At 38.2% G+C, this 72,089-nt stretch overlaps 3 pseudogenes; all 3 read left to right on the top strand.

The window, feature by feature from the left end:
* Positions 1-4,789: 4,789 nt before the first annotated feature.
* Positions 4,790-6,010, top strand: LOC113905098 (annotated as a pseudogene).
* Positions 6,011-30,202: 24,192 nt separating this feature from the next.
* LOC113905097 lies at positions 30,203-31,134 on the top strand (annotated as a pseudogene).
* Positions 31,135-44,232: 13,098 nt separating this feature from the next.
* On the top strand, positions 44,233-45,691 carry LOC113905096 (annotated as a pseudogene).
* The last annotated feature ends 26,398 nt before the right edge of the window (positions 45,692-72,089 follow it).

Here is a 72,089-nt window from a genome sequence, read left to right as displayed (position 1 = left end):
AACAATTTTTAGCTTAATTTACTTTAATCTCTTTTGGCAATTTATCAAAATATAAGTGTCTCCTTTTGGTCTCTGTCCAGCTCATGAGATTATCAAATAAAATAGTGTGTTTATGTTTCAGAGATTTGTTTTAGAAAAGGGAGGAACAGGAGTAGCTGATATATATAGGATACCTTAAGATAGATTTTGTGTTTCCCTTCTTTCATACAATTTTCTGTGTGTGTGTGTGTGTGTGTGTGTGTGTGTGTGTGTGTGTGTATATATATATATATATATATATATATATATATATATATATATATATATATATAAAGGGATATATCCATGTATATGGATATATTCCTTTTTCTTCTTGTACCAGTTTCCTTTAACTTAATTTATTTACTAATCATCTCTGAGAAAGACTTTTTATCATGATTTTTCTGTTTGACTTGATTAATGATTCCAGTTTTTCAGTGATACTGAAGAGCTGACTTTAGAAATATATCTATCTATGTAAAAATACATTCCTTTGTGAGCAGCTCTTCCCACAGGGATGGTGTTGGTTTTGGTGCTGAGGGTGATGTATTATTATGAGACGGGTACATTTGTTAAGATTATATATCTCTATTTAGACATTACATTGCATGCAATTTAAATTTATCTGGAGGCCAATAATATATTTATTCTTTATGTCATTAGCAAGATTCTATGAATGAATACAAATTAAAATGAGGTGTATTTTCACCTAATTTGTTTTAAATATATTAGTTTAATAATGATAATATTTAGAATTGGCAAGGCTGTGGGGAAAATTACTGTTTAATAGTTTGTAATACATGATTTATGACAATAAAAGATGCTTCAAAACTTTGAGAGAAGAATGTTACAGAATCTATCAGATTTAAACATATGCATATTTTTGATGTGGTGATGATATAGATTTCTTCAACAGACATATTCAAACCACTAAGTAAATATTTCTGTAAGGGATGCTCCTTATGGCCCTGTATGTGAGGCAAAATATTAGAAATAAAATAAATTCCAAGCAAAAATGGACTGGTTAAAAGAACTATGTTGTAACCATAAAATGGAATAATGTTTGTATGTGTGTGTAAGTTTCTCAGTCATGTTTGACTCTTTGTGACCCCACGGACTGTAGCCTACCAAGCTCCTCTGTCCATGGGATTTCCCAGGCAAGAATACTGGCTTGGGTAACTATTCTCTTCTCCGGGGAATCTTCCCAGTGCAGAAATCAAACTCGGGTCTCCCACACTGCAGGCAGATTCTTAACCATCTGAGCCACCAGGGAAGCCCCAAATAGAATAATATGTAGCAATTAAAATGAAGGAGAATTAATAAATACCGACAAGTAGTGTTCATGCAAATTTTAATTAGAATTTCATTTACTTTTTTTTTTAATTTCATGTATATTATTGCATTGTGTGTGCTTTCATATGGAGTAAGCATATTAAAGAATGTTCATGTACCAACACACAAACGCACATCTGAAGAGAGTGCACTAGACTGGTGATTGAGGGTCCATGAGTGCTTACGGTTGGGAGAGGTCCTTTGATGGTAAAGTTTGTATCACTCTATCTGTATGTGCTATTTTATAACGGTACAACTTACATAAATAAATGCTTTTTATTTAAGTTATCCTTCTTTTGTTCAGAACTATGTTTTAGAAAAGAGTTTTGGCATATTTTTCCTTTCAGGTCAATTCAAAAACCTACATTCTGCTAAAGTGTTGAGGAATCATTAAGCCAGTATCCTGCCAGTAAATGGAACATTTATCAGATGCACATGTAAACACATGATCCAAAGGAGGGGAAGTTTTTAAAAATGGTGTGTTGTCAGTAGCATTCTCCTCATGCTGGGAAAACAAATGAGAATGCTGATCTAACCCCTTTATATTCATAAAACCATTCAATCTTTAAAACAACCTTTTCGGATGGTAATGTTACTTTCCCATTTAACAGAGAATGAAACTGAGGCACAGAGAGGTTGTCTAACATATTGCAGGTACTTAGAAGAAAGAATCAACTGAAATGTGAAAAATAAAGTATTTACATAGATTTATTTAAGATGGAAGTTGAAAGTGTTACTCACTCAGTCATGTCCAACTCTTTGTGAGCCCATGGACTGTAGCCTGCCAAGCTCCTCTGTCCTTGGAATTCTCCAGGCAAGAATACTGGCGTGGGTTGCCATTTCCTTCTCTGGGGCATCTTCCTGACCCAGGGATTGAACCCAGGTCTCCCACATTGCAGACAGATTCTTTACTGTCTGAGTCACCACTAAAGCTTTTACTAATTACTACCAGTTGAACTTCAGTCTGGTTATATATCTCTACCTAAGATACCTCCTATCTGGGATTAGTATGGGTATATGTGACTAACTTTCATGAGACACACAACATATACCAGGACATTGTTATATTTAAAAAATATTTAAGCTATAACTTAAGTTCACATTTTTATCATCTCACATCCTAGTAAAGTGATGCTATACATGAACCGTGAAATTCTTGATGTTCAAGCTGGTTTTAGAAAAGGCAGAGGAACCAGAGATCAAATTGCCAGCATCCAATGGATCATCAAAAAAGCAAGAGAGTTCCAGAAAAACATCTGTTTCTGTTTTATTGACTATGCCAAAGCCTTTGACTGTGTGGATCACAATAAACTGTGGAAAATTCTGAAAGAGATGGGAATACCAGACCACCTGATCTGCCTCTTGAGAAATTTGTATGCAGATTAGGAAGCAACAGTTAGAACTGGACATGGAACAACAGACTGGTTCCAAATAGGTAAAGGAGTATGTCAAGGCTGTATATTATCACCCTGCTTATGCAGAGTACATCATGAGAAACGCTGGACTGGAAGAAACACAAGCTGGAATCAAGATTGCTGGGAGCAATATCAATAACCTCAGATATGCAGATGACACCACCCTTATGGCAGAAAGTGAAGATGAACTAAAAAGACTCTTGGTGAAAGTGAAAGTGGAGAGTGAAAAAGTTGGCTTAAAGCTCAACATTCAGAAAATGAAGATCATGGCATCTGGTTCCATCACTTCATGGGAAATAGATGGGGAAACAGTGGAAACAGTGACAGACTATTTTTTTCGGCTCCAAAATCACTGCAGATGGTGACTGCAGCCATGAAATTAAAAGACGCTTACTCCTTGGAAGGAAAGTTATGACCAACCTAGATCGCATATTCAAAAGCAGAGACATTACTTTGCCAACAAAGGTCCATCTAGTTAAGGCTATGGTTTTTCCTGTGGTCATGTATGGATGTGAGAGTTGGACTGTGAAGAAGGCTGAGCACTGAAGAATTGATGCTTTTGAACTGTGGTGTTGGAGAAGACTCTTGAGAGTCCCTTGGACTGCAAGGAGATCCAACCAGTCCATTCTGAAGGAGATCAGCCCTGGGATTTCTTTGGAAGGAATGATGCTAAAGCTGAAACTCCAGTACTCTGGCCACCTCATGCAAAGAGTTGACTCATTGGAAAAGACTCTGATGCTGGGAGGGATTGGGGGCAGGAGGAGAGGGGGACAACAGAGGATGAAATGGCTGGATGGTATCTCTGACTCAATGGACATGAGTCTGAGTGAACTCCGGGAGTTGGTGATGGACAGGGAGGCCTCCGTGCTGTGATTCATGGGGTCTCAAAGAGTCGGACACGACTGAGCCACTGAACTGAACTGAACTGAATGTCTGTAAGGTTTAATATTAAAATTTAAACTATAATGCCAGGAAATTAATTTGTTTCATATAACAACCCTGAAAAAAGCAATTGATACGTGGTTAGTTATTGATACATTCCTGGAAGGTCCATAATGAAACCCAGGTTTTCTGACCTCAAAATCGATATAATTTGATTCTACACACCATGTATTCATGCTTCTTTCTCTGTGCCTTGACCATGCCGTTGTCCTTGTTCATTCTCTAAATTATAACTTTATAACATTTAGAATTGTCTAAATTCTTGTGTCAAAGACTAGCTTATATTATCTTTTCTGAAGTCTGCATATCATACTGTTATTTTCCCTTCTGAAAGTTATTTTGCACATGCATTAGTTCAGGAGTGCTCATTCTCTCTCCCTTCTTTGGAGAAGGTGCTGAATTGTATTCCTTGCACTATCAGATATGCTATTAAGTGAGAAATATATACAGTATAGGTTTTATGTAAACATCTTATGAGCAATGGTATTTCACAGGCACACTGGAAAGAAATAGACATTATTACAAAGAAAGTCTCATGGCAGTGAGGGACTGAACATTGAACTTGGAATTCTAAGGTATGAAGAAGCTCTTGATTTTGGCTAATGAATGTTTGGGAATAAAACTACCAAAGACAAAAGAAAGTTACTGGGATTCTTCAACCTGACTGTCGGGGGAATAATGACCAGGCTCTGAGAGCAGCACTCTCTCATTTCTGGAAGCAAGGTCTGGAACTGGTTTGCCTGGGCTTCAGGGTTCAATGCAGTTCCCTTTGGATGGATTCAGTTCTATGAATGTTGTTAAATTTCATTAAATGACTTTGAACACAGCGCAACATTTTATATTTGGTGGAACATGACTTAACCTAATCTGGAGGTTTTTCAGCTAACACATTCTAGGTGCTCCGTAAGTATACAGAATAAATGAATGACAATTTATAGGAAACCTTCTAAATTATTGGCTATTAGGTGTGTCTAGTGATAATGTAAGTTCAGATTCCTAACTTTAGATTTCTAAAAGGCAGAGGCTGAGAGAAGGACTTGTGGGTAAGTGGTTCATTTTGGAAAGCAGAATGAAGGTTGTAAATGGGGGTGAGCAAGACAAGGAATGAATGTAAGTGAATCTAAGACTGTGATAAGATGGCTACCATTGATCCCCTGGCTCCTATCTACTGATGATCTAGGTTTTCCTTATAAAATAATATACAAATAAAGGGCTTTCCCTGTGGCTCAGATGGTAAAGAATCTGCCTGCATTGCAGGAGACCTGGGTTGTATCCCTAGCTCTGAAAGATCCCCTGGAGAAGGGAATGGCTACCCACTCTAGTATTATGGCCTGGAAAATCCCATGGACAGAGGAGCCTGGTAGGCTGCAGTCCATGGGGTCGCTAAGAGTCGGACACGACTGAGCGACTTCCTTTCACTTTTCATTTTCATGCATTGGAGAAGGAAATGGCAACCCACTCCAGTGTTCTTGCCTGGAGAATCCCAGGGACGGGGGAGCCTGGTGGGCTGCCGTCTATGGGGTTGCACAGAGTCGGACACGACTGAAGTGATTTAGCAGCAGCAGATGACACCTATTCTTTTGCCATTGCCCCCAAGATGATTGTGGACTCCCTCTCTGAGAGCACTGCCATCTCCCTGGAAGGGTGCATGGTCCAGCTCTTCTCTGAGCACTTCTTTGGTGGAGTGGGCATCATCCTTCTCACTGTGATGACCTATGACCATTCCGTGGCCATCTGTAAGCCTCTTCACTATGTGACCATCATGAGGCCTTGGATGTGCTGCCTTCTGCTGGGAGTGGCTTGGCTGGGGGCGGGGGGGGGGGTGCATACATGAAACAATATAACTTCTCTTTATGTATCAAGTACCCTTCTGTGGCCCTAACATTATTGATCATTTTATGTGTGATTTGTTCCCACTGTTGGAACTGGCCTGCATGGACACCTGCACCCTGGGCCTCTTAGTCATCCTCAATGGTGGGGTGATGTGTGTCACCATCTTCCTGATTCTCATCACCTCCTATGTGGTCATTCTCTGCTCTGTGAAGTCCTGCAACTCCAAAGGGTGGTGTAAAGCCCTCTCCACCTGCGGCTCCCACCTCATGGTGGTTATTATGTTCTTTGTGGCTTGTATGTTTTTGTATTTGAGGCCTGTGACCACCTACCCCATAGACAAGGTAATGGCTGTGACTTTTACCAACATTGCTCCCATGTTAAATCCCCTGATCTACACCTTGAGGAACACAGAGGTAAAAAATGCCACAAGGAAACTGTGGATGAAACAAGGGGCCTTGTGTGGTCATTAGCTTACATGCTAAGAGCAATTCTTTCCTGAAGGACAATGAGGTCTTACCTCCCATTCATTATAACCCACTTGGGACACAACAAATAATGCAAATCTGGTTAAGAATGCAAATCAATTTAAGGTAATAAAATTAGGTATTGCCTACGTCTCAAGTACATTTTATGCAATGCTAATGCTAAGTCACTTCAGTCGTGTCCGACTCTGTGTGACCCCATGGACGGCAGCCCACCAGGCTCCCCCGTCCCTGGGATTCTCCAGGCAAGAACACTGGAGTGGGTTGCCATTTCCTTCTCCAATGCAGGAAAGTGAAAAGTGAAAGTGAAGTCGTTCAGTCGTGTCTGACCCTCAGCGACCCCATGGACTGCAGCCCACCAGGCTCCTCCATCCATGGGATTTTCCAGGCAAGAGTACTGGAGTGGGGTGCCATTGCCTTCTCTGAAGTACATTTTATATTTCATCCCTTTTCTTAAGGCTCTCTGTCTCTCTCTTCCTTTTTAACCTGTCTTTTGCATAATTCAAGTCTTCCTCAATTCAGAACTTTTGTTTATCTGATTCCATTTACTTCTGGAATTCTCTTCCTAGCAATTTTGCTTGTCTCATTCCATCTTATTTTATCTACTTTCAGAAGAGTTCCCATCTTGTTAAACAAATTTTCCCTGATGACTTTTTCTAGTCATTTCCCTCTATTATTCCCTAATTCTCCATCTGGTTATATCCTTCACCTTAATGATCAGAAGCTGTACTTTAAAAATTGTTTCTTTATTTTTATTTTCTCTGTTTCCCCCATAAGATTATAATCCCTGTAAGGGGAGAGATTGTGTTTATTCATTCATGCTGCATGTGGAACACTGCCAGTCACTTGGCGCTCAATAAATGCTATTGAATGAATATAAGTCTAAAAGAAATAGATTTCTAAATATCTGCAAATTGGGTACAAAGTAAGGGAGAATACATAAATATTAACTCTTTAGGTAATAGAATCTTCCTATCTTTTTTGGAAGATAGAATCTTCCTATGGTTTTCATGCTGCCAAATGTCCTTTTTGGAAGTTCTAGAAGGCAGTGTAATTTCAAGCTAGTAGTTTATTATTTAATATGGAAGACACCACTACAAACATTCTCTACTTTTTTTATATTCCTTTAGATGAGCTGAATAAGAAATAGCCATGTCAGCATAATTCAGAATCTGTTGTCTATATTTTGAAGTTATATAATCCTTTATGAGCAGAGAACAACTATATAGACATAAATTTTTCTTTAACTATAGGAAGAACTATCCTTGCTGTTAAATGTGAGAGTTTAGTTTATAAATCCAAAAGATGGTGTATGATCTTTTTAATGTGTTGTTGGATTCTGGTTGCTGGAATTTTCTTAAGGATTTTTGCATCTATGTTCATCAGTGATATTGGCCTGTAGTTTTCTTTTTTTGTGGGATCTTTGACAGGTTTTGGTATTAGGGTGATGGTGGCCTCATAGAATGAGTTTGGAAGTTTACCTTCCTCTGCAATTTTCTGGAAGAGTTTGAGCAGGATAGGTGTTAGCTCTTCTCTAAATTTTTGGTAGAATTCAGCTGTGAAGCCGTCTGGACCTGGGCTTTTGTTTGCTGGAAGATTTTTGATTACAGTTTCAATTTCTGTGCCTGTGATGGGTCTGTTAAGATTTTCTATTTCTTCCTGGTCGAGTTTTGGAAAGTTGTATTTTTCTAAGAATTTGTCCATTTCTTCAATATCCGCAAATCAATCAATGTAATACACCACATTAACAAATTGAAAAATAAAAACCATATGATTATCTCAATAGTTGCAGAGAAAGCCTTTGACAAAATTCAACACCCATTTATGATAAAAACTCTCCAGAAAGCAGGAATAGAAGGAACATACCTCAACATAATAAAAGCTATATATGACAAACCCACAGCAAACATTATCCTCAATGGTGAAAAATTGAAAGCATTTCCTCTAAAGTCAGGAACAAGACAAGGGTGCCCACTTTCACCATTACTATTCAACATAGTTTTGGAAGTTTTGGCCACAGCAATCAGAGCAGAAAAAGAAATAAAAGGAATCCAAATTGGAAAAGAAGAAGTAAAACTCTCACCATTTGCAGATGACATGATCCTCTACATAGAAAACCCTAAAGACTCCACCAGAAAATTACTAGAACTAATCAATGACTATAGTAAAGTTGCAGGATATAAAATCAACACACAGAAATCCCTTGCATTCCTATACACTAATAATGAGAAAACAGAAAGAGAAATTAAGGAAACAATTCCATTCACCATTGCAATGGAAAGAATAAAATACTTAGGAATATATCTACCTAAAGAAACTAAAGACCTATATATAGAAAACTATAAAACACTGGTGAAAGAAATCAAAGAGGACATTAATAGATGGAGAAATATACCATGTTAATAGATTGGAAGAATCAGTATAGTGAAAATGAGTATACTACCCAAAGCAATCTATAGATTCAATGCAATCCCTATCAAGCTACCAACAGTATTCTTCACAGAGCTAGAACAAATAATTTCACAATTTGTATGGAAATACAAAAAACCTCGAATAGCCAAAGCGATCTTGAGAAAAAAGAATGGAACTGGAAGAATCAACCTACCTGACTTCAGTCTCTACTACAAAGCCACAGTTATCAAGACAGTATGGTACTGGCACAAAGAAAGAAATATAGATCAATGGAACAAAATAGAAAGCCCAGAGATAAATCCACGCACATATGGACACCTTATCTTTGACAAAGGAGGCAAGAATATACAATGGATTAAAGACAATCTCTTTAACAAATGGTGCTGGGAAAACTGGTCAACCACTTGTAAAAGAATGAAACTAGAACACTTTCTAACACCATACACAAAAATAAACTCAAAATGGATTAAAGATCTAAACGTAAGACCAGAAACTATAAAACTCCTAGAGGAGAACATAGGCAAAACACTCTCTGACATACATAACTGCAGGATCCTCTATGACCCACCTCCCAGAATATTGGAAATAAAAGCAAAAATAAACAAATGGGACCTAATTAACCTAAAAAGCTTCTTCACATCAAAGGAAACTATCAGCAAGGTGAAAAGACAGCCTTCAGAATGGGAAAAAATAATAGCAAATGAAGCAACTGATAAACAACTAATCTCAAAAATATACAAGCAACTCCTCCAGCTCAACTCCAGAAAAATAAATGACCCAGTCAAAAAATGGGGCAAAGAACTAAATAGACATTTCTCCAAAGAAGACATACAGATGGCTAACAAACACATGAAAAGATGCTCAACATCACTCATTATCAGAGAAATGCAAATCAAGACCACTATGAGGTACCATTTCACACCAATCAGAATGGCTGCGATCCAAAAGTCTACAAATAATAAATGTTGGAGAGGGTGTGGAGGAAAGGGAACCCTCTTACACTTTTGGTGGGAATGCAAACTAGTACAGCCACTATGGAGAACAGTGTGGAGATTCCTTAAAAAACTGGAAATAGAACTGCCTTATGATCCAGCAATCCCACTGCTGGGCATACACACTGAGGAAACCAGAAGGGAAAGAGACACGAGTACCCCAATGTTCATCACAGCACTGTTTATAATAGCCAGGACATGGAAGCAACCTAGATGTCCATCAGCAGAGGAATGGATAAGAAAGCTGTGGTACATATACACAATGGAGTATTACTCAGCCATTAAAAAGAATACATTTGAATCAGTTCTAATGAGGTGGATGCAACTGGAGCCTATTATACAGAGCGAAGTAAGCCAGAAGGAAAAACACCAATACAGTATACTAATGCATATATATGGAATTTAGAAAGATGATAACAATAACCCTTTATACGAGACAGCAGAAGTGACGCTCATGTATGGAACAGTCTTATGGACTCTGTGGGAGAGGGAGAGGGTGGGAAGATTTGGGAGAATGGCATTGAAACATGTAAAATATCATGTATGAAATGAGATGCCAGTCCAGGTTCAATGCACGATACTGGATGCTTGGGGCTGGTGCACTGGGACGACCTGGAGGGATGGTATGGGGAGGGAGGAGGGAGGAGGGTTCAGGAGGGGGAGCACATGCATATCTGTGATGGATTCATTTTGATATTTGGCAAAACTAATACAATTATGTAACGTTTAAAAAAAATAAAATTAAAAAATAAATAAATAAATCCAAAAGATGTTATTTCTTCCAGATCTTACTTTTTTTGTCACTAGAGACACACTGATACTTTTCAAAACTGCATTGCTTAATAGGTATATGGGAATACTAAGGTTTTAGTCTAACATAGTGTTCCATTATGGTTTTCTTACGTTTTAAAAATATATGATGTATATGATGATAAAAATTACAGTATCAGTTTAGTATTTTATACAAACATGACACATAAAACAGTATTTTATCTTTAAACACAGAATGTGTATGTGCAAAGGTATTTCATATTAACTGTGAACTATTTTCAATAACTATGAACTACATATACTTTTTGAAGAATCTTTGCCAAGTTAGAATGAAGCATCAGATACTCTAATGGGATTGGGATGTACAATAATGACTCAGGCAATACATTTGACTTTTGTCCTGGAGTTTATTTCCTCCAGAAGTCAAGAGTACTCAGATAAGATCAGATCAGATCAGTCCCTCAGTCGTGTCTGACTCTTTTCAACCCCATGAGTTGCAGCACGCCAGGCCTCCCTGTCCATCATCAACTCTCGGAGTTCACTCAGACTCATGTCCATCGAGTCAGTGATGAGATCCAGCCATCTCATCTTCTGTCGTCCCCTTCTCCTCTTGTCCCCAATCCCTCCAAGTATCAGAGTCTTTTCCAATGAGTCAACTCTTCTCATGAGGTGACCAAAGTACTAGACTTTCAGATTTAGTATCATTGCTTCCAAAGAAATCCCAGGGCTGATCTCCTTTACAATGGACTGGTTGGATCTCCTTGCAAACCGATGGACTCTCAAGAGTCTTCTCCAACACGACAGTTCAAAAGCATCAATTCTTCAGTGCTCAGCCTTCTTCACAGTCCAATTCTCACATCCATACATGACCACTGGGAAAACCATAGCCTTGACTAGACGAACCTTTGTTGGCAAAGTAATGTCTCTGCTTTTGAATATGTTATCTAGGTTGGTCAAAACTTTCCTTCCAAGGAGTAAGCGTCTTTTAATTTCATGGCTGCAATCACCATCTGCAGTGATTTTGGAGCCCAGAAAAATAAAGTCTGACACTGTTTCCACTGTTTCCCCATCTATTTCCCATGAAGTGATGGGACCGGATGCCATGATTTTAGTTTTCTGAAGGTTGAGCTTTAAGCCAACTTTTTCACTCTCCTCTTTCACCTTCATCAAGAGGCTTTTTAGTTCCTCTTCACTTTCTGCCATAAGGGTGGCGTCATCTGCATATCTGAGGTTATTGATATTTCTCCCGGCAATCTTGATTCCAGCTTGTGTTTCTTCCAGTCCAGCATTTCGCATGATGTACTCTGCATATAAGTTAAATAAACAGGGTGACAATATACAGCCTTGAGGTACTCCTTTTCCTATTTGGAACCAGTCTGTTGTCCCATGTCCAGTTCTAACTGTTGCTTCCTAATCTGCATACAAATTTCTCAAGAGGCAGATCAGGTGGTCTGGTATTCCCATCTCTTTCAGAATTTTCCACAGTTTATTGTGATCCACACAGTCAAAGGCTTTGGCATAGTCAATAAAACAGAAATAGATGTTTTTATGGAACTCTCTTGCTTTTTTGATGATCCAGTGGATGTTGGCAATTTGATCTCTGGTTCCTCTGCCTTTTCTAAAACAACCTTGAACATCAGAAAGTTCACAGTTCACATATTGCTGAAGCCTGGCTTGGAGAATTTTAAGCATTACTTTACTAGCATGTGAGATGTGTGCAATTGTGCAGTAGTTTGAGCATTCTTTTCCATTGCCTTTCTTTGGGATTGGAATGAAAACTGAGCTTTTCCAGTCCTGTGGCCACTGCTGAGTTTTCCAAATTTGCTTGCATATTGAGTGCAGCACTTTCACAGCATCATCTTTCAGGATTTGGAATAGCTCAACTGGAATTCCATCACCTCCACTAGCTTTGTTCGTAGTGATGTTTCCTAAGGCCCACTTGACTTCACAATCCAGGATGTCTGGCTCTAGGTCAGTGATCACACCATCGTGATTATCTGGATCATGAAGATCTTTCTTGTACAGTTCTTCTGTGTATTCTTGCCATCTCTTCTTAATATCTTCTGATTCTGTTAGGTCCATACCATTTCTGTCCTTTATTGAGCCCATCTTTGCATGAAATGTTCCTTTGGCATCTCTGATTTTCTTGAAGAGATCTCTAGTCTTTCCCATTCTGTTGTTTTCCTCTATTTCTTTGCATTGATCACTGAAGAAGGCTTTCTTATATCGTCTTGCTATTCTTTGTAACTCAGCATTCAGATGTTTATATCTTTCCTTTTCTCCTTTGCTTTTCGCTTTTCTTCTTTTCACAGCTATTTGTAAGGCATCCCCAGACAGCCATTTTGCTTTTTTGCATTTCTTTTCCATGGGGATGGTCTTGATCCCTGTCTCCTGTACAATGTCACAAACCCATTCCATAGCTCATCAGGCACTCTATCTATCAGATCTAGGCCCTTAAATCTATTTCTCACTTCCACTGTATAATCATAAGGGATTTGATTTAGGTCATACCTGAATAGTCTAGTGGTTTTCCCTACTTTCTTCAATTTAAGTCTGAATTTGGCAATAAGGAGGTCATGGTCTGAGCCACAGTCAGCTCCTGGTCTTGTTTTTGTTGACTGTATAGAGCTTCTCCATCTTTGGCTGCAAAGAATATAATCAATCTGATTTCAGTGTTGACCATCTGGTGATGTCCATGTGTAGAGTGTTCTCTTGTGTTGTTGGAAGAGGGTGTTTGTTATGACCAGTGCATTTTCTTGGCAAAACTCTATTAGTCTTTGCCCTGCTTCATTCCATATTCCAAGGCCAAATTTGGCTGTTACTCCAGGTGTTTCTTGACTTCCTACTTTTGCATTCTAGTCCCCTATAATGAAAAGGGCATCTTTTTAGGGTGTTAGTTCTAAAAGGTCTTGTAGGTCTTCATAGAACCGTTCAACTTCAGCTTCTTCAGCGTTACTTGTTGGGGCATAGACTTGGATTACTGTGATATTGAAAGGTTTGCCTTGAAAACGAACAGAGGTCATTCTGTTGTTTTTGAGAGTGCATCCAAGTACTGCTCTTTGGACTCTTTTGTTGACCATGGTGGCTACTCCATTTCTTCTGAGGGATTCCTGCCCACAGTAGTAGATATAATGGTCATCTGAGTTAAGTTCACCCATTCCAGTCCATTTCTGTTCACTGATTCCTAGAATGTTGACATTCACTCTTGCCATCTCTTGTTTGACCATTTCCAATTTGCCTTTGTTCATGGACCTGACATTCCAGGTTCCTATGAATATTGCTCTTTACAGCGTCGGACCTTGCTTCCGTCACCAGTCACATCCACAGCTGGGTATTCTTTTTGCTTTGGCTCCATCCCTTCATTCTTTCTGGAGTTATTTCTCCACTGATCTCCAATAGCATATCAGGCACCTACTGACCTGGGGAGTTTCTCTTTCAGTATCCTATCATTTTGTCTTTTCATACTGTTCATGGGGTTCTCAAGGCAAGAATACTAAAGTGGTTTGCCATTCCCTTCTCCAGTGCACCACATTCTGTCAGATCTCTCCACCATGACCCGCCCATCTTGGGTTGCCCCACTGGCATGGCTTAGTTTCATTGAGTTAGACAAGTCTGTGGTCCTAGTGTGATTAGATTGACTAGTTTTCTATGAGTATGGTTTCAGTGTGTCTGCCCTCTGATGCCCTCTTGCAACACATACTGTCTTACTTGTGTTTCTCTTACCTTGGGCATGGAGTATCTCTTCTTGGCTGCTCCAGCAAAGTGCAGCCAATGCTCCTTACCTTGGACAAGGGGTATCTCCTCACCACCGCCCTTCCTGACCTTCAATGTGGGATAGCTCCTCTAGGCCCTCCTGTGCCCGTGCAGCCATGGCGTGGGGTTGGTCCTCCCAGCCGCTGCCCCTGGCCTCGGGCGTGGGGGCATGGGGTAGCTCCTCCCGCCCACTGCCCCTGACCTCAGAAGCTGGGTAACTCCTCTCGTCACTGCCCGTGACCTCGGACGCTGTGTATCTCCTCTCGGCTGACCCCCTGACCTCGGACGTGGGGTAGCTCCTCTCTGCCGTTCCTGTGCCGTGGCAGTCTGGCACTCTCGGCTGCTGCCCCTGACCTCAGATGTGGGGTAACTCCTCTTGGCCGCTGCCCTTCGGGCATGGGGTCCTCCCGGCTTCTGCCCCTGACCTCAGACGTGGGGTAGCTCCTCTCCACCGAGCTTAGTGCGCCCATTGCAGCCACCTGAGCTTTAGCGCGCCCTTCGCAAGATACTAAATAAGATATTAAAATGAAAATAAGGTCATAAGTTGATAATTGATATTCAGAAAATTTTAATGAAGTGGCACTTGTGTGACTGGATAGCTCTTGTTAGGTGAACAAAGGGGGCTTTTCTGAGAGTGTACTTCAAAACTGAGGTCTTAATAATGAGATAGGACCATCCTTAAGCACATCGGTGGGAAGGACACTCAGGACAAGAGAAAAGCTTGGGGGTACACTCTAAGATAGGAACCACCCTGAAGTGAAGATCAAGGTAATCTGTTTACAGAGGACTGGAGAGAATCTGGTAGAAGGTGAAATGCAAAAGGTAGGCAGAGCCATGATGAAAGAATCTACTATTTTCTAAATCTCAGGTTCAAAAAGAACACGGACTTCAAAATAACTCTATTAGAATAATAATTAAAAATCAAACTCTTCATGAGCTTATGGATGACACAGAAAATTGCTGTCAAATATCTTTGCACAGAACTTCCATTTGAATTTTGCTGCATCAATGGCAGAATGTAATATTTACTGTCTGCTTACAATATCTAAAATTTGAATTTCTAGATTCACTTTACAACTCTGTTCCCTGCTTCATGTCAAAGAAGAAGAAAAAATTCATGGCAGTGTTATAACCTTGAACTGTGTAAGAACATTTGAGGATCATTTTTTTTTTTCTGTTTTAATTGCGGAATTAAAGAATAGGGAAGATCACAATGAGATCCCTAACCTTAAATATTTGTAATATTTTGGTAATTTTCCAGCAGCAAGGTTAGATATAGAGTTTATCCCTACTATTACTTAGGTAAAAGCTCTTCTGGCCATTGATGCAGAAATTATCTCCTGTCATTTAGATGCCAAAGATTTTTCTCTAATCTGTTCTAGACCTAAATAATAGGTCCCCCTAATTGTTTCACATGTTTGTTTCACATTTCATGTTTCACATGAAATAGCTTTACTCAATAAACATTTATTTAGCAGCTCAATGGATGACTTTTTTTTTATCTTTTGAAATAAACCTTGGTCTTACTGCTTATTTTTATAGAAACTTGCTGTTGCTAATATTAGATTGTAAACCATATGATATCTATTTCCGAATTGAAAAAATTTGATACTACTCACGATACAAAAATATCAAAGTGTAGGTATAAAATGGTGCTTTAATTTGAAGGAGAGTAGTGGTCAAAAAAAAAAAAATGCTGCAAGCATCAAACTTACTGGGAAACTTTAGATGAACTTATTTACTATTTCAGTTAGAAAATATAAGCCATCAGAAGAAATTTCTCCAGACTCTTACAACTTTATCTACTCATTTGCCAGCACCCATTTGGTTACATACAGGCTTCCCTGGTGATTCAGATGGTAAAGAATATGCTTTCAATGCAGGAGACCTGGGTTCAGTCCCTGGGTAGGAAGATCCCCTGAAGAAGGGAATGGCTACCCACTCTAGAACTCTTGCCTGGAGAATTCCATGGACAGAAGAGCTTGGTGGGCTACAGCTACATGGGGTTGCAAAGAGTCGGACACAACTGAGTGACTAACATTCAGTTATATGATAACCTCTTGATTCTTCTAAATGCATTTTCTGTTCTATCTGAAGGCAACCAACATCATACACACTGGACTTCATCTTAAACTTCACATGAAGACATTGGCCAAAAATATCTTCTATCTCTATTAATTCATCTGCATTTCCCTTTTTCTGAATCATTTTACATCAGCAAAGAACTAATCTATTATCTATCTCATTCTTAAAAATAAAATCTCTTGATTCCATTTCCTTTATCATCTATGACTTCATTTCATTCTCTTTGCTTTATAACAAAAATCAGAGGATTCTGTAATACCTGTCTCCAATTTCTCTCCTATTTTTCTTTAGCCATATTCATTCACACTTCAGATATTATATTAACACTGAAAATGCTTTTTTCGATGTCATCTGTGACCTCTATGCCACTAGATACAGGACTCATCACTTGCTTCTCATATTACAAAATCCATCAGCAACATTTCATCCAGTCTTCTTTGGCACACTCTCTTTAAAAGACCACAATTCCCAAATTAACTCGTGGTCAGATGGCTTTCCTGAGGTTGAAATCTGGAAATTTAAGTTCCTCCATAGTATTCCTCTTGAGACTAACAGATTTCTTAAACTGAATAAGGCTAAAGCTGTGCCCTGGCTCTTCCTTCATCCCCAAACCTACTTCAGTTACAACATTCTCTGTCTCAGCCAGTGGCATATCTGGTCTCTCATTTTCACCCCATGTCTATCAGAAAATCTTTTTGGCTCAAACTTCAGTGGTGGTAGTGGTGGTTTAGTGGCCAAATCATGTCCGACTTTTGCAACCCTAGGGACTGTGGCCCACAAGGCTCCTCTATCCATGGAATTTTCCTGGCAAGTATACTGGAATGTGTTGACATGCCCTCCTCTAGAGGATCTTCCTGACCTGGGGATCAAACCAACATCTCTGCATTGCAGGCAGATTCTTTTCTACTGAGCCACAGGGAAAGCCTTCAGACCTGTTACCTAGTATCAGACTACTATCATTTTTCGCCTGAATTATTGAAATGCCTCAAACCTTTTTGCTGTTGTTCAGTCACTCGTGTCTGACTATTTGTGACCCCATGGACTGCAGCACACCAGGATTCCCTGTCCTTCATCATCTCCTGGAGCTTGCTGAAATTCATGTCCATCAAGTCGGTGATGCCATCCAACAATCTCATCCTCTGTCATCCCCTTCTCCTCCTGCCTTCAATCTTTCCCAGAATCAGGGTTGTTCTAATGAGTTGGCTCTCTGCATCAGATGGCCAAAGTATTAGAGCTTCAGTTTCAACATCAGTCCTTCCAATGAATTTGTAGGGTTGATTTCCTTTAGGATGGACTGTTTTGATCTCCTTGCAGTCCAACAGGCTTTCAAGAGTCTTATCCAACACCAAAGTTCAAAAGTATTAATTCTTCAATGCTCAGCCTTTTTTATGGCCCAACTCCCATCCATATATGACTACTGGTGAAATCATAATTTTGACTATACCTTTGTTGGCAAAGTAATCTCTCTGCTTTTTAATATGCTATCTAGGTTTATCACAACTTTTCTTCCAAGAAGCAAGCATCTTTTAATTTCTTGGCTACAGTTAACCTCTGCAGTGTTTCTGGTGCCCAAGAAGATAAAGTCTGTCACTGTGTCCACCATTTCCCCATATCTATTTTCCATGAATTGATGGGACCAGATGCCATGATCTTAGTTTTTTAAATGTTGAGTTTTAAGCCGTTTTTTTTCACTCTCCTCTTTCACTTCATTCCTACTCTTCCTGTTTTTATTTTGGCATCTTCTGTTTTAGTACTCTATCCTCAACACAACACTCACTATTATCCATTAAACTAGTAAGTCAGATTGTATCACACTTTACAAGTCCTCTCCATGTCACTCAGAGTAAAATATAAAATTCTTACAATTAGTAAATCCAGGTAGCTCTAACTAGCTGCCCTGCTATCTCTCTGAACCTGACTCTTATGAACGACCCCTTACTGGCACAAGTCTGTTCCTCATACTTGACAGTGTGTTCTTGCTGTAGAGTCTTTACATGGTCTCTGCATTGTGTATTTGTCTCTGCATGGTATAATTTGTTCCAGTCATCAGCATAGCTAATTCACTTTACATTTATAAATGGGAAGAGTTGATATTTTAGGTAGTACTGCCCTTGAGCCCAGGCAAGCAGGGCCACTATTCTTCTCTCCATATGTTGAAGGTCTTCTGAAAATTTTTCTAAACTCTCTTCTAGTATCTGGGACTAGGAAATACCTTCTAGTGGGATATTCCAGCCAGGGTTAAACTGCATGATTCTCATATTTGTCTTTCCCCTTCTGGGTTATCTCTGATGCTCTATCCCACCCATGAGGTCCACCAGATATTCTCCAAGGCACTGTATTCTTCACCTAAGAAGCTATATATGGCCCCGTGGTCAGGACCTTGGTTCCAGAAGGGCAGTTTAGCAAGCAAATAGCTTCCACTAGCTGGTTCTTTTTTCTTTCTTTTTTTTTTTTATGATATTGTATTCAATTGATTACTAGGATGGTGTTCACATTGCTAACTTGGGTGACACAAGGCCTAGTAAGGATCTAAACTATATGTGGTCCCTTTCTGACCCTTGACTTGGGCCAGATGTCTGGCCCTTCTTGGCTCTCTGACTGCAGTACCACCATATATAGTGGTAAAGGCACACATCCTATATCCTGTTCATTTTTCCTACTGACACCCAAGAAGGTCATCCCAGTGCTTCTATAGGTTCTATGCTATGCATCTGTCAGTTGTTCAGAGGTGGCTGTGCTTAACTCCTGCAAGGGTTTTACGTTGCTCTATATTGTGGAACTGGTCCTCTCCTGTTTCCATGGATGTGGTGGCACTGTGCTTTCCTGTGCTGGTGCTAAGCCATGAGTGATGAGGAATATAACTAGCAGGTATGGGACCACTTTTCTTTGTCTGAAGTCAGGTCTTTCACCTATTGTGCCTACTTGTGGTGGTGAGTGGAAGGCAGGTTGTGGTCAGTGTTGAAAATATCACCTCCTAGGAATGCAGTGATTATAGCCTAAGGAATTTAAAGGATGACATGGTTGGAAGCTGAGTAATTCTTTCCTTCTGCTGTGAAATTCCTAGTATGACCAGGAAATGAATTAGTGTTCACATTTTACATCAGTCTTTAGTCCTCACAATTTGTGTTTGTGCTCATTAATAAGGAAATATTGTTGAGAAAATAATTGGCCAGTGATAACTGTGGACAGTCCAATAAACAATGAAGCTTATCATTTATGATGTAAAGCATAATAAATATATGGTAAAAAGGAACTTCAGAAGCATTATTCCAAAATACAAGGGTTCTAAAGAGAACAGGAGGAAGTAGGTTCTAGAACTGAACAGGAAGAGATGCTTGGACACCAAGAAGTTTCTTTCTGTGCTCTTATTCAATAAAAAGCAAATACATAAGTACATCCTCTTTACCTGTGATTCTAAATTCCCAGCACTAAATCACTATATCTCACACACCCATTAATTTTGTAATATATTTTAGTCATATTATTATAGTAGAGTCCTTTATAAATTATATGGCTTGTTCTGTACACCCTAAGAGAGACCCTGATTTAAGAGACTACTGCTGTGATGAACTAACAGCACATCCGTAAATGACAAAGTATATTTTCATGGAAATTGATAATCCAGCTCTAATATTTATAAGGGAGTATGCCTGGATTTGCATAGCCTTGATGATAAACAATATGAAAATAGAGATATGGGACTAGAATTACCAGAAGACAGGCGTATCTTAAAGCTTTTTTTTTTTTTGTAAATTTTTTTTGTGTGCCCAGCTAAGAAGAATTCTAAAGAACAGAAGAAATGACCCAAAATTGAGCCATCTATCTTTGGAAATACACATTTTGTAATTTAATTAATGATGAACATGTAACTTTAATCTGTCAGGAATTTTGATCTGTCAGGATGTGTGTACTATTGGATAAATCCCAGAAGGGCATCTTGTCACTTACCTTCCCTCTGCCTCATCCCCTTATTTTTGTGCTTTTCTTTGTGCATCCTTCTCTCTTTGATTTTAAAGTTTTTTAAGTTCACCTTATTTTTTATTTCATAAATATCGTGCTTGTTTTATGATCTTCCTCACTCCATCTTGACACTATTATTTCAGTGTTGTCCCACTCACTTCCTCTAACAGAAACAAATAATAAAGAATTAAGCAAAGAAAAATGTGGAATAAGTAGAAGATGCTAAGTGTCCTTTCAAGTAAGAACCAGGGTTCCAGGATTAATTGCTGGTGTTCTGCAATTGAGTCATAACTTCAAAATATCATCTCCTTCCGGAGTGTGCTGCTGTCAGATGGTTAACACTTGTCCCTTAACACAATAGTCAAATGAAACCTAGGCACTTATGGGCTTTCACTTTTCTGATGAATCATTTCAGAACTGCTTCTTTCTATGGAGTAGAAGAGTATATAGGGCAACAAACTCCTCACTGTGGCCTGTCTCTGCAAGGACCTCGTGAACTAAGTCTAGACTTTCCCAATCCTAATGCTGCATTCCATCAGAGTAAACAGACCTGTCATCCCTCTCACCCCCCCCCCTTTTTTTTTCTCAAAAAAATGAAAAGAGAAAAATTCCTTTAGTCTCTAGAAATTGTGCACTTTGTTTTAAAATCATGGTGTATCAGGGTCAGGCACTGAGAGAAGAAAATAACATCTTGGATTAATGTACACATTTTTAAGCATTTATAAAGTCTGTTGTTCTTTAATCAGTACAATTTCATTCTTGTCCTGAAATGGTGTGTGTCTTCATTGTCCAATGCTTTGCCTAGTCCCAGAATTCACCTTTCTGCATTTAGTGCACACAAGCATTTCATCCCAGTTCTGCAGAGACACTATATTTTGTCTCACACTATGATCTATTCTATAACAGCTTAGAGAAAAATCTGAACAAACTTTTTGCTTAACCCAATGCAAAGTTTTCCATTTCTGAATATGAAGGAAAATGAAAGCATCTTTAAATACAAACATTAGGATCATATAAAAAAGAAAAAAAAAAAAAAAGGTCTTGAATTGACGGAGGCCATAAAATTTTACAAACACTTAAGTCAAATCACAGATAACTGTGTCTTGGAAAATCATTATGATGGGAAATTGCTAAACCCTGAGGGGGACTGAGAAGTAGTCATACAGGTTTATGACCTCACAAGGAAACCTCTTTAAATTCCAGTCGGAAGTTAAGCAGGAAAGTTTGCGTCTTTCTTTATTTTAGGGACCATGTTGAAGACAGCCCTTGAGAAGCAGCAGGAAAAAGGCTCGACTTCATCTGCCAGAGCCGCCCTTCCCCTCTCTCTTAGGCATCAAAGTAAGACTTGGAAACATCCTCCACATTCTGGCAAGCTATTGAATAGACTTCTCTCCATAGAGAACAGAAAACTGCCATTATGTGAATTTTCAAGAAGCTGACACATGATGAGGTTTAGAGTTCACATTTTTTGCGTATTCAGAGAGAATTTTAAATGGGGATATAGTACTTAAAAGTAAGGACATAGTGAAGAAGACAATCAAGTCTAAGGCAAGGTAGGGTCTATCACTTAACTGTCTACACTGGGACTAGCTATATAACCATATTTGGCCTTAGAATTTTATCTTATTATTTTTTAATAATTTAATTTATTTGGCTGCGCTGGGACACTGTTGCTGTGTGGGCTTTTCTCTAGTTGTGGGAGAGGGGACTGCTCTCTAGTTCTGGGCTTCTCATTGCAGTCACTTCTCTTGCTGTGGAGCATGGGCTCTAGGATGCGTGGGCTTCAGTATTTGTGCTCCTGGGCCCCAGAGCACAGGAGCCATAGTTGTGGTGCCCTGTCTTAGCTGCTCCATGGCACGTGGAATCTTCATTGATCAAGGATCAAATCTGGGTATCCTGCATCACCAGGTGGATTATTGACCTCTGAGCCATGCAGCAAGCCCTAGAAGTTTTGTCTTCAATGGGGATTATATTTTAATTACCTCAAAGACTTGGAAACAAATAAAATAATAACTAAGATTTGATTGCACAGTGCTTGACACATATCAAGTGTTCAATAAGTAGCAACTGTTTGAATGCTGACATGTTTGGAGGGCTAGGAAAACCTATTACTTGAACTCTAATGAAATTAGACTTCTCTTCAGGTTTCTTAAAGTTAAATCCAGATAACTATTAAATGCAACAAGTGAATATTTTGTCATAGATAATCAATGGTATTTTATTTTTTTCTTTTTTAGTGTATTCTCATTTATCATGCATTCTTTAATACTTTCCCTCATCCTATTGATTTATATTTAAAACTGGAATGTTTCTGAAGCTGTATAAATAATATCAATATAGGAGAATGGCAATTCAAGTACTGTTCACCATTCATAGTGTTATTGATAATAATATAGTACTTAATATTCTTACCAAAAATGCTAATGACTGGCTCAAGGAAGGACAAGAACAGTAAGAAAGTGTGTCAAACTACAGGGCAGAGTCTTCGGATTTTAAATTTGTTCACTTAATTTTTCTAAGTGCACTCGATGTCAAATAGCACTGTATGTCTCCTAGAATTGCTCAAGCATTTAAATGGATGAAGTTCTGAGCTGCCCTAGTGCTAGTTATTGTGGCTTTGTCTCTTTCTTAAAATGAACTAAGTTACTAAGATAACAGAGGAAAGAAGGCTTAGGTATACATTAGGAAGGACACACATAACATTGAAAGGTTATTTGAAATTTCAGAAATAGTTGACATATTTAGGAAAATCAGCAGAGCAATATTGAGAGGCAAGAAAATGATCTTACATCTAAAAAGAACACATTTCTCAGATTGTCAAGGAAAGGAATATGCTTAACTAGATAGGGAAAGAATAAATCTTTCCTACTTGAAATGAATAATAATCCTGGACCCAAAAGACAGTGATTTGTATGAGCATAACAGGGAGGTTAATTAGAATGGTGTAGTATCTTAATTTAAGCTGAAATATAATTGATGTCATTTAGTTGCTAAATTGTGTCTGGCTCTTTGTGACCCCATGGACTACAGTGCTCCAGGCTCCCCTATCCTTCACTGTCTCCCAGAGTTCGCTCAAATTCATGTCCATTGAGTCAGTGATGCCATCTAACCATCTTATCCTCTGCTGCCCCCTCCTCCTTCTTCCTTCTATCTTTCCTAGGATCAGGGTCTTTTCCAATGAGTCCGTTCTTCACATTAGGCAGCGAAAATGTTGGAGCTTCATTTGTAGCATCAGTCCTTCCAATGAATATGCAGGGTTGATTTCCTTTAAAACACTATAATGACCAGCTTACTACTAGTATCTCATATAGTTTTGAATATTGTATATATTTCAAAGTTGAAACAGGAATTCATATTATTTTCAGAATGATATTGGAATAGTATTATTGCCAAAATGAATGGAAAGTAACAGAAGGAAGTAGAACTAGTGGGGAGGCACCATTCCTGGATGGATCAGAGGTAAAGGATCCACCTGTAATGCAGGAACCACAGAAGATGCTTGTCTGATCTCTGGGTCAGGAAGATTCCCTGGGAGAGGAAATGGAAACTCACTACAGTATTCTTGCCTGGAGAATTCCATTGACAGGGGAGCCTGACAGATTACAGCCCATGAGGCCATAAAGAGTTGGACACAACCAAGCAACTAAGCATGAGCACGAGCCCCAAGCATGACCCAGAGTCAATAGTTCATGGTTTGAGGGATCCTGTGCAGTCTCTGGTGCAGTCACAGTCGCAAAATATAAAGGGTATGGCTATGAAGAAAGGTCATGAATTCTTCTAGGAGAAATGTAAAAAGAATAAACCAGTTTGCATTCCCACCAGCAGTGAAAGAGGGTTCCCTTTTCTCTACACTCTCTCCAGCATTTATTGCTTGTAGAATGGATCACAGCCATTTTGACTGGCATGAAATGGTACCTCATTGTGGTTTTGATTTGCATTTCTCTGATAATGAGTGATGTTGAGCATCTTTTCATGTGTTTGTTAGCCATCTGTATGTCTTCTTTGGAGAAATGTCTATTTAGTTCTTTGGCCTATTTTTTGATTGGGTCATTTATTTTTCTGGAATTGAGCTGCAGGAGTTGCTTGTATATTCTTGAGATTAGTTGTTTGTCCATTGTATCATTTGCTATTTCTCCCATTCTGAAGGCTGTCTTTTCACCTTGCTTATAGCTTCCTTTGTTGTGAAGAAGCTTTTAGTTTTAATTAGGTCCCATTTGTTTATTTTTGCTTTTATTTCCAATATTCTGGGAGGTGGGTCATAGAGGATCCTGCTGTGATGTATGTCACAGAGTGTTTTGCCTATGTTCTCCTCTAGGAGTTTCATGGTTTCTGGTCTTATGTTTAGATCTTTAATCCATTTTGAGTTTATTTTTGTGTATGGTGTTAGAAAGTGTTCTAGTTTCATTCTTTTACAAGTGGTTGACCAGTTTTCCCAGCACCACTTGTTAAAGAGATTGCCTTTTCTCCACTGTATATTCTTGCCTCCTTTGTCAAGGTGTCCATAGGTATGTGGATTTATCTCTGGGCTTTCTATTTTGTTCCATTGATCTATATTTCTGTCTTTGTGCCCGTACCATACTGTCTTGATGACTGTGTCTTTGTAGTAGAGCCTGAAGTCAGGCAGCTTGATTCCTCCAGTTCCATTCTTCTTTCTCAAGATTGCTTTGGCTATTCAATGTTCATCACAGCACTGTTTACAATAGCCAGGACATGGAAGCAACCTAGGTGCCCATCAGCAGATGAATGGATAAGAAAGCTGTGATACATATGCACAATGGAGTATTACTCAGCTATTAAAGAGAATACATTTGAATCAGTTCTAATGAGGTGGATGAAACTGGAGCCTATTATACAGAGTGAAGTAAGCCAGAAAGAAAAACATCAATACAGTACACTGATGCACATATATTGAATTTAGAAAGATGGTAACGATAACCCTGTATGTGAGACAGCAAAAGAGACACAGATGTATAGAACAGTCTTTTGGACTCTGTGGGAGAGGTCCAGGGTAGGATGATTTGGGAGAATGGCATTGAAACATGTATAATATCATATAAGAAACAAATCACCAGTCTAGGTTTGATGCAGGATACAGGATGCTTGGGGCTGGTGCACTGGGATGACCCAGAGGGATGGTACAGGGAGGGGGGTTCAGGATGGGGAACCCGTGTATGCCTGTGGTGGATTCATGGTGATGTATGGCAAAACCAATACAATACTGTAAAGTAATTAGCATCCAATTAAAATAAATAAATTTAAATTAAAAAAAAAAGAATAAACTGTTTCCTAAAGAATTATATGAAATGAAAGTTGATATCACAGTGACTACAGAGGATGGGGAAGGCTGGACCCATTACTCAGCTCTTTGCAGATGGTTTAGAGTAGCCAAAAGTGTTTAATATGTTCACTCCACCTATGAAAATTAGTTATACTGAACAGATAGTAAAATTATCCTCAAACCACATCTTTTTTTTTTAATTAATTTTATTTTATTTTTAAACTTTACATAATTGTATTAGTTTTGCCAAATATCAAAATGAATCCACCACAGGTATACATGTGTTGCCCATCCTGAACCCTCCTCCCTCCTCCCTCCCCATACCATCCCTCTGAGTCGTCCCAGTGCACCAGCCCCAAGCATCCAGTATCGTGCATTGAACCTGGACTGGCATCTCGTTTCATACATGATATTTTACATGTCACAACAGACAACACAGAAATACAAAGGATCATAAGAGACTATTATCAACAATTATATGGCATTGAAACCACATCTTTTTATGAACTGTTTCAGTGATGGAGAAGATGTTATTAGGGGTTTTATCTTAATTTTTAATGTCAACACTTCTTATGTCAAGCAGTGTATATACTTATTATATCAAGAAGTATATACTCAATATATGAGTATTGAGAATAAATTCTCTACCATTTTCAAATGTTCCCTTCTTGCTTTTAAAATTGTGTTGAAATGTCTATACAGATCGGCAGTTATTACAATTTTTATTTTTGTTTTTCTCATTTAACATATGGTAAAATGCTTCACCATCTATATTATTGACTAGTATTTTAGTTATAGAATATTATGTTATTAAGTTGTAGTGGTCTGATTTACATAAACATCTTATTACTGAACATTTCAGATATTTCTGAATTTTCACTGTTATAAATGACATGACATCATCTTCCATTATAAAACGTACAGCATCTCATTTTACTTTTAGAATAAATTTCAGTGTTGGCGTAACCAGTATAATGAATACAAAAACACTTATGATTCTGAAAATATTTGCTATTTGTTTTCATAGTAATTATTAAGTAGACTTGTCAAAACAGTGAAATGAACATTAATAATTACCGTTAACACCGTATTTTTTCATACTTCACTAATTTTCCCACTACTGTCTCTTTTCTGTTCTAGGATTCAATCCAGGCCAACCCACTTCATTTAGGACAATTGCTTTTTAAATGACGTCAAATCATACATCTTGTGATCATAAACTATGAGAACACTGTATTCTCCATTGTCAATGTTTTAATTCTATTTGTGGAAATTCCTCTTATCTGAAAAAAAGATGGTGGTGAATTGTTTTATATTTAGTGAGCATTTTAATTTTATTTAATTTTATTTTTTTAGCATTTTAATTTTAAAATGATATTTATCTTAAAACTCCCCAGATAAGGGAGATTTATTAGTTTTTTTTTTTTTTTTTTTTTGGTACAATGATGCTACCTGAAAAAGAAATAGAGATATGTGGGTTTGAAAGTCACAATAATTAATTCAGAGAGTATTATGAATATTTAAAAGTGTACTCCAATATCTGAAATAGTGCATAACACATAGTAAGTACTCTGTAAATTTATTGGAAGGATGAATGAATTGATAAATGAATGAATCTTCTTTCTTTATTAAAAGCTTAAGCATTTAAACATATCTGCACTATAACCAGTAAAATATTTTATATTTGTGAATAAGTAAAAAGATGGGTAAAAATACTTCCCATCTTTGATCACAATAAAGCAGGAATTAGAAATAAAAACTGTCATTTCTACTTTTGCCAATGGCTCTGAGGACTTGTTCTTACCATTTACTGTGATTTTCTTCTGTGTTTTTAACTGTGTAAATGTTTTTATCAGTATTACCTTATCAGATCCTCACAAGAACCTTATCAATAGCTGTTTTAACTATATTTTGTTGCAGAGGTAGCATCCAAGCCTTAGATTTTTAGGTTGCTTTTCCCCATCACATAATACAACTAAACAGAGTAGCCTAGATTTGAACCTAGTTTGGTATGAATCTGGAGCTGACATTCTTCCTCATTTAATTTCACTGTGTCTCTTGCCTTCATCCAAGGATAAGCAATTATCCAAGGATAATTGCTAAGTCATATGTTGACTATATTTTTTTTCTTTTTTTAAGGCCATAATCCTAGTTTTTTTTTTTTACTTTAATTATTTTTTAAATGTTCTTGTTTTTCTTTTTTAAATTATGAAATTATGATAACACACTTACAGGCAACTTGGAAAATACAGTATAAAGTTACATATAGTTCCACTATATATTACAATTTTTTAAGTAGATAAATTGGAGTTTCAACATCAAACTCTCAAAAATTGATAGAGTGAATAGAAAGAAAAGTAGAAGGATTAGTAGACCTGAAAAGAACTATGAACCAATTCAAGACAAGCCCCAACATAATTAAATTTGTACAGTTTTCACACAAAAGGAGGATACAAATTCTAATAAATTGTTATTGACTGATCTGATGATCTTACATGGTTTGTTTATACTTTTCTATCCACAGTGACAGCTTGTAACTGGGTATGAAGTTCATAGTGCAGACACTTTCAGAGTGTCTATTGTGCTGAAAACACAATGGAAATACATTTCAAAGTAAATCAAAAGACAAATGTTAGTTAACATAAAACTGTCTTTCTTTCTAAATTCCATATATATGTGTTAGTATACTGTATTGGTGTTTTTCTTTCTGGCTTACTTCACTCTGTATAATAGGCTCCAGTTTCATCTACCTCATTAGAACTGATTCAAATGTATTCTTTTTAATGGCTGAGTAATACTCCATTGTGTATATGTACCATAGCTTTCTTATCCATTCATCTGCTGATGGACATCTAGGTTGCTTCCATGTCCTGGCTATTATAAACAGTGCTGTGATGAACATTGGGGTACACGTGGTAACAATAACCCTGTATATGAGACAGCAAAAGAGAGGCTGATGTACAGAACAGTCTTTTGGACTCTGTGGGAGAGGGAGAGGGTGGGATGATTTGGGAGAATGACATTGAAACATGTATAATATTATAAATGAAATGAGTCACCAGTCCAGGTTTGATGCACGATACTGGATGCTTGGGGCTGGTGCACTGGGATGACCCAGAGGGATGGTATGGGGAGGGAGGAGGGAGGAGGGTCCAGGATGGTGAACACATGTATACCTGTGGCAGATTCATTTTGATATATGGCTAAACCAATACAATATTGTAAAGTTAAAAAAAAAAACTGTGTCTTTCTAATATTAGAAATTGCTTTTGTTAGCTGTAAGTGACAGTCACAAAAATCAGCTTATTTTTATTTCTCATGATAAGTTTAATTTTTGCCTTATTCTCCTCTTTAACACACACACACACTCACATGTCATTTGACTGATAAATTTCTGTTATATGTACAGGTGAGGACACAATCCTTCACAGCTGTATGTTGTTATGAAAAATGAAGTAAAAATGCGGAGTAATAATCTGAATGTCTCATGAAAACTTTCTGTGGGTAAGTTGTCTGGCTTTTTAAATGAGAGAATAGAAGCTAAAATTGGTAAGGGCATTTTACCGTGAGCAACATTTTCACATTTTCCAATTTGACCCTCATTATAATTCTGTGAAATGAGTAGGGAGGTTAGCCATGATCATCCCTATATTACAATGTACGTGAGTGTGTAGTCATCAGTCAGTGGTGTCCAACCCTTTGCGACCCCAGGGACTGGAGACTACTAGGCTCCTCTGTCCATGGAATTTTCCAGGCAAGAATACTGTAGCGTGTTGCCATTTCCTACTCCAAGGGGATACAATAAAGTCATATAAATTTGAAACAGATAACTTGGATCTTGATCGGATTGGGCCACATTATATAAATCATTAGTAAAAAAAAAAAAATAATAATAAAGCATTCAGACTCTACTATATTCAGCATCTTGTTTCTATCTCTTACCTATGCAGTTGTTGCTTATCTGTATCTGTAAGTAACTTGGCCATTACCTTCTGATTCTATTAATACCTCATTTGTCCTGCATCCTTAACCAAGAGTCGTCATTCAAACATGAACAGAGGAATCAGAAAGTTTTAATCTCTACAATGAATGGAGACTTTAGGTAAGATAGGGGAAGAAGATCTAACATGAGCTGTTTTCTACCCACTAGACCCTGAAGAGTTGCTTCCTTGCATGATTTAACTTAGTCATTATAACATACTCATTTGTAGATATTATTCTATTTATAAACTTCCGTTCTTGTTTTTAAATGATGAATTAAGAAAAATACCAACTCAACACACACGTACTTGTTATGAATGTTTAGTTTTCAGCAAGGTGTTTTCCCAATAAGAATTATTATTTTTTTAATAAAAAATGATTGAATTAAAGGCTCAACTGAGTTCAGATTTTTAAAGATATAATTCAGGGATTAGTCATGATTTTCGAGCACCTCTATAAGCTTTGTCACATTTCCTCTTCTATCTGTAGATAAGGAAGTCACCTGATCAGGGATGTGGCAGGCATGACTAATAACCTGCCCTCCTCCTTTCCTCAGAACTTTGATGTGGCTTCAGAATCTTTCTAACAATTGATGCTGGGAAAATACTACTATGGGATCAGAGTTGGCAGTTGAAATAACAAAGGTTTCTTATCTCCACCACAACTGGATCCTTTCCCTTCCCCTATATCAAAGCTCTGACATCTTAAAGTATTTAATAATTTATATGTACTACAATTCTTCCTGACATCCCATACATTCAACAAATTTCTAATTTTGTGTTCTCACTGACATGAAGATCATTAGCATGTAAGATAATTTTTCATATGCATGCACCAACTTTCAATGATCATGATAGTAGTACAAACCAGTCTGAGACAAATTTTTCTTTCTCATCATTGTAGATGCTACATGTTGATTGTGGTGCTTTCATCTTTTCCTTGGAAATCATGCAAAACTACAGCTTTGTAACCGAGTTTGTACTCTTAGGGCTCTCACAGAGTCCAAATGTGCAGAAAACAATATTTGTTGTATTCTTGTTCATTTACATTGCAACTGTCAGGGGCAACTTGCTAATTGTGGTGACTATCAGTAGCAGCCCAGCACTCTGGGGCTCCCCCATGTACTTCTTCCTGGCTTTTCTGTCCTTCCTGGATGCATGTTTCTCCTCTATCATTGCCCCAAAGATGATTGTGGGCTCTCTCCATAAAAGGAAAACCATTTCCTTTGAAGGCTGCATGACCCAGCTCTTTGCTGAACACTTCTTTGCTGGGGTGGAGGCGATTGTCCTCAGTGCCATGTCCTATGACTGCTATGTGGCCATCTAGAAGCCCTTGCACTATTCTTCTATCATGAAGCACAGACTTTGTGTCCTGATGGCAGTAGCCTGGACAGGGGGCTTCATTTATTCCATGATACAGATTCTCTTCACTTTCCAGCTGCCCTTCTGTGGCCCCAACGTCATCGATCACTTCATGTATGACTTGCACCCACTGCTGGAGCTTGCCTGCACTGACATTCACATCTTTGGGCTTTTGGTAGTCACCAACAGTGGGTTTATCTGCACCTTAATCTTCTTGTTGCTTGTCTCCTATAGGGTCATCCTGCTGTCTCTAAGAACCCATAACTCTGAAGGGCAGGAGAAAGCCCTCTCCGCCTGCAGATCTCACATTGCTATTGTGGTTTTATTCTTCGTTCCATGCATATTTGTGTATGCACGACCTCCATCTGCTTTCTCCTTTGACAAAATGGTAGCCATATTTTATACCATCCTAACTCCACTGCTCAATCCTTTGATTTACAATAAGGAAGAAATAAGGAAGTGAAAAGTGCCATGAAGCAAGTGTGGACCAGAATAATGGTTGTATCTAATGAAAAATAAAATGTTAAACTTTAAGACAATTTTAAAGTAAATGTAAATTTTATTTATCCTTTCAAAGAACCAGCTTTTGGCTTTGTTGATTTTTGCTATGGTCTCTTTTGTTTCTTTTTCATTTATTTCTCCTCTAATTTTTAAGATTTCTTTCCTTCTGCTTACCCTGGGGTTCTTCATTTCTTCCTTTTCTAGTTGCTTTAGGTGTAGAGTTAGGTTATTTATTTGACTTTTTTCTTGTTTCTTGAGGTATGCCTGTATTGCTATGAACTTTCCCCTTAGCACTGCTTTTACAGTGTCCCACAGGTTTGGGGTTGTTGTGTTTTCATTTTCATTTGTTTCTATGCAAATTTGATTTCTTTTTTGATTTCTTCTATGGTATGTTGGTTATTCAGCAGCGTGTTGTTCAGCCTCCATATGTTGGAATTTTTACTAGCTTTTCTCCTGTTATTGAGATCTAATCTTACTGCATTGTGGTCAGAAAAGATGCTTGGAATGATTTCAATTTTTTTTTGAACTTACCAAAGCTAGATTTATGATCCAGGATGTGATCTATCCTGGAGAAGGTTCCATGTGCACTTGAGAAAAAGGTGAAATTCATTGTTTTGGGGTGAAATGTCCTATAGATATCAATTAGGTCTAACTGGTCTATTGTATCGTTTAACTTTTGTGTTTCCTTGTTAATTTTCTGTCTAGTTGATCTATCCATAGGTGTGAGTGGGGTATTAAAGTCTCCCACTATTATTGTGTTATTGTTAATTTCTCCTTTCATACTTGTTAGCATTTGCCTTACATATTGTGGTGCTCCCGTGTTGGGTGCATATATATTTATAATTGCTATATCTTCTTCTTGGATTGATCCTTTGATCATTATGTAGTAACCATCTTTGTCTCTTTTCTTTTTTTTCACATTTTAATTTTATTTTATTTTTAAACTTTACATAATTGTATTACTTTTGCCAAATATCAAAATGAATCCGCCACAGGTATACATGTGTTCCCCATGTATACGAGACAGCAAAAGAGACAATGATGTATATAACAGTCTTTTGGACTCTGTGGGAGAGGGAAAGGGTGGGATGATTTGGGAGAATCACACTGAAACATGTATATTATACATGAAATGAGTCGCCAGTCCAGGTTTGATGCACAATACTGGATGCTTGGGGCTGGTGCACTGGGACAACCCAGAGGCATGGTATGGGGAGGGAGGAGGGTTCAGGATGGGGAACACATGTATGCCTGTGGTGGATTCATTTCGATATATGGCAGAACCAATACAATACTGTAAAGTTTAAAAATAAAATGGGGTACACATGTATACCTGTGGCGGATTCATTTTGATATTTGGCAAAACTAATACAATTATGTAAATTTTAACAATAAAATTTAAAAAAATAAAATGAAATTAAAAAAAAATAAAGTAAATGTAAAGTTTGTCAAACTTTCTTAGGCAAAAACTTTGCGTCAAACTTATTTGACAGGTAGTAAGTCATCCAATGCTTCCCTGGTAGCTCAGCTGGTAAAGAATCCACCTGCAAGGCTGGAGAACTAGGTTCAATTCCTGAGTCAGACATATCCACTGGAGAAGGGATAAGCTACCCATTCGAGTATTCTTGGGCTTCCCTGGTGGCTCAGCTGATAAACAATATGCCATGAATATGGGAGACAGGTCATCCAATAAAAGACCATTAACATGGGACCTAACAAATAATGCTTTCTCTTAGATCACTTATGAACTCTAATATGGCAACTCTGTTTCCTCATGTGTGTGTGCTTAGTCACATCAGTCCTGTCTGACTCTCTGTGACCCCATGGACCACGGTCCACCAGTCTCCTCTGTCCACGGGATTTCCCAGGCAAAAATACTGGAGTGGGTTGCCATTTCCTTCTCCAGTGATCAAGTATGAAGTGAATGAAGTGAAGTCGCTCAGTCCTGTCCAACTCTTTGCGACCCCATGGACTGTAGCCTACCAGGCTTCTCCATCCATGGGATTTTCCAGGCAAGAGTACTGGAGTGGGTTGCCATTGCCTTCTCCATAATTTCATCATATGTAAATTTAAAAATAATTGAATTCTATGCATATTGGATTTTTAAAAAATTTTTTGTATATTTATTTATTTATTTATTTTTCTAATTTTATTTTATTTTTAAACTTTACACAATTGTATTAGTTTTGCCAAATATCAAAATGAATCCGCCACAGGTATACATGTGTTCCCCATCCTGAATCCTCCTCCCTCCTCCCTCCCCATACCATCCCTCTGGGTCGTCCCAGTGCACTAGACCCAAGCATCCAGTATCGTGCATCGAACCTGGACTGGCAACTCGAGAGCCATTACTGATCAGTTCATTTGCTACTCATTTGATGGTTTATAAAATTCTTGTGGAGGGAAGAAAGAGAATGTCTTACAGATTAGAAACAGGAGCTTACTCAAGGTATTTCAGATGAAAAGAGGTTTATATTTAGGATGCTGATTTTTTTTTCTAATTTTATTTTATTTTTAAACTTTACATAATTGTATTAGTTTTGCCAAATATCAAAATGAATCCGCCACAGGTATACATGTGTTCCCCATCCCGAACCCTCCTCCCTCCTCCCTCCCCATACCATCCCTCTGGGCCGTCCCAGTGCACCAGCCCCAAGCATCCAGCATCGTGCATCGAACCTGGACTGGCAACTCGTTTCCTACATGATATTTTACATGTTTCATTGCCATCCTCCCAAATCTACCCACCCTCTCCCTCTCCCACAGAGTCCATAAGACTGTTCTATACATCAGTGTTTCTTTTGCTGTCTCGTACACTGGGTTATTGTTACCATCTTTCTAAATTCCATATATATGCGTTAGTATACTGTATGAAAAACATAGGATGCTGATTTTAATGACTGATGAAAATCAGGACACAGGAATAGAAGAGACCAGAACAATCACAAAACTTACACTGTAGGGGTTCCTGTAGCACAGGTTTATAAATAGCAAATCCCATCCTGGATTTCAAGGATCCCTTCCCTATCTATTCTTTTACTCTTAGAGAACTCATAAATTTCTCATATTATTGTATAACGTACTTATTGCTTTTCATGTAATCCATATTATTATTATTTTGTCTGCTTTTTATCAAAGACTGTAAGCTGTGATGCTGGAGAAGGAAATAGCAACCCACTCCAGTGTTCTTGCCTGGAGAATCCCATGGACGGAGAAGCCTGGTAGGCTGCAGTCCATGGGGTTGCACAGAGTCAGACACGACTGAAGCGACTTAGCAGCATAAGCTGTGATGCAAGGATTTTTTTTTTCTTTTGTTCATTGATGCTATCAGCATCTAGAAAAGCCTAATGTAGAAGCTCTGTTGAATAAAAGAGATATATTTCCATATTCAAATCTAAACCAATCTATAACGTTAACACACCTACATGGGAGTTTTGGCAAAGGAATGCAATTACTTATTGCTGATATTAGCCCTTAGGTATTAATGATAGGGCTTCCCTGGTGGCGTATTCGGTAAAGCGTCTGCCTGCAGTGTTGGAGACCTGGGTTCGATCACTGTGTTGGGAAGATCTGGAGAAGGAAATGGCAACCCATTCCAGTACCCTTGCCTGGGAAATTCCATGGATGGAGGAGCCTGGTAGGCTACAGTCCATGGGATCGCAAAGAGTGGGACATGACTGAGTGACTTCACTTTAAACTTTCACTTTTAATTGATGATAACTGTAATTCATGCTTTGATACAACACAAAGAGAATATTTAAAATAAATTCTGCATTCTAGTTAATTCTCACATCTAAGTCTAGATATAGTATATATACATTCAAATAGTAAATTGATACAGTCAACATGGAGAATAATATTCCTTAAAAGACTAGGAATAAAGCTACCATATGGCCCAGCAATCCCACTAACTGGGCATATACCATGGGAAAACCATAATTGAAAAAGACACATGTACCCCAATGTTCATAGCAGCACTATTTACAATAGCTAGGACATGGAAGCAATCTATATATCCATTGACAGATGAAAGGATAAAGAAGTCATGGTACATATATACAATGGAATATTATTAGTTATATAAAAGAATGAATTTTAGTCACTTCTAGTGAGGTGGATGAATCTAGAACCTGTTATAGAGAGTGAAGTAAGTCAGAAAGAGAAAAAATAAATATTATATATTAACTTATATATACAGAATCTGGAAAACTGTATTGATGAACCTATTTGCAGGAAAGGAATGGAGATACAGATACAGAGGGCAAACTCATGGACACAGTTGGGGAAACAGACAGTGGGATGAATACATAAATAGCATTAACATACATACAATAACGTGTGTAAATAGCTAGCTGGTTAGAAGTTGCTATAAAACATAGGGAGCCCAGTCTGGCACTCTGTGATAACCTTGAAGGGTGGAATGGGGGGTAAGGAGAGGGATGCTCAAGACAAAGATGATATATGTATAATTATGGCTGAATTTCATTGTTGGATGCAGAAACCAATGCACTACTGTAATTTTCCTGCAATTAAAGACTAACTAAAGAAAAATAATAATAAAACCATTGCTCTCTACTCTTTTTATCATTCTTTATTCTTCATTCCTTTTTCCATTTCTCACTCAATTAAATCTAACTTTTATTCTTTAGGCATTTCTGATCCAAATAAAATCACTTAGAGCCTTAAATTTGAATTATATTAATGAGTTTAATCTATCCAGAGTTTCCAAATTATTCACTGAAAATTTACCTTAATGAGATATAAATTTAAATGAACAGAGTTTAAATTAAGACCCTAATATGTGTTAAGAGTACATATGGGAGAGAGAAGGACAAAAATGTACTTAGTGTAATACAAAACTCAGTTATCATCAACTCCCACAATAAAATGGCCATAGTTAACCGAATTCAGTAAGCCCCGGCCTTGACGTAACAGACCAGGATTTCAGTTGGGTAATCTGATCACTCAGTCTACAATGAAATTCAATTCACTCAGGGTCAGATCACTCAGAGATTGGAGGAACTTCCAGAGATCATTGACTCAATTTCTTGCCTTTGGCCCATTCAGTACTCTCCTCTGAAACTGCCCTTATAAAACTGTCCCACCAGAACTGGAAAGCTTAACCATTCTGTCAAAGGTAGGGAGTTAATTTAAGACTCTGTGACCAGGCAGTTCAATGCATGGACTCAATCATTAGCTATTTATTTATATTTTTTAGGCTGAGAAAACACGACATTACTATACATATTGTCTTAAAGCAATTTAGATTCATCCTTGAGAGATTTGTATTCTAGTCTCAGTTCTGTTACCAACTAGCTGTGTGAACTTGGTGATTTATTTCACTTCTGTGGCCCAGAATTCTTTTGTTTAGGGTAGATTAAATATATATATAATATATTCCATTCCAAATATATAATATATATATATATATAATATATATATATATATTTCTTTTGCATATTCTCTGAGTCAGAGATTTTTTTTTTTTCATGCTATACATTTTGGTATTTAGAGAAACTTTTTAGAAGTAGGTCTTCATATTCCCATTTAATTAATGGGCGATCTAAGGGTCAAAGACTTTAAAGTGAAAGTGAAAGTGTTAGTCACTCAGTCATGTCCGACTTCTTGAGACCACATGGACTGTAGATGGTCAGACTCCTCTGTCCATGGGATTCTCTAGGCAAGAATACTGGAGTGCATAGCCATTCCCTTCTCCAGGGGATCTTCCTGACCCAGGGATGGAACCAGGGTGTCCAGTGTTGCAGGCAGGTTCTTTACCATCGGAGTCACCAGGGAAGCTCAAAGACTTTAAGGAACACATCAAAAATCTTCCTTGGGATTCTTCCAGTCCATTTGTTAATTAAAAAAAAAAAAGAAGAAGAAGAAGAAGAAGAAGAAGAAAAGAAAGAAAAAGCCATGTGTTGGAATGTGATTTTTCCCTACAAAGTTTATCTGAGCTGCTTGGACTTGCTGGTTGCCACTAGACACTTTAGCAAAAGTGCAAAGCATGGTGCAATCTATTAATGTCATTCTCTCACCTCAGTTGCTGTCTACTTTCACCTATATATACCCTGGGCCTCTCACTTCATACTTATTGAAGACACCTAGTAGGCAATGTCAGACCTTACAGGTAATTGTTGTAATATGGTCTCCCAGGTAGGAAAGTAATTTTTGATGTAATCTATCCTGTCTTTAATACCTTGTGCTGTGCTGTGCTTAGTCACTTAGTCATGTCCAACTCTTTGCAATCCCATGGACTGTAGCTCTCCAAGCTCCTCTATTCATAGGATTCTCTAGGCAAGAATACTGGAGTGAGTTGCCATGCCTCTCTTCCAGGGGATCTTCCCAACCCAGGGATCGAACCCAGATCTCCCGCATTACAGGCAGGTTCTTTACCGTATGAGACACCAGGGAAGCCCAAGAAAACAGGAGTGATTAGTCTAGCCCTTCTCCAGGGGGTCTTCCCAACTCAAGAATTGCACTAGCGTCTCCTGCATCGCAGGTGAATTCTTTATCAGCTGAGCTACCAGTGAAGACCCTTTCATACCTCATAACCCTTCAAAAGCAAAGATCTAAATCTGTTTATTTTAAGAGGAAGAGCATCTATCTTGATAAAGAAAACACACAAGACAATTATTTAAGTTTTTTTTCTCTTTTACTTCGTTCCTGTCTCCTTCTATAAATTGATTAAAAAAAAAACATGAATAGGATTAGAAATGGAAGGTTAGAACATCAATAATATTAAATTAAATAAATATTGATTATTGTTGTTGTTCAGTCCCCAAGTCTGACCATTTTTTGACCTTTCTGACTCTGCCAGGCTCCTCTGTCCATGGGATTCCCAGGCAAGAATACTGGAGTGAGTTTCCATTTCCTTCTCCAGGAGATCTCCAGAGGCAGAGATTGAACTCACATCTCCAGCATTGGCAGACAGATTCTTTACCACTGAGCCATTTTCATCACCCCAAGCATTTAATATTAGTAATTGCCTGTTATAAAGGGAACATAGGAAATTCAAGAGATTGAGAAATTTGCTTAAATTCACTTAAAAGCTAAATGGAAAGGCCAGGACTCAAGTTTACAGTACGTATTTCATCTCTGAGCCTTTCACGGGTTTCAAATGTCCTCATGATTCTAGAAGAGATGGGCTTAAAGAAATCTTATGGAGAAGGAAAGAGAATTTCCTCACATCAAAGCACATACACTGAAGTGTAACTAATTGGCCCCAAGGTTTGCTTTTACTCTGGGACTGTCTGAGCTAGGTAGCTCAATGCATATCCTTTGGGACTGGTTTGGGAGAAATACTTTCCTGGAAGCTCCTGAGGCTGAAGGCCTGTGTTAGGCATTTACAGACTTTTGTGGGAGTTACTATAAATATCCGATGCAGTAAAAAGAAAGCACTTAAACTCATAATTTTCCAAAAGATATATTGTGGGAAGAGAGCTGACTTCAGAGGCACTTCTCATTCAGAATTCAGAAATAGTTTTCTTCACAAAGTCTCCAAGAACCAAATTAAGAAATTGGCCCCATTTTTCACAAGACTCCTCTCTGCTTCAATAAGAGACCTTATTCTGTATAAACAAGTGCTTCTGAGGAGGAGTTTGTGAATTATTGCCACATGCAGAGTTACCTTTCTCCATAAACTCCTTACATCCCATGATCTCTTGTGATAAATCCCAAGATAAATCTTAAGGGAGTATAGTTTGTGTGTTTTATTCAGGTTTCATATAATTTAACTTCTAAGTAAATTAAAGTTGAAGATGCACAAAGTATATTTTATTGGAAGTCACCTGTTTGCTCATAAGAGGTAAGGTTTTTCATTCTCTCTAAAATATTTTCTTCTAATTGCCTCCTAAAGACCAAGCTCTTAGAATCTTTAGTCAGTGTGTCTTCTAACGAATGATGGAGGTCCTGGGGAGTGTTCACATCAATGAATGAGTTTGTGGATCCAGAGTTCCTAGGCTTTCCTTGGAGTTGGCACATAGCTGTGCTACCTCTTAAATGCATCTCTGCTCACAGAAGGTACAATGAACTGGATTGAGGCCAATTTGGTAGAAATTTCTGTCTTGGGGATCTTCTTGTTGAAAGTGTAGGTCATTGCTGAAGTTTCTAGGACAGAATACAAAATAGAACTGTGCTTTCTACACAGTTGAATTTTCAAGCTCCCTGACAACACTTTGATCATAATCAGATTCCCTTTTCGGTTTAGGGGAAAGTGACTGTGTGGTCAGCCAGGAAGAAAGAAGCTAAACTGTGATGAAATTTTGGCTCAAACTACCCTCTCTAATATTCTTGCTCACCTTCCCACTCTGTCTTTTTGTATTCTATCCCTGACTCTTCTTTCCCTGGTTTCTGCTCACTCGCTCTCCTCTCTCCTGCTCTAACTTCATTAGTCTGCTTCTTTCCTCCTCTTCTCTATAATCCATTTAGGTTCATTTAGTTTTCTGCTTTGATATTAGCCTCAATATGCAGTTTAATTAACTTGATTTTGGAGTCAGGACAGAAATTTAAGGTATCAATTTGACATCTTTCTTTGATGGATCAGAATTTCTTTTCTAAGATGCAATCTACGTGATGATTGGGGTTTGATATTTTATATGAAATGTGGGTGAGTGCTAGGCTATCTAGGTACATCTTTGTCTAGTTATACCCTAATTGCCTTAGTTAAAATACTCTGTATTATAGGTCAAACTTTGTAACTAGAAAAGGACAAACAAATGGCCACAGTTGCCTTGCCAAAAATTATGGAAGTCAGATGAAATAATACAAGGGAAAGCTTGTTTGAATGATAAGATTAGATAATAAAAATAATATTTAATCCAGTATTGCTTTATTCAATCATATGTGTATGGAAATCCACATAGTAATATAGGAGCAGAGAAGATATAGACACATGTCTATTTACCTGGAGAAAAAAAAAATTACAGACTTTTGGGCCCAAATATAATTGAATTGATTAAAATTTCAACAGGTGAAAGTAAAAATATAAGGATGAAGAAAGCAAAAATAGTTTCTTCTATCACTAGTAATACTAGCATCATTCTATTACTTCAATTTGGGAGATACCATCTTTATTCTTTATTATAGTATTTCTGTGCTTTTTCAAATTAGTGTCAAATGACCTACTAATTTACTTTAATATGAGTTTTCAGATAATTTTCCTCTTTCTGATTAATCACCAATCCTTCATGGTATCAGAGATACCAACAAGTCAGTCATCAGATATGTATTAAGAGCCTATTCATTATCCAGAGTCAACAGATAGAGCATGGAAAAGTGTCCTTAGCCTCTTCACAACAAATTGGTCAAGTGGTGGGATGATCCAGGGATGTTTGGAAATACAGACTGAATTCTGTCATAAAGCTCTGAGGGGGTATTGATCCAACCTAATGCATACATTAAGTCTTTATGTCCCCAAATATTTTCTTTGCTTACTTAAAGTGAAACAAAATAAAATTACATGAACTGGTTTTCACAGTGGTCTATTATCTGCCCACAGATTTTCTTTTACAGCTTTCTGATTTAATGAGAGTGCAGTCTTTATGGAGAGAAGATATATTTTTCCTGAAGCAATGCATGCTGTTCTTCTTATAATGATATTTCATCATTCTCTCCAAACTGCTTCTCTCCTCACAGCAAATGGTCCCCTGCCTTTTGTTTTCATCTCCTATGGGAAACCTGATGCACTGAAATGGAAAAATCATTAACTTATTCTCCTTTTAAATACTCATCAGAGATTATGGAAACTGTCATTTGGAGTGAGTGAAAGTTGCTGAGTCGTGTTCAGCTCTTTGAGATCCCATGTACTATAAAATCCATGGAACTTTCCAGGCCAGAATACTGCAGTTGGTAGCCTTTCCCTTCTCCAGGGGTTCTTCCAAACCCAGGGATTGAACTCAGGTCTCCGGCTTTGAGAGCAGATTCTTTACCAGCTGAGCCACAAGGGAAGTCCAAGAATACTGGACTTGGTAGCCTGTCCCTTCTCCAGTAGATCTTCTGACCCAGGAATCAAACCAGGGTCTCCTGCATTGCAGGCAGATTATTACCAACTAAGCAATCAGGGAAGCCATTTTGAGTTTTAATTATTATAACATTTCTAAATTTTTCTAATATTATTTTTGCTAGACTACAAGGAAGCCTAAAGTTTTATTTAGATGTATAAATTTATTAGAGGAAAGTGGACAGTAGGAACCTGGAATGTCGGGTCCATGAATCAAAGCAAATTGGAAGTGGTCAAATAAGAGATGGCAAGAGTGAATGTCGACATTCTAGGAATCAGCAAACTCAAATGGACTGGAATGGGAGAATTTAACTCAGATGACGATTATATCTACTGCTGTGGACAGGAATCCCTCAGAAGAAATGGAATAGCCATCATGGTCAACAAAAGTACACGAAATGCAGTACTGGGATGCACTCTCAAAAACGACAGAAAGATCTCTGTTTGTTTCCAAGGCAAACCACTTAATATCACAGTAATCCAAGTCTATGCCCCAACCAGTAATGCTGAAGAAGCTGAAGTTGAATGGTTCTATGAAGACCTAAAAGACCTTTTAGAACTAACACCCAAAAAAAGGTGTCCTTTTCATTATAGGGGACTGGAATGCAAAAGTAGGAAGTCAAGAAACACCTGGAGTAACAGCCAAATTTGGCCTTGGAATACAGAATGAAGCAGGGCAAAGACTAATAGAGTTTTGCCAAGAAAATGCACTGGTCATAACAAACACCCTCTTCCAACAACACAAGACAAGACTTTCGACATGGACATCACCAGATGGTCAACACTGAAATCAGATTGATTATATTCTTTGCAGCCAAAGATGGAGAAGCTCTATACAATCAGCAAAAACAAGACCAGGAGCTGACTGTGGCTCAGACCATGACTTCCTTATTGCCAAATTCAGACTTAAATTGAAGAAAGTAGGGAAAACCACTACACCATTCAGGTATGACCTAAATCAAATCCCTTATGATTATAAAGTGGAAGTGAGAAATAGATTTAAGGGCCTAGATCTGATAGAGTGCCTGATGAGCTATGGAATGAGGTTCGTGACATTGTACAGGAGACAGGGATCAAGATCATCCCCGTGGAAAAGAAATGCAAAAAAGCCAAATGGCTGTCTGGGGAGGCCTTACAAATAGCTGTGAAAAGAAGAGAAGTGAAAAGCAAAGGAGCAAAGGAAAGATATAAGCATCTGAATGCAGAGTTCCAAAGAATAGCAAGACGATATAAGAAAGCCTTCCTCAGCGATCAATGCAAAGAAATAGAGGAAAACAACAGAATGGGAAAGACTAGGGAATCTCTTCAAGAAAATCATAGATACCAAAGGAACATTTAATGCAAAGATGAGCTCGATAAAGGACAGAAATGGTACAGACCTAACAGAAGCAGAAGATATTAAGCAGAGATGGCAAGAATACACAGAAGAACTGTACAAAAAATATCTTCATGACCCAGATAATCACAATGGTGTGTTCACTGATCTAGAGTGAGACATCCTGGAATGTGAAGTCAAGTGGGCCTTAGAAAGCATCACTATGAACAAAGCTAGTGCAGGTGATGGAATTCCAGTTGAGCTATTCCAAATCCTGAAAGATGATGCTGTGAAAGTGCTGCACTCAATATGCCAGCAAATCTGGAAAACTCAGCATTGGCCACAGGACTGGAAAACGTCAGTTTTCATTCCAATCCCAAAGAAAGGCAATGCCAAACAATGTTCAAACTACTGCACAATTGCGTTCATCTCACACGCTAGTAAAGTAATGCTCAAAATTCTCCAAGCCAGTCTTCAGCAATATGTGAAACGTGAACTTCCTGATGTTCAAGCTGGTTTTAGAAAAGGCAGAGGAACCAGAGATCAAATTGCCAGCATCTGCTGGATCATGGAAAAAGCAAGAGAGTTCCAGAAAAACATCTATTTCTGCTTTATTGACTATGCCAAAGCCTTTGACTGTGTGGATCACAATAAACTGTGGAAAATTGCGAAATAGATGGGAATACCAGACCACCTGATCTGCCTCTTGAGAAATTTGTATGCAGGTCAGGAAGCAACAGTTAGAACTGGACATGGAATAACAGACTGGTTCCAAATAGGAAAAGGAGTATGTCAATGCTGTGTATGGTCACCCTGCTTATTTAACTTATATGCAGAGTACATCATGAGAAACGCTGGACTGAAAGAAACACAAGCTGGAATCAAGATTGCCGGGAGCAATATCAATAACCTCAGATATGCAGATGACACCACTCTTATGGCAGCAAGAGAAGAGGAACTCAAAAGCCTCTTGATGAAACTGAAAGTGAAGAGTGAAAATTTTGTCTTAAAGCTCAACATACAGAAAACGAAGATCATGGCAAATGGTCCCATCACTTCATGGGAAATAGATGGCGAAACAGTGGAAACACTGTCAGACTTTATTTTCTTGGACTCAAAAATCACTGCAGATGGTGACTGCAGGCATGAAATTAAAAGACACTTACTCCTGGGAAGGAAAGTTATGACCAACCTAGAGAGCATATTCAAAAGCAGAGACATTATTTTGTCAACAAAGGTCCGTGTAGTCAAGGCTATGGTTTTTCCTCTGGTCATGTATGGATGTGAGAATTGGACTGTGAAGAAGGCTGAGCACTGAAGAATTGATGCTTTTGAACTGTGGTGTTGGAGAAGACTCTTGAGAGTCCCTTGGACTGCAAGGAGATCCAACCAGTCCATTCTGAAGGAGATCAGCCCTGGGATTTCTTTGGAAGGAATGATGCTAAAGCTGAAACTCCAGTACTTTGGTCACCTCATGCGAAGAGTTGACTCAATGGAAAAGACTCTGATGCTGGGAGGGATTGGGGGCAGGAGGAGAAGGGGACGACAGAGGATGAGATGCCTGGATGGCATCACTGACTTGATGGACGTGAATCTGAGTGAACTCTGGAAGTTGGTGCTGGACAGGGAGGCCTGGCATGCTGTGATTCATGGGGTCGCAAAAAGTCGGACACAACTGAGCGTTGAATTGAACTGAAATGGACAATTTGACTTATTGATATGAAAATATTTATTCTATTCAAGGAAACCCAGTATCAGTCAGTTCAGTCGCTCAGTTGTGATTTTGAAGAGATCAGAAACAATGGGTGCAACCTGGTTTCCAAATCAAAAAATGCGTTTCTTCAAGAAAGTACCTCCCCAAATTATTATAAAATTATATATAATATAAAACTTTATATATAAATGAAAATTATATACAAAATTCAGTAGTTGATATGTATATACATTATATGAGCATATATATTATATACACATATATGTATTGGAACCTCTAATTGTCATTTGAAGAAAAGGCATCAAGACATTAAAGTGACCTGATCAATATCATACAACAAACGCATTAACTCTCAGACTTTGGCAAAGAGCATGGTCATTGAGGGTTCCCTTGCACAAATCTTATTCCTTATAGAAAGAACTGGTTAAAGCATGAAAACCAGCATAAAAAACGTTATTTCATAATTTTTTGCAATGCATGAAAACTTTGAGAAATAGTGAGTTATATGTTTTGATGGAATTATAACTCTAAAAGTTATCATTTCAAGTCCAAATACATTTCTATTGCCAAGTCCTCATTTCCCCCACTTCCTTTGCAGATGAACCGCTTCTCAGCTATGCCTGTTTTACATTCACCATAACCATGAGGTGAACAGCAATGTGAATGAGTTCATTCTGCTTGGGTTAGCACAGAATTTACTAAAGGACAAAATAGTGTTTGTGATCTTGCTTCTATACCTTGCAGCTCTGTTGGCAAACTTCCTAATTGTGATGACCATACGAAATAGCCAGACACTTGGGATCCCGATGTACTTCTTCCTTTTCTACTTATCCTTTGCTGATGCTTGTTTTTCAACAACCATTGCCCCTATGTTGATTGCAGATTCTGTATCTGAGAAGAAAGTCATCTCCTTCAATGAGTGCATGATCCAGATCTTTGCATTTCACTTCGTCGGGTGCATGGAGATCTTGGTACTTGTCCTCATGCCCATTGATCACTATGTGGCCATTTGCTAGCCCCTGTGGTACACAGCCATCGTGAACCAGCGTGTCTGTGGCACACTGGTGAAACTGGCCTGGGTGGGGGCCTGTATCCATTCTTCAGCACAGATTCTCTTGGCTTTGAGACTACCCTTCTGTGGCCCCAATGTTATTGTTCACTATTTCTGTGATGCGCAACCATTGTTGAAACTTGCCTGCATTGATACTTATGTCATCAATCTACTCGTAGTGTTTAACAGTGGGGCTATATGCATGATAAGCCCGCTGCTAATCTCCCATGTTTTACCTTACATTTTCTGCATAATCATAGTGCAGAAGGAAGAAAGAAAGCCCTATCTACTTGCACCGCTTATATTATTGTTACTGTATTATTCTTTGTACCGTGTATATACACATACACTTGCCTTGTAACTGCATTTCCAGTGGACAAGATGGTGGCTGTGTTTTACACTATTGGGACACCTTTGCTCAACCCCCTGATTTACACTCTGAGGAATGCAGAAGTCAAACAGGTCATGAGAAGGCTATGGTGCAACAAACTCTGACTCGAGATGGCAAAGTGCAGAAGATACCAATTGCTAATTCTGCCACAGTATAAATAAAACTGGATTGATAGGAAAGGCAAAATGTTCTCATCCCAGTGTGGACAACCATAGTTCTCTTCCAGTGGGACCTGTGTGAGAATAAGCAGAATCTATAGAGCACATATCTGTATTATTTTAACCAATGTCTCATGGAGAGACAGAACATGAAGTGCAATCACAATTGTGGGAGCACAAGACCATTCTTCACTTCTGCCATCTGCTTTGATACTCTTTTGAGGCTCAAGAACCAGATCCTGTTGTTTCTGTAGCTTTATTTTCTTATTTTGAACACTATTTTGGTTTGTTTTTCTTTTTCATGTTTCTGATTCCAATTTTATACTCTGTCCTTGATTTCTGTCATCTATTTTGTTGTTAAACCAGTGCTGGCACTACTGTGTATCATATCATTTCTGGCTCAAGATTCAGTCCATCAAGTCATTCCCAGAAACTTATTCTCTCCAAGGAGCATAAATAGAAAATAGTTAAGCTCCTATTTTATGCTTGTCTTCCTCTTGAAACACCCTTAAAAATTGGCCTTTCCTTTGCCTGCAGTGAACAGGGAAATAACTAACCTTCTATTCAAACTAGACAATTCTATTTATAACAAAATATTTTCTGTATTGATCCATAATTTTTATATATTTTAATAATTTATATAAATTTATATATTTTTATAATTTTAATATTTTGTTCATCATGTTAACCATTATTTTATATTATTTAATTTTATATACTTATTAATGTTTTTGTAATTTAAATTTTTGGACACTTCCCAAATGTTTGGTGAATCAGTGATAATTTTATAAAATTGTAAGAATTATATTACAAAACCCAGCATGTCATTGATGATACTGTACATACAAAAGAGGCAAAAACTGGCATATAAAACAGAGCTATAAAGAGAAGATGCCCACAGAAGTGAGACTCCCAACTTGGAAACACAGAACAAAATATGTCAAGAATGAGAACTTTTTTCAACATATTTTGCTATGAAGGGGAAGAAATTAATGGAATAATTTTCTGGCAACAAATTGGTGTTGAAAAGATGGTATTTTAGGATGAAGGAAATAACAGCATGTTTCATGATGACAGGAATGATCCTGAACAGAGCAAAAGGGGGTAAGGGAGTGATTATCAGATCATTGCTCTTATGTAGAAGGAGGAAATGGGATCTATCTGGTACACAAGTGGACATGTTGGCTTGGAATAGTGGTTACAGTTGTTGTTTAGCGGCTAAGTCACGTCTGACTCTTTTGTGACCCTATTGACTTTAGTCTGTTAGGTTCCTTCTGTCCGTGGGATTTCCCAGGCAAGAATACTGGAGTGGGTTGCCTTTTTCTTTTCCAGGGGATCTTCCCAACCCAGGGATAGAATCCCTGTCTCCTGCATATGCAGGCAGATTCTTTACCATTAAGCCACCAGGGACTCCCTGGGATGGTAGAGCTGATAATTTACAAGGGATAGAATTCTATATTGGACAGGGAGGCTGATTAAGTGGGCATGGATGTTGGAGGTGGGAATAAGGGGTGATGTGAGTTTGTAGAAATACTTTTCTAATTGTTTCAGGTATTCTCTTAAGTAGAAAGTCAAGTCATTTGTTGGGATTGAAGAAAGAAGAGAAGGTATTGGGATTCTAAAGATAAAGGGAAAGGTGAAAATATAACTCTAGCCCTTCATCACTACTTGCCCTAAGAGACTTTTATCCACTTTAGAACATTTGAGAGGATAGATGGATGCTTGAATTGCAGCATAGAAGGCTCACTTGAGATCCAGTTCAGGTATTTAAAATGAGACTATCTAAGGACTTCCCTGGCACTCCGGTGGTTAAGACTCCATTTCCACTGCAAGGGGCATGTTTCAGTGCTTCATAGTATGGAAAAAAAAAGGTGAGACCTCTTAGCACAGTTCTAAGATATTAAGAAGAGGTGGCAAGAATACACAGAAGAACTGTACAAAAAAGATCTTCACGACCCAGATAATCATGATGATGTGATCACTGACCTAGAGCCAGACATCCTGGAATGTGAAGTTAAGTGGGCCTTAGAAAGCATCACTATGAGCAAAGCTAGTGGAGGTGATAGAATTCCAGTTGAGCTATTTCAAATCCTGAAAGATGATGCTGTGAAAGTGCTGCACTCAATATGCCAGCAATTTGGAAAACTCAGCAGTGGCCACAGGACTGGAAAAGGTCAGTTTTCATTCCAATCCCAAAGAAAGGCAATGCCAAAGAATGCTCAAACTACTGCACAATTGCACTCATCTCACACGCTAGTAAAGTAATGCTCAAAATTCTCCAAGCCAGGCTTCAGCAATATGTGAACCATGAACTTTCTGATGTTCAAGCTGGTTTTAGAAAAGGCAGAGGAACCAGAGATCAAATTGCCAACATCCGCTGGATCATCAAAAAAGCAAGAAAGTTCCAGAAAACATCTATTTCTGCCTTATTGACTATGCCAAAGCCTTTGACTGTGTGGATAACAATAAACTGTGGGAAATTCTGAAAGAGATGGGAATACCAGATCACCTGACCAACCTCTTGAGAAATTTGTATGCAGGTCAGGAAGCAACAGTTAGAACTGGACATGGAACAACAGACTGGTTCCAAATAGGAAAAGGAGTATGTCAAGGCTGTGTATTGTCACCCCGCTTATTTAATTTATATGCAGAGTACATCATGAGAAACGCTGGACAGGAAAAAACACAGCTGGAATCAAGATTGCTGGGAGAAATATCAGTAACCTCAGATATGCAGATGACACCACCCTTATAGCAGAAAGTGAAGAGGAACTAAAAAGCCTCTTGATGAAAGTGAAAGTGGAGGGTGAAAAAGTTGGCTTAAAGCTCAACATTCAGAAAACAAAGATCGTGGCATCTGGTCCCATCACTTCATGGGAAATAGATGGGGAAACAGTGGAAACAGTGTCAGACTTTGTTTTTGGGGGCTCCAAAATCACTGGAGATGTTAACAGCAGCCATGAAATTAAAAGACACTCCTTGGAAGGAAAGTTATGACCAACCTAGACAGCATATTCAAAAGCAGAGACATTACTTTGATGCTGTGAAAGTGCTGCACTCAATATGCACTCAACAAAGGTCCGTCTAGTCAAGGCTATGGTTTTTCCTCTGGTCATGTATGGATGTGAGAGTTGGACTGTGAAGAAGGCTGAGCACCGAAGAATTGATGCTTTTGAACTGTGGTGTTGGAGAAGACTCTTGAGAGTCCCTTGGACTTCAAGGAGATCCAACCAGTCCATTCTGAAGGAGATCAGCCCTGGGATTTCTTTGGAAGGAATGATGCTGAAGCTGAAACTACAGTACTTTGGCCACCTCATGCAAAGAGTTAACTCATTGGAAAAAACTCTGATGCTGGGAGGGATTGGGGGCAGGAGGAGAAGAGGACGACAGAGGATGAGATGCCTGGATGGCATCACTGACTTGATGGACGTGAGTCTGAGTGAACTCCGGAAGTTGGTGATGGACAGGGAGGCCTGGCGTGCTGCGATTCATGGGGTCACAAAGAGCCGAACACGACTGAGCAACTGAACCGAACTGAACTGAAAAAGCACACTCATGGGATAAAGCACAACTTAGTTAAAAATCCACACAAAAATTAACATTTCTTGAAGTCAGGTCAATCTACAAATTCCTTTATATTTATTTTTTCTCAAAAGAGTAAACTTTTTTTTTCTCTTGAATGTGATGGATGTCTTTATTACCTTGATTCACGTAATATGTCCAAATTAATCAAATTGTAAGCATTAATTGAATGTTTTTGTGTACCAGTTATACCTAAATAAAGCTAAGTTGTAAATTCCTTTTTGCCTTTTCATACTGTCTGTGGTACAAGCCGTGGTGTCGCAAAGAGTCGGACACAACTTAAGGACTGAACAACAACATATTCCTGGGTGAAATTTGAAAGTTGGATTTAAAATACTATTCAACTTGAGCGCCACCTTGTGGGAAGACAGCATAAGGGCCGAATTAACCAAAAGGTAGCGCTAAAAAAATAATCTCTAACCAGTTTGCCCTAATCTGTGCAGGGAAATGGTTTGTGTGGCTTATTCCCTTATCTGCTTAAAAAGTTCAGAGAAAGCAATGGCACCCCACTCCAGTACTCTTGCCTGGAAAATCCCATGGACGGAGGAGCCTGGTGGGCTACTACAGTCCATGGGGTCGCTAAGAGTTAGACACAACTGAGCGACTTCACTTTCACTTTTCACTTTCATGCATTGGAGAAGGAAATGGCAACCCACTCCAGTGTTCTTGCCTGGAGAATCCCAGGGACGGGGGAGACTTTTGGGCTGCTGTCTATGGGGTCGCACAGAGTCGGACACGACTGAAGGGACACAGCAGCAACAGCTTAAAAAGCTGTCCTTGGAATTGGTCTTTAAGCATCTATCATAGCATTGGTTTAGCTTATTTGTTCGCATATGTGACAAATTCCCAGGTTAAAAGAATGTATTGTCAACTCTTTAGTAACAAGCCAATTAAAGATTCTTTACCATCTGAGCCACAAGGGAAGTCCCAGATGAAGTTTGGGTAAACTTCAGGAGTTAATGATGGACAGGAAGGCCATGCTGTGGTTCACGGGGTCGCAAAGAGTCAGATACGACTGAGCGACTGAACTGAACTGAAAGTCAATACCATTCTGTTTTAATTGGCATAGTTTATAGTACATTTTGGAGTCAGAAAGTCTGATTGATTTGGCTATTTGTAATCTCTTGAGGTTTCATATGAATTTTAGGATGGATTTTTCTGTTTCTGCAATAAGGTTTTTGGAATTTTGGTAAGGATTGTATTGAATATGTAGACCACTTTAAGAAGTGTTGATAGCTTAATAATAAGTGATCTAGCTAATCAACATCGTATTATTGACATGTATTTTTGGAACACTATTCAGCAACATTTTGTAGTTTTCATTGTACAAGCCTTTTTTTTCCTTTGTGTTTACTCAACTATTTTATTCTCTTTGATGCTATTACAAATGGAAAGTTTTTCTTAGCTTCTCCTTTGTGTTGTTCATAGAAATCTAATATCCTTTCATGAATGAAAAAAGAAAAAAAAAGCTCTCAGCAAATTGGATACAAAGTAAGTGTGTGTGTGTGTGTGTGTGTGTGTGTGTGTGTGTTCAGTCACTCAGTCGTGTCCAACTCCTTGTAAACCCATGGACTATAGCCTGCCAGGCTCCTCTGATCATGGGATTTTCTTCAGCAAAAATAATGGAGTGGGTTGTAGGGAATGACCAAATTTGTGACATCTTTTGAAAGTAGAGACAATATGATTTGTTAAAGTTATCAATAAGTAATTTGAGAGCAATAGGGGAATGAAAACAGTTTGAAAATATGACTTTTTTTTTCCTTTTGTATGAACAATTGCAATTCAGAGGGTACCATTTAATAAGATGGGGAACCACATTTTAGTAGCTGAATTACAATATTGGATTAGTTTCCACAGTGGTTACATCAATTTATTTCTCACCGTCAGTGTACAAGGGTTCCAAATTTTGTACATCTTCACTGACATTCTTCTTCTGTAAGGATATTAATTTCATTAATTATGGCAGAGCCCTCATGAACTAATCACCTGCAAATGTTCCACTTACTAAAATTGTCATACTGAACAGTTTTAGTTCAGTATGACATGGAATTCAACTTATCAATTTTGGGGGCACAGATATTCAAAACAAAGCAGAGGTCCAATTTCATTATTTCTCATATGGATATCCAGTTTTCCCAATGCAATGAAGATATTTTCTTTTCCCTATACTGTATTCGTGGGCCCCCTTTTAAAAAGATAACTTGAAGAGGTGGTCTGAAGATGGTGGAGGAATAGGATGGACAGACCACTTTCTCCCCCACAAATTCATCAGAAGATCATTTGAACGTTGAGCAACTTCCACAAAACAAATTCTGAATGCTGGCGGAGGACAACAGGTACCCTGAAAGGCGGCCCGTTCTCTTTGAAAGGAGGTTGGGCAAAATATAAAAGACAAAAACAGAGACAAAACATTTAAGGGTGGAGACCCTTCCTGGGGAGGGAGTTGTGAAGGAAGAGAAGTTTTCGCACAGTTGGAAACCCTCTCACAGGCAGGTCTGTGGAGAGTTTTGGAATCTCAGAGGGCAACATAACCGGGAGAAACAAAAAGAAAAAAAAAAAACTACAGAATATGCACCTAATCACAACTGTGAGCAGAGAAGTAGCCCAGACTCTTGCATTCGCCACCAGTGAGTGGGGGCTGGGCAGGGAGGCATGGACTGCATCATCAGTCTTTAGGATAAGGACTGGGCTTGACTGCCCTGAGGACAATCTGAGGGAGCTAACATGAGATAGCAACCCAAACCGAGGGATAATGAGAAAGACCAAAAAACAAAACAAAACAAAACTATCCCAGGAAAGGCTCTAATGCAGGACAGTGATCTCTGACACACCCGCTCACAGAACAAATGATTGAGCGAATACCAAACGCTGTGTATAGAGCCCTCCCCCGACCCTGAGGCAGAGAGGCAGGTGTGCAGCAGCCAGAGCTGGAAGGCAAAGGGCTGCTGCAATTGCAGCCCCAAGATTGTTGCAGCCTGAAATCAGCTTCCCAGAGGAGACACATGGCACACCCGAGACAGTTCTCTAGTGGTGCACCCAGGAAACCAAGTGGCTGGACTGGGGAGGTGATTAAGATGCATGGACCACCTGGGACAGTGTGCTCGCCAAGCACCCAGTTGCCTGAGCTGCTCAGACCTGGAAAGGACACAAAACACACAGCCCTTGTGGAGTACCCAAGAACCTGAGTGGCTTAGACCTGGAAAGTGCATTTCATAATGCGGGGCCCACCTGGGACAATGCCCTTGCAGGACACTCTGGAGCCTGAGCAGTGCAGACCTGGGAAGCGCACTCTGCCTTGGTCTGTGGCAAACCTTGTGTGGTCCATAAACTGTGAGCACTCTTCACACACACCAGCAGTATTTCTTTGTAGTGTCCCTCTGTCCCCACAACACAACTGAACAAGTGAGCCTACAAAAGTTATCACCTTTGCCCCTTGTGTCAGGGCGGAAATTAGACACTGAAGAGACCTGCAAAGAGAGGAAGCCAAAATAAACAAAGAAGAGGGAACCACTCTGGAAGTGACAGGTGCGACAGATAAAAACCCTGCAGTTATTACTGACTGTGCATTGGAAAGGGACTTATATATCTTGAGAACAAGTATAAGTTGAAACAAGGAACTATCCGACACTGAACTGACCCCACATTACCTGCAATAGCTCCAGAGAAATTCCTAGATATATTTTTTTACTATTATCACTATATAATTTATGTTTAAAAACTTAAATTCTTTATTACTCCTTTAATTTTCATTTTTATAACCTATTACCTTGCAAAAAGGACCTTATTTTTAAAGCAAATTTCACATATACATTTTTTTAAATCTTGGTGGTTGATTTTTCTTTGTATTTTTTATATTGTATTTTTGAGATTCTAACCTTTATTCTAGATTTTAATCTTTGCTTTTTGATATTTGTTGTCAATTTTGTACCTTTAAGAATCTAATCTTCAGTTTCCACTTTCACTTAGGGATTTGATTACTGGCTTAATTGCTCACTCCCCTTTCTCATACAGGTCACCTGTATCTCCTTCCTCCCTCTTCTCTTCTCTACTTAACTCTGTGAATCTCTCTGGATGTTCCAGGCTGTGGAGAACATTTAAGGAACTGATTACTTAGACTGCTTTCTCCCCTTTTGACTCTTCCTCTTCTCCAATTGGTCATCTCTATCTACCTCCTCCCTCTTCTCCTCTCTGTGTAACTCTGTGAATCTCTCTGGGTGTACCTCACTGTGGAGAATTGTTTCACCATTAACCTAGATGTTTTATCATCTGTGCTGTATGAATGGAGAAGTATTGAGGCTATTGTAAGAGACGGACTGAAAGCCAGAGGCAGGAGGCTTAACTCCAAAGCTTGAGAAATGAGAAAACTCCTGATTCCAGGGAACATTAATAGAGCTCTTGCTCACCCAAAAGTCTCGATACCTACACTGAAACCAAGCTCCACCCAAGAGCAAACGAGTTCCAGTGCAAGAGATACCATGTTAATTCTCCAGCAGAACAGGAACACAACCCTGAGGATTAAAAGACAGGCTGCCCAAAGCTATGTCAAACCCATAGATGCCCTAAAACTTACTACTGGACACTTCTTTGCACTCCAGGAAGAAGAGATTCAGCTCGACCAAACCAGAACACAGACATAAACTTCCCCAACCAGTAAACCCTGACAAGCCACTAGTCCAACCCCACCCCCAGGGAGCAGACTCAGCAGTAAAGAGGAACCATGAACTTCCAGCCTACAGAAAAGGCATCTAAAACACAGTAATTTAAACAAAGTGAAAAGACAGAGAAATAGTCAGCAGGTAAAGGAACATGTAAACAAATTGAAAAGGTAGATAAATAATTAGAAGGTAAAGGAACATGATAAATATCCACCAAACCAAACAAAAAAGGAGGAGATAGAGAGTCCACCAGAAAAACAATTCACACTAATGATAGTAAAGATGATCCAAAATCTTGAAAATAAAATGGAGTTACAGATAAATAGGCTAGAGACAAGGATTGAGAAGAGGCAAAACTGTTTAACAAGGACCTAGAAGAAATAAGAAGAGTCAATCAATAATGAATAATTCAATAACTGAGATCAAAAGCACTCTGGAGGGGACCAACAGTAGAATAACTGAGGCAGAAGAGAGGATAAGTGAGGTGGAAGATAGAATGGTGGAAATAAATGAAGCAGAGAGGAAAAAGAAAACAAAGAATTGAAAGAAGTGAGGACAACCTCAGAGACCTCTGGGTCAATGTTGAACACACCAATATTCAAATTATAGGTATCCCAGAAGAAGAAGACAACAAGAAAGGGCATGAGAAAATACCTGATATAGTAGTTGAAACTTTCTCTAAAATAGGGAACGAAATAGCCACCCAAGTTCAAGAAACCCAAAGTGTTCCAAACAGGATAACCCAAGGCAAAACACCTCAAGACACATATTAATTAAACTAAGAAAGTTCAAACACAGAGAGTGAATATTAAAAGTGGCAAGGGAAAAGCAACAAATAACACACAAGGGTATCCCCATAAGGATAACAGCTGATCTTTCAATAGTAACTCTTCAGACCAGAATGTTTTACAGGACATACTTAGTGATGAAAGAGAAAAACGTACAATGAAGATTACTATACCCAGCAAGGCTCTCATTCAGATATAAAGGAGAAATCAAAAGCTTTACAGACAAGCAAAAGCTGAGAGAATTCAGCACCACCAAATCAGCTCTTCAACAAATGTTAAAGGATCTTCTCTAAACAGGAAACACAGAAAAGGTTTATAAAATCAAACCTAAAACAACAAAGTAAATGGCAACAGGATTGTACTTATCAATAACTACCATAAATGTAAATGGATTGAATGCCCCAACCGAAAAACAAAGACTGGCTGAATGGATACAAAAACCCCCTTATATGCTGTCTACAAGAGACCAACCTCAAACAAAGGAACAGATACAGATTGAAAGTGAAGAGCTAGAAAATGATATTTCATGCAAATAGAGACCAAATGGAGAAGACAATAGCACCCCACTCCAGTACTCTTGCCTGGAAAATCCCATGAATGGAGGAGCCTGGTGGTCTACAGTCCATGGGGTCGCTAAGAGTTGGACACGACTAAGAGATTCACTTCCATGCATTGGAGAAGGAAATGGCAACCCACTCCAGTGTTCTTGCCTGGAGAATCCCAGGGACAGGGGAACCTGATGGACTGCCATCTATCGGGTCACACAGAGTCGGACATGACTGAAGCGACTTAGCAGCAGCAGCAGCAGCAGCAACAGCAGAGACCAAAAGAAAACAGGAGTAACAATACTCATATCAGGAAAAAAAAAAAAAAAAAAAGACTTTGAAATAAAGACCATAAAAAGAGACAAAGAAGGACACTACATAGTGATCAAAGGATCAATCCAAGAAGAAGATAAAACTATTATAAATATACATGCACCCAACCTAGGAGCACATCAAGGTGTAAGGCAAATGGTAACAAGTAGGAAGGGGAAAATTAACAGTAATACAATAATAGCGGGAGACTTTAATACCCCACTCACATCTGTGGATAGATCAACTAACAGAAAATTAGCAAGGAAACACAAGTTTAAAATGATACAATGGACCAGTTAGACCTAATTGATATCTATAGGGCATTGAATTTTACCTTTTTCCAAACAATGAAATTTACCTTTTTCTCAAGTGCAAACAGAACATTCCCCAGGACAGAACACATCCTGGGCCATAAATCTAGCCTTGGTAAATTAAAAAACAAAACAAAACAAACAAACAAACAAAAAACTGAAATCATTTCAAATGTCTTTTCAGATCACAATGCAGTAAGATTAGATGTCAACTATGGAGGGGGGGATTGGAGAAAACAACAACAACAACAAACTATTAAAAGTACAAACATATGGAGACTAAACAAGATACTTCTGAATAACCAACAGATCACAGAAGAAACCAAAAAACACATAAAAGCAAATAAAAACTAAAACATGACAACCCAAAGCCTATGGGATTCAGTTAAAGCAGTGTTAAGAGGAAGGTTCATAGCAATACAAATTTACCTCAAGAAACAAAAGAAACATCAAATAAATAACCTAACTTTACACCTAAAGCAATGAGAGAAAAAAGAAATAAAGAACCCCAAAGTTAGTAGAAGGAAAGAAATCATAAAAATCAGAGCAGAAATAAGTGAAGAAGAAACAACGGAGACTATAGCAAAAAATCAACAAACCTAAAAGCTGGTTCTTTGAGAAGATAAATAAAAAAGACAAACCATTAGGAAAACTCATGAAGCAAAAAAGGGAGAAGAATCAAATCAATAAAATTAGAAATGAAAATGGAAAAATCACAACAGACAACACAGAAATAAAAGGGATAATAAGAGACAACTATCAGCAACTATATGCCAATAAAATAGACAACTTAGAAGAAACGGACTAATTCTTAGAAAAGTATAACTCCAAAACTGAACCAGAAAGAAATAGAAAATCTTAACAGACCCGTCACAAACATGAAAATTAAAACTGTAATAAAAACATCTCCCTAAAAACAAAAGCACAAGACCAGATGGCTTCAGAGATGAATTCTACCAAATATTTAGAGAAGAGCTAACATCTATCCTGTTGTGGTCCTTTAATGGACCTGGTGGTCCAGAGTCAATGATAAGAAAATGAAAGAGAGAAAGAAGCTAATATTCCCTGGTTTATGCAGAGAACCAATAAAACCCTAGAACAGGGCTTGCACTGCTCACGAAGGCACAGGGCACCCTCTTGAGGAGGTCTTGAAAACCCGGGCAGGAGAGTGAGCTCGGTGGGTTTCCACACTCCAGAGAATTAGCTGGAGGGAGGGAGAGAGAGAGAGAGAAAGAAAGACACCAGGACCCAAGCCTCTGGTGGAGCAAGGGTGCTTTAATGATCTTTCTGTGAGTATATATAGGCTGTTGTACAAGGAATTTCTTTCGACAATGATAAAGATCAGAAAACCTAATGTACAGCAACCATTATCAAGGGAACAAGGGATTAACAATGGTCATAAGGTCAGGAGACAATCCATATCTCAAGAAAGAAGATCGAGACCAAGCAGTTTTGTCGTTAGAAGAATATTTACTGAAGGAAATTCATGCATGTGTTTCATCTTATGACCTCCGTCCTGGGAGCAGCGTGCCATTCCACTTGTTCCTGTTGCCAGGAACTGATAAGGAATGGAGGGTTTATGAGAAACAGTATGCAGGAATCCTCCTGTTAGACGTTCCTTGACAATCTTACTCAAACTCTTACAGAAAATTGAAGAGGCAGGTAAACTCTCAAATTCATTCTATGAGGCCACTATCACCCTAATACAAAAACCAGACAAAGATGCCACAACAAAGAAAACTACAGGCTAATATCACCAATGAACATAGATGTGAAAATCCTCAACAAAATTCCAGCAAACAGAATCCAACAATATATTAAAAATATCAAATATCATGGCCAAGTGGGCTTTATCCCAGGAATGCAAAGAGTCTTCAATATTTGCAAATCAAACAATGTGGTATACCATGTTAACAAGTTGAAAGATAGAAGGCATATGATTATCTCAATAGCTGCAGAGAAAACCTTTGACAAAATTCAATGCCCACTTATAATAAAAACTCTCCAGAAAGCAGGCATAGAAGGAATATACCTCAATATAATAAAAGCCATCTACAATAAACCCCCAGCACACACTATCCTCAATCTCAAAAAATTGAAAGCATTTCCTTTAAAGTCATAAACAAGACAAGGGTGCCCACTCTCACTACTGCTATTCAACATAGTTTTGGAAGTCTTAGCCACAGCAATCAGAGAAGAAAAATAAATAAAGGAATCCAGATTAGAAAAGAGTAAGTAAAGCTCTCACAGTTTGTAGATAACATGATCCTTTACATAGAAAACCCTAAAGACCCCACCAGAAAATTACTAGAGCAAATCAATGAATACAATGAATTTGCAGGATATAATATTAACACACAGAAATCCTTTGCATTCCTATACAATAGCAATGAGAAAACAGAAAAGAAATTAGGGAAACAATCCCAATCACCATTGTAATGAAAATAGTAAAATACTTAGGAATAAATCTACCTAAAGAAACAAAAGACATATAAAACTATGAAACACTGATGAAAGAAATCAAAGATAACACAAATAGATGGAGAAATATACCATATTCATGGATCAGAAGAATTAATATAGTGAAAATAGTATACTACCCAAAGCAATCTATAGGTTCAATGCAATCCCTATCAAGCTACCAATGGTACTTTTCACAGAACTAGAACAAATAATTTCCAGTTAACACACAAAAAAAATGTCAGATAGCCAAAGCAATCTTGAGAAAGAAGAATGGTACTGGAGGAATCAACCTGCCTGACTTCAGACTGTACTACAAAGCTACAGTCATCAGACATTATGGTACTGGCACAAAGATAGAAATATGGATCAGTGAAACAAAACAGAAAGCCCAGAGATGAATCTACACACCTATGGACACCTTATCTTTGACAAAGGTGGCAAGAATATGTACAATGGAGAAAATATAATCTCTTTACCAAGTGGTGCTGGGAAAATGGTCAGCCACCTGTAAAAGAATGAAACTAGAACAGTTTCTAATACCATACACAAAAATAGAAAATGGATTAAATATCTAAATTTAAGGCCAGGGACTATAAAACTCCTAAAGGAAAACCTAGAACACTCTCTGACATAAATCACAGCAAAATCCTCTATGACCCACTTCCCAGAGTAATGGAAACAAAAGTGAAATAAACAAATGGGACCTAATTAAACTTAAAAACTTTTGCACAATTATGGAAACTATAGGCAAGGTGAAAAGGCAGCCTTCAGAATGGGAGAAAATAATAGCAAATTAAATAACTGACAAAGAATTAATCTCCAAAATATGGAAGCAACACATGCAGCTCAATACCAGAAAAATAAGTGACCCAATCAAAAAATGGGCCAGAGAACTAAACAGACATTTCTCCAAAGAAGACATGCAGATGGCTATCAAACACATGAAAAGATGCTCAACATCACTCATTATCAGAGAAACGCAAATCAAATCCACAATAGGTACCATCTCATACCAGTCAGATGCCATCAAAAGTCTAGGGAACCATCTTACACTGTTGGTGGGAATGCAAGCTAGTATAGCCACTATGGAGAACAGTGTGAAGATTCCTTAAAAAACAAAAACAAAAACTGAAAATAGAACTGCCGTACAACACAGCAATCCCAGTGCTGGGCATACACACTGAGAAAACCAGACTTGAAAGATACATGGGTACCACAGTGTTCATTGCAGCACTGTTCACAGTAGCTAGGATATGGAAGCAACCTAGATGTCTATTGGCAGAAGAATAGATAAGAAAGTTGTGGTACATATGCACAATGGAATATTACTCAGCTATATAAAAGAACACATTTAAGTCAGTTCTAATAAGGTGGATAAAACTGGAGCCTATTATACAGAGTGAAGTAATTCAGAAAGAAAAACACCAATACAGTATATTAATGCTATATATACGGAATTTAGAAAGATGGTAACAATGACCCTATATGCGAGACAGCAAAAGGGACACAGACGTAAAGAACATACTTTTGGACCCTGTGGAAGAAGGCAAGGGTGGGATGATCTAAGAGGATAAAATTGAAACATGTGTATTACCATATGTGAAATAGAGTACAGTCAAAGTTTGATGCATGAAACAGGGCACTCTAAGCTGGTGCACTGGGACAACCCAGAGGGATGGGATGGGGAAGGATGTGTGTGGGCGGGGTTCAGGATGTGGACACATGTACACTCATTGTTGATTCATGTCAATGTATGTCAAAAACCGCCATAATATTATAAAGTAATTAGCCTCCAATTAAAATAAATAAATTAAAAAATTTGACTGTGTAAGTGTGGGTTTATTTCTGAGCTTTCTATCCTGTTTATATGAATCTGTTTTCAGGTAAATACTAGAGTATTTTGATTGCTATAGATTGGTAATAAATTTTGAAACCAGCATTGTAATGTCTGTCTCCGTATTTCTTTAGTCTCAAAATTGCTTTGGCTATTTGGGTTTTTAATGTGCTTTCATATGCATTGTATGATTATATTTGTATTTCTTTGGGAAAAAATGTATTTCTTTGAAAAAATCAGTAAGTAGATTGATTTGGATGATGTAACCTTTTTTTCATTTTTACAACTTTTATTTTATATTATTGAAGTATAATTTACAATGTTTTGTTAATTTCTATGATTTTGCAAAATTATTCAGTTTTGCATATTTTCCTATTAATTTCCATTGTGGTTTATCAGAGGATATTGAATATAGCTCTCTGTACTATATAACGGTAACTTGTCATTTATTCATTCTTTATATAGTAGTTTACATCTAATAATCCCAAACTTCCAACTCATTCCTCTCCCAGCCCCTACATATTTGGCAGCTGTAAGTGTGTTCTTTAGGTCTATGAGTCTGTTTCTGTTTCTTAGATAAGTTCATTTGTGCCGTATTTGACATTCCACATAAAAGTAATGTCATATTGTATTTGTCTTTCTCTTTCTGACTTTGATTATTATGACAACCTCTAGGTCCATCCAAGTTGTTGCAAGTGGCATTTTAATAATATTTACTCTTACATTTAATGATAACAGTATATCTCTCCATTTATTTGTCTTCAATTTGTGTCAATATCATATAATTTTCAGTGTAGATTTATAACCTATTTGACTAAAATTTTTCCTAAATATTTTATTCTTTTTAATGTTATTGCAAATAAAACTATGTTCTTAGTTTATTAGGATTGTTCATTGTCCACAAAGTAAATGTAATTAATTTTTGTATGTTGAACTTTCATCCTGCAACTTTGTTGGATTTGTTTACTAATTATAGTAGTTTTGGGTGCAACTTTTTTTTGCATTTTCTATTTGTGAGATCATGTATACTATACAGTCATATAAATTCTTTTATTTTTGCTCTTGGTATCATGCATTTGAGATTTATGCATATTATTGTGTCTATCATAATTTCATTCATTTTATTGCTAATCAGTATTCCATTTCATGGATGTATCAAAGCTTGTTTCTTTAGCATTTAATAAATGTATTTATGATTTCCAGTTATTTGAAATTATGAATAAACCTGCTATAAACATGTATAGTTTTTGAAAAAAGCAACAATGCAGAAAAATATGACATAATTGTTTACAAAACACTAGATATCAGAAAAACAATGACACTGATTACTGAAAGGTGGTAAACAAACAAATTGATTCTTTTTTTTCTATCATTTTCATGTTTATTACTTTAAAGGATTTCAATGTGGTGGTATACAGAGAGATAATTCAAAAGATCCTGATAGAGTCTTTGAGTTGAGAGTGTGAAGTTGAGGGCTTGATGAAACTAAGTAAGCTAGAATTTTGGGAATAGAGACCTTGCTGTGGGGAGGGAGAGAGAGAGAGAGAAAGAGAATATGATGGAGAATTAATGAGGATCCTATTGCTTCAGTTCAGTTCAAACTGAACTTTATCAAATTTTAATTTTTTTGCATCAAAGACACTATTAATAGAGGCCAATAGCAGCCCACAAAATTGGATAAAATATTTGCAAATATATCTGATAAGAAATTAATATCAGAATAAAGATCTATATATCAACAATACAAAACCAAACTATGAATCTTTGAATCCATTACAAATTTCCATTGCCTTCTAGTTCACATCTCAACTTCCCTAAGATTCAAGACCCTCCCCCACGATAGATCTCATCTTTTTCTAAGATTCCCTCCCACTCAGTCAAGCCTATCTCTTATTCCTGAATACACCTCAGTCTATTTTATGCAGTGGAAAAGGCCCTGGGTTTCAGGGTGCACAGACTTAGCTCTCCACTGCAGTCAGGTCACTTACTAATCAAGTAAAATACAAATCCTAAACAAAACAAAACAAAACAAAGCAATAGTAGTTAAAGTCAGTATGTGTCAGGGAGTTGTTTGCAAGACTGTGATAAGACCTTTAAGATTTTTGGTTTTTAAGTCCCACAAAACCCATATGAAATAGGAACTAGCATTATCTTGATTGTTTAATGAAGTGGATAAGGCTCAGAGAGTTTGTGTAATTTGCCCAAAGCCTTTGGTGGCTATGTGGCTAAACTCCTAGTTCAAGCTAGTAATCACTCCCTTCTCAACCCCTCCAAGAATTTTATGCCTTGCCTCACAACACTTTCATAAGAATCAAACAGGCATGAGAATATTTGGAGGGCACGATCCAAATAGTCATCATGATTATTTTCCATTCCTATAAGCTCTGGCCTTCCTGCTTCCTTTTGTTGTTGTTTAGTCACCAAGTTGTGTGTGACTCTTCATGACTCCAAACACTGTAGCATGCCAGGCTTCCCTATACCTCAACATCTCCTGGAGTTTGCCCAAATTCATGTCCATTGAGTTGTTGATCCTATCCTGCCAGGGTCCAGCCCCGGTGGATCCAGGGAATTCGAAGCAGGGACAGCGTCAGCAAACTGGATACAATAGCTTTAATTAAATATTAATTAGAGGTATAAAGAGTAAGAGAATAAGGATAGCTCAGCAGGAAAATTTAGTGGAGAAAAGAGGCTGAATAACTTGGTTTACATGGAAAACCAATAAAACTCCAAGACAAGGAGTTTGCATCACCTACGTAGGCCACAGGCATCCTTCCATTCTCCCGAAGGAGAGGAGACACTAAGGCCTCTCTGGTCAGATCTTAGAAGCCCAGGCAGAATTAGTAGGCTTGACGAGCCTCCACTCTCTAGATGGGAATTCAGCCAGAAAGTGAGAGAAAGGATGAATGAGGAGACCAGTCTTTCTAGGAACTGATCCCATTCTTTATTTTCCAGGGTCCACTTTTATACACAGAGATGTAATACAAAAGTCATGTGGGGTCAGCAGTCATGACTTTTATCAAAATCAGGTGCTTCATACAGATGTATACAAAGGTTTTAGGGGTGTTACATCATCTTCTGGAGAGGGGGCCTGCTTACAATTTATGACCCTCTCCTGGTGACAGCGGTTAGTCAACTAAAACACTTATTTCTCCCAGGGTGATTATTCTTAAAACAGACACCACCTTCCGAAGGCACCAGATAAAGTTACATTCCTATAGGGTGAGGGTGCAGTGGGTTTTAATTAAGAAAAGAATCTGCTTAGCCTAAAGTCTAAAGTGATTAATATCAAAGGTTAATACTTATTTCTTCTATATATTCATTAATGTGTATAAGGGCAGGGGATGTGGAGACTTAGCAGCAAACATTGGCTCAGCAAATGAAAAAAACCCTTCACTAATATGATTACTAATCAGCTCACTATACTACACTAATAATTTCCTAACTTCTCAAAAGAATCTGTTTTTAGAAGGTTTAAAGCATCTCGTGCCTCTCACGGTTGGGAAGCTGTGGACAATCACATGTGGCCGGACAAACCTGTCAGGCAGGCTAGAGAAGCTTCAGAGGAGTTTGTAGGTTGAAACACTCCTGTCACGCCCAGGAATTATTATTAACTGGAGCTGTAAGTTAACTCTTTCAGAGAGAGGTGGTGGGGGACAGCCCCCCATAAAGTCAGAGGTGTAGGTGAGAGCACAAAGCAGTAAAGTAGGCAGACTCTGGTTTTGGGGGCAGATGCTCGAGAATTTCCAGGGGGACTCCTGAGGCTCCATCATGCCTTTGCATATGCTGAGCCTCCTTCCTCATGACCATTGCCACGGGCAGAGTTCCTCATGCTGGCACCCAGCACTATCCAACCATCTTGTCCTCTGTCCACCTCTCTCCTTCTACCTTCAATTTTTCCTGCTTCCTATGTCTAAACATCATCTGTTAAACTAATACATGATTAGGTGTCTTTCAGTCCCATTTCATCTTGCAATCCCCCTTCACTTGTTATCCTAGATATCATCCACTCACTTAGTGGGAGTTATTTCGATAGGACAACAGTTCTAATGATTTTCAAGAATATTAAAATAGATGGTATTAGTGTCCAAAGATTTAAACAGAAAAATACCCTTATGGTTGCAAAAGAATTCACATTTCATCTACACAGTAAAGTAAACCTTTGCATGAGGTCGCCAAAGTACTGGAGTTTCAGCTTCAACATCATTCCTTCCAAAGAACACCCAGGGCCGATCTCATTTAGAATGGACTGGTTGGATCTCCTTGCACTCCAAGGGACTCTCAAGAGTCTTCTCCAACACCACAGTTCAAAAGCATCAACCCTTTGGTGCTCAGCTTTCTTCACAGTCCAACTCTCACATCTATACATGACCACAGGAAAAACGATAGCCTTGACTAGACGGACCTTTGTTGGCAAAGTAATGTCTCTGCTTTTGAATATGCTATCTTGGTTGGTCATAACTTTCCTTCCAGGGAGTAAGCGTCTTTTAATTTCATGGCTGCAGTCACCATCCGCAATGATTTTGGAGCCCCAAAAGATAAAGTGACACTGTTTCCACTATTTCCCCATCTGTTTCTGATGAAGGGATGGGACCAGATGCTATGATCTTAGTTTTCTGAATGTTGAGTTTTAAGCCAACTTTTTCACTCTCCTCTTTCACTTTCATCAAGAGGCTTTTTAGTTCCTCTTCACTTTCTGCCATAAGGATGGTGTCATCTGCGTATCTGAGGTTATTGATACTTCTCCTGGCAATCTTGATTCCAGCTTGTGCTTCTTCCAGTCCAGCGTTTCTCATGATGTACTCTGCATAGAAGTTAAATAAGCAGGGTGACAATATTCAGCCTTGACGTACTCCTTTTCCTATTTGGAACCAGTCTGTTTTTCCATGTCCAGTTCTAACTGTTGCTTCCTGACCTGCATAGGTTTCTCAAAAGGCAGGTCAGGTGGCCTGATATTCTTGTCTCTTTCAGAATTTTCCAGTTTATTGTGACCCACACAGTCAAAGGCTTTGGCATAATCAATAAAGCAGAAATAGATGTTTTTCTGGAACTCTCTTGCTTTTTTGATGATCCAGCAGATGTTGGCAATTTGATTTCTGGTTCCTCTGCCTTTTCTAAAACCAGCTTGAACATCTGGAAGTTCATGGTTCACGTATTGCTGAAGCCTGGCTTGGGAGAATTTTGAGCATTACTTTACCAGTGTCTGAGATGAGGGCAATTGTGCAGTAGTTTGAGCATTCTTTGACATTGCCTTTCTTTGGGATTGGAATGAAAACTGACCATTTCCAGTCCTGTGGCCACTGCTGAGTTTTCCAAATTTGCTGGTATATTGAGTGCAGCACTTTCACAGCATCATCTTTCAGGATTTGAAATAGCTCGACTGGAATTCCATCACCTCCACTAACTTGGTTCGTAGTGATGCTTTCTAAGGCCCACTTGACTTCACATTCCAGGATGTCTGGCTCTAGGTAAGTGATCACACCATCGTGATTATCTGGGTCGTGAAGATCTTTTTTGTACAGTTCTTCTACGTATTCTTGCCACCTCTTCTTAATATCTTCTGCTTCTGTTAGGTCCATACCATTTCTGTCCTTTATCGAGTCTATATTTGCATGAAATATTCCCTTGGTATCTTTAGGTTTCTTGAAGAGATCTCTTTCCCATTCTGTTGTTTTCCTCTATTTCTTTGCACTGATCACTGAGGAAGTCTTTCTTATCTCTCCTTGCTATTCTTTGGAACTCTGCATTCAGATGTTTATATCTTTCCTTTTCTCCTTTGCTTTTCGCTTCTCTTCTTTTCACAAGTATTTGTAAGGCCTCCCCAGACAGCCATTCTGCTTTTTTGCATTTTTTTTCCATGGGGATTGTCTTGATCCCTTTCTCCTGTATAATGTCACAAACCTCCATCTGTAGTTCATCAGGCAGTCTATCAGATCTTGTCCCTTAAATCTATTTCTCACTTCCACTGTATAATCATAAGGGATTTTATTTAGGTCATACCTGAATCGTCTAGTGGTTTTCCCTACTTTCTTCAATTTAAGCCTGAATTTGGCAATGAGGAGTTCATAATCTGAGCCACAGTCAGCTCCCAGTCTGGTTTTTGCTAACTGTATTTTGACTTCCCTGGTGGCTCAGGCGGTAAAGTGTCTGTCTATAATGAGGGAGACCTGGGTTCAATCCCTGGGTCAGGAAGATTCCCCTGGAGAAGGAAATGGCAATCCACTCCAGTACTATTGCCTGGAAAATCCCACGGACAGAGGAGCCTGGTGGGCTATAGTCCATGGCGTCGCAAAGAGTCAGACATGACTGAGCAACTTCACTTTACCTATTGATAAATACTTGACTGTGTTTATACCATTATCACCCCTATGTTGAACCCTCTAATCTATACTCTGAGAAATGGTGAGATGGAAACTGCCATGAGAAAGCTCTGGATCAGAAAAAGAAAGTGAGGCAGCAGGGAAACATACTATCTATTTTCAAAGAATTGCTCTTTCCAGGAAAGTCTTGTATGATTATTTAACTGTATTAAATTTCTACTCAGAATTAGTAACCTGGGCATTTTGAAAGTATTTATGATTTGGATACTTAATGATCAAAATATGAATTTTAACAATTTCATCATTTAGTTAATCAAAGTATATATTTTGTTCTAAATGTAATTTTTAGATTATCAAAATTCTTATGAAATAATGTATAGTATGGGGGTATAACATTGTCTCTCTGGGGACTATAGATTTTTGGTCTCTGTGATAAGTTAAAGTGTAGCAAATACTGTAAAATTAGTCAGTGTAAGATTTTCTAATGTTTCTCAAATACTGTAATCTTTTTCAGAATTAATAAGACACATTACGGATTTTGAAAAATAATGTCAGTAATACGTCATTAAACTTTTTGTTCATGTCTCTCTATACAAAGATCACCAATCTTGATATCTGAAGCATGTATTTTCATTTTATGTATGTAATATTGCTTACATATATTATTTTTTAATATTGCTTAGCATGTTATCAAAGTAGAATGACACTTCAGAGTTAAAAGTATTAATCATAAAAAGCTAAATTTATAAAAATAATCTGAATGAACAAGGTTTATATACAGAAAAATAACCAATCTTAATTACTTTCCAGATTGGTTTATCATATCAAGTGGAACAACTTTGTTTGGAATTATATTTTCATAAAGATGATCCATTAATCTTCCCAGATAATTTAGAATGTCTGGTAATACCTCTGCTATTTCTCAATATCCCCATCTTTTTTTTTGCTTATAGTGTTTCATAGCTTTCTACTGAGACCCAGGTTGTGCCTTTCATATGTTAAGCTTAGCATAACTCATAATCCATTAGCTTCAGACATGAATTACAGAGCTCAATACCATATATATTGGGTGATACAATTTTTAAGAAAGATGCCAATAATATATGCCATTCTTATTCCTTTATTAATAAAATATGGGTTACTAAGAAATAAATAGACCAGAATATATTATTTTACTTAATGGAGACATCCTTCATAAAATCCTCTCTCTCTCTCAATTAAACTTGAAATAAAATAGTATGTGCTTCAAAATGATGAAAGCATGTGATCAAAGAAATATTATGCTGCCTCTCATAATTTGTCTGGATTCATACTGGGCTAAAGCTATAGGGAAATGGGTTCTTTCCAGCAGTAAATCACACTGTAAGAAACTTCATATCCTGATTTTTATCCCAGTTACATGGAGATTTCTTATATTATCTCAAAGTCTTCTCAAACAAAATTGTTGCTTAGTCGCTAAGTCATATCAGACTCTTTTGCTACTCCATGGACTCTAGCTTGCCAGGTTCTTCCTTCTCCAGGGGATCTTCTTGACTTAGGGATTCAATCTGTGTCTCTTGCATTGGCAGGCAGACTCATTACCACTGAGCCACCAGACAACTCCCTCAAACACAATGCTACTGCTGCTAAGTCGCTTCAGTCATGTCCGACTTTGTGCGACCCCAGAGATGACAGCCCAGCAGGCTCCCCCGTCCCTGGGATTCTCCAGGCAAGAACACTGGAGTGGGTTGCCATTTCCTTCTCCAATGTATGAAAGTGAAAAGTGAAAGTGAAGTCGCTCAGTCGTGTCCGACTCTTAGCAACCCCGTGGACTTCGGCCTACCAGGCTCCTCCATCCATGGGATCTTCCAGGCAAGAGTACTGGAGTGGGGTGTCATTGCCTTCTCCATCAAACACAATACTATTCACAAAATAATACAAACCATTTGAATTGATCAGAACTTAGGAAATAAGTTCTTTCCACTTCTGAATGTTGCTATATAAACCTGAATGTTTGTGTTAGTCTCCAAAATCTTGCTAACTCCTTTAAAATGTGGTGGCATTTGGAGGTAGCTTTTCTCAGGTAATGAAGTTAGAGTCCGATTAATACCTTTATAAACATACTCCAAGTGTTCACTTTACCCTTCTGCCATATGAGGAAACAGCAATAAGATGGCTGTCTATCAACCAAGGAGGTAACCTTATCAGACGTGGAAAGTGTCGGTACTTTACTCTTTGATTTATAAGATTTTAAAACTTCAAAAAATAAATATTTATTGTTTAAACCATCCAGTCTATGATACTCTTTGATAACAGCCCAAAAGGACCAAGACAGAAATTTAGTTTTCAAATTTGTGCAGTTATTTCAAGTGGTGAGATAGATTTGTTTGTTAGTTTATTAAGTCCATGTTTATTGATTTGTAATCTCTTTGAAGTCAGGGAAAGTTACTTCATTGTCTTTTTGTTCTCTGATTCTTGCACAATGTATGAAACATAGAATTCATTCTTCAGACCTGTCAATTACTTGAATTTTTAACCTATTAGAGTGATAATTTTTACTGATAAATGTTGATTAGCTCTTTTTACATTATATATATATTTCAAATATTTATTTCATTATAACATTTTTGTTATGAACATAAAGTTTTAATATAAAAATGGTGAAATATTCTTTACTTTGTGATTAGTTTTATCATATAATTTTTGGAAAATTCCATACTCTTCCAATGATCTTATAACTTTTAACTTTTTTAAAAATATCTTTTTAAAACACTTCATTTTTTCAAAACAAATTTATTTAATTTGTTTGTGATAAGGAAATATTTTATCCCAAAAAGAAAAAAAAATCTGTACATAATTATTAAATTCAGTAATAATTTGAAAATTTCCACTTACTATGCTAGGTTTTACACCATCTGGAAGCTTCAATTTAGGGACATTTTTTCTCCTCCTCTACATCCTTTTCCCCCTTTTCTAAACTTTAGAGTCATTTTTCAAAGTTTGAAAATTTTCTATAACATTATACTCAGGATATTATGACAATACATGTTCATTTTGAGGAAAACTACATTTTAATATCTTGATTTCTCATTAAGAGTAAAAAAATATTGTGAAAGATTGTTTGATGGCTCAATAAAAATTTGTAATCATCTCCATAGGTGTCATGAATCTTGCTTTATTGTTTTCTTCTTTAAAAAGAAGACTCTGTTATTTACATGTGACTCACAATTTCAATGACCCAGTCTGAAAGGGCTTCGTGTCTTTTGCTGGCATGAATTATATGGCACAATCCTCAAAGCTCGAGTGCCTGTGAAACAAATATTCATAGGCTTGGATTCAATAATGCAAATCTTAATATCCTACCACACTCTCAGATCTGTATCTAACTTCAGGCAAATCTCTATGACGACATGTAGGTATATATTCAATAATACGTAGGTGCGGGGATCGAGCTCCGCCCATGGCAAAGGTCATGAGGAAGGAGGCTTGGCATATGCAAAGGCGGGATCAAGCCTCAGGAGTCTCCCTGGAAATTCTCGAGCATCTACCCCCAAAACCAGAACCTGCCTACTTTCTGCTTTCACCTACACCTCAGACTTCACTGGGGGCTGTCCCCCACTACCTCTCTCTGAAACAAGAGTTAGCTTACAGCTCCAGTTAATAATTCCTGGGTGCGACAGTGTTTCAACCTACAAACTCCTTTAGAAGTCCTCTAGCCTGCCTGAATAGGTTCTTCTGGCCACATGTGATTACTCAGAGCCTCCCAACTGTGAGAGGCATGAGATGTTCTAAACTGTCTAAATACAGATTCCTTCGAGCAGTTAAAAGATTTATTAGAAATTGTATTGGTGAAGGGTTTTTCACTTGTTGGGCCAATGTTTGCTGCTGAGTCTCCATATCCCTTACCTGCTGTGTCCCTGGCAGTGTATTGATTAATATAATTGGTGTAAATAGTAGCTTTAATGTTTGTAACCTGGGACCCTTGAATTAATTATTTTTATTGTTATAGCCCACCACACCTTTGCTCTGTAGGAATGCAACTTTATCTAATGCTTTTGGAGGGTGGCTCCTGACCAATCACCTTTAGAGAAAAATAACTTTTCTGAAGAAAGGGTCTTAAAATGTTAACAGGCCTCTGGGCCAGAAGATGATGCAAATCACCTAAGCTTTTGCATATGATAAGTTTGCAGGAAGAAAGCCTGGCTTGCTGCATGACTCTACCCCTTCCCCCATTATCCTCTATGCATAACTTAAGGTATACAAACTACTTTGGAAAATAAAGTGCAGGCCTTGTTCACCGAAACTTGGTCTCCCCATGTCGTTCTTTCTCTTACTTTCTGGCTGAATTATTCAGCCTCTTTTCTCCACTGAATTTCCTCACTGAGCTATCCTTATTTCAGCCTCTTTTCTCCACTGAATTTCCTCACTGAGCTGTCCTTATTCTATTACTCTTTATATCCTTAATTAACGTTTAATTAAGCAGTTGTTTCCTGATCTTCGCCGACGCCATCCCCACTTCGAATTCCCTGGATCCACCGGGGTTGGACCCCGGCACGTAGGTCTCTATTCAATTCAGAGAAGGCAATGGCAACCCACTCAACTACTCCTGCTTGGAAACTCCCGTGGATGGAGGAGCCTGGTAGGCTGCAGTCCACAGGGTCGCTAGGAGTCTGGCATGACTGAGCGACTTCACTTTCACTTTTCACTTTGATGCATTGGAAAAGGAAATGGCAACCCACTCCAGTGTTCTTGCCTGGAGAATCCCAGGGATGGCGGAGCCTGGTTAACTGCCGTCTATGGGGTCGGACAGAGTCGGACATGACTGAAGCCACTTAGCAGCAGCAGCAGCAGCAACAACAGCAGCAGCTATATTCAATTACATGTATACGTCTATATGTGAACATATCGGTCTGTGTATGACCACATATGGATCAGTATCAGACACCGATATGTATGTTTTTGCATAGGTACATTCACATTTATTTGATATGATCACACACAGGCCTGTATCTGTCCATAGACAGGGCTATATCTTGTCATATACTGGTCTGTATCTCACCATACAGAAATTTAGGCATTACTTGACTGAAAAATACTTCTGTTCCGTGTGGCATACACTGAAGTCGTTCTCTGGTATTCCACTGATTGCTTGATGTTTAAGAGGTGACCAAGATGATTTCAATTACATAAATGGTGCTTTGATACCAAAGGATAGAAGGTCAGTTACTATGGGCCACTTTCCTCTCTGTGTAGATATAACAAAATGTAGACAATCTGTGTTCAGTGAAGTTGTCAGCATTGCAAACTGTCATCTCAGAGCTCCCAGAGGGAGGAGGCAAATACTATCAAGTCTTTAAGTCTCATTATATCATGACATTAGCTTGAAGTCCAGGACCTCAAGTTCTAAATTCAGATTGCTCTTTCACACCAAAGAAAGCAAATCAACAAGGAGAAAACATGACCTATGAAATGGGAAAAAAACATTTATATCATAGCAAATTAGTAAATAAAATGTGTAAGGAACTTCTACAAATTAATTTTTAAAAAGCAAAGAAATC

Source organism: Bos indicus x Bos taurus, chromosome 15, assembly GCF_003369695.1.
Source record: "Bos indicus x Bos taurus breed Angus x Brahman F1 hybrid chromosome 15, Bos_hybrid_MaternalHap_v2.0, whole genome shotgun sequence".
Classification (NCBI taxonomy): domain Eukaryota; kingdom Metazoa; phylum Chordata; class Mammalia; order Artiodactyla; family Bovidae; genus Bos; species Bos indicus x Bos taurus.
This window is presented reverse-complemented; position numbering and strand designations above follow the sequence as displayed.